Source organism: Orbicella faveolata, unplaced genomic scaffold, assembly GCF_042242905.1.
Source record: "Orbicella faveolata isolate gen_17 unplaced genomic scaffold, um_ofav_v1 contig_15, whole genome shotgun sequence".
NCBI lineage: Eukaryota > Metazoa > Cnidaria > Anthozoa > Scleractinia > Merulinidae > Orbicella > Orbicella faveolata.
This window is the reverse complement of record NW_028301542.1, coordinates 8,702,501-8,761,418: the sequence shown is the minus strand read 5'-3', so window position 1 is coordinate 8,761,418 and position 58,918 is coordinate 8,702,501. Positions and strand designations below refer to the sequence as shown.

At 39.3% G+C, this 58,918-nt stretch overlaps 3 protein-coding genes across 6 annotated transcripts in view; 1 reads left to right on the top strand and 2 right to left on the bottom strand.

Moving 5' to 3' along the window:
* The first annotated feature begins 606 nt into the window (after positions 1–606).
* LOC110060686 (uncharacterized) lies at positions 607–29,791 on the top strand. 4 transcript variants are annotated; one of them, XM_089288305.1, is made up of 24 exons: positions 607–1,241; positions 3,517–7,474; positions 10,887–11,247; positions 13,880–13,997; positions 14,753–14,846; positions 15,241–15,393; positions 15,582–15,718; positions 16,395–16,551; positions 17,293–17,447; positions 18,313–18,657; positions 19,178–19,418; positions 20,012–20,211; positions 20,457–20,533; positions 22,342–22,371; positions 24,311–24,348; positions 25,141–25,216; positions 26,276–26,413; positions 26,821–26,948; positions 27,367–27,522; positions 27,814–27,963; positions 28,201–28,322; positions 28,844–28,902; positions 29,029–29,125; positions 29,493–29,791. In XM_089288305.1, exons 2-24 carry the CDS (start codon positions 3,676–3,678, stop codon positions 29,577–29,579), a joined length of 6,918 nt encoding a protein of 2,305 aa, XP_089144431.1. In that variant the 5' UTR covers positions 607–1,241; positions 3,517–3,675; the 3' UTR covers positions 29,580–29,791. The 4 variants fall into 4 exon arrangements, with proteins under 4 accessions (XP_089144431.1, XP_089144432.1, XP_020623132.2 ...); XM_020767473.2 differs by lacking the exon at positions 607–1,241 and adding an exon at positions 3,055–3,396; XM_020767474.2 differs by lacking the exons at positions 607–1,241; positions 22,342–22,371 and adding an exon at positions 3,055–3,396.
* Positions 29,792–33,733: 3,942 nt separating this feature from the next.
* On the bottom strand, positions 33,734–38,101 carry LOC110060680 (uncharacterized). Its single transcript, XM_020767463.2, has 5 exons — positions 37,939–38,101; positions 37,761–37,838; positions 37,155–37,326; positions 34,863–35,045; positions 33,734–33,829 (listed from the first exon to the last, which is right to left on the bottom strand). The coding sequence occupies exons 1-4, from the start codon at positions 38,000–38,002 to the stop codon at positions 34,865–34,867; spliced, it is 495 nt and encodes a 164-aa protein (XP_020623122.1). The 5' UTR covers positions 38,003–38,101; the 3' UTR covers positions 33,734–33,829; positions 34,863–34,864.
* Positions 38,102–40,973: 2,872 nt separating this feature from the next.
* The window catches only part of LOC110060716 (leucine-rich PPR motif-containing protein, mitochondrial-like), a 55,357-nt gene continuing 37,412 nt past the window's right edge, over positions 40,974–58,918 (bottom strand). The window contains exons 22-36 of the mRNA XM_089288304.1: positions 58,854–58,918; positions 57,501–57,557; positions 56,171–56,269; positions 55,454–55,506; positions 54,225–54,305; positions 51,743–51,822; positions 51,081–51,179; positions 50,272–50,374; positions 48,585–48,715; positions 46,660–46,787; positions 45,371–45,439; positions 44,017–44,104; positions 42,734–42,891; positions 42,002–42,088; positions 40,974–41,677 (exon numbers count right to left, since the gene is read on the bottom strand). The exon at positions 58,854–58,918 is cut by the window's right edge and continues 1 nt beyond it. Of these exons, the coding sequence (XP_089144430.1) occupies positions 41,660–41,677; positions 42,002–42,088; positions 42,734–42,891; positions 44,017–44,104; positions 45,371–45,439; positions 46,660–46,787; positions 48,585–48,715; positions 50,272–50,374; positions 51,081–51,179; positions 51,743–51,822; positions 54,225–54,305; positions 55,454–55,506; positions 56,171–56,269; positions 57,501–57,557; positions 58,854–58,918 (1,316 nt within the window). The 3' untranslated portion in view covers positions 40,974–41,659. The remainder of the gene's footprint in view (positions 41,678–42,001; positions 42,089–42,733; positions 42,892–44,016; positions 44,105–45,370; positions 45,440–46,659; positions 46,788–48,584; positions 48,716–50,271; positions 50,375–51,080; positions 51,180–51,742; positions 51,823–54,224; positions 54,306–55,453; positions 55,507–56,170; positions 56,270–57,500; positions 57,558–58,853) is intronic.

Below are 58,918 nucleotides of genomic sequence, written 5' to 3'. Positions count from 1 at the left end.
GTACTCCAGTTAGCCTAAAACAGCATCTAACAGCATTAGAGAGAAAACGGTCGTTGGGTGCCCCTGCAAAAAGTGCTTTACGCGGATCGAAAAGTAGTTTGGAAGGACCGGAAGTTTCGTCATAGTTTGTACGTGCTTGTGAGAGAAAAATTATGCCGTCATTGTTGTCTTTCCTGATTAAAACCCCTGACTTTTCTTATACGTGCTTATTTTAAAATTGACAACTTATTTATACCGATGTTGTTTCACCGAATTCAGGAAACCAAATTCGTGCGAGACTTTGGCGCCATTTCCGGTTACGGTATTTCATGTTTCGCGCGAAGTCTCAAGAATTGGAGAAAAAACTGTGTCATTTCACCATGTTTGTTGAAAAATAAAACAAACTGCACTAGACAAAACCCTTGGTATTTTAAACTTCTTGAACGTTTTGTTTGTACGATTTGGTAAGTCGGTTTTCATCGGCGTCGAAGCAGAAAAGGGTCAAGTATGGATTTTTATTTCCCCGAGTTTACAAGATTTTCGACCAATGAAAACAAGTCTTATAAAACATAAATACGGATGTAATGGTCTGTCACTGAGATAGCCAATCAGAAGTGATGTTTCATTTTCAACGCTCCATGAGAAGTGTCTGTCGCGAAGGTTTTCCCTTTGCGAACTAGAGGCAGATATTTCGAGCCATTTCTTGACGTGACAGGAACAAATGACATAATCCGCGATTAACTTCGCCCTCTGGATGCATTGTGAGTTGATCCCAGAGCTGAAAACTTTGTCTTGTACGCGGAATATGTTAAGAGATACCGCGAAGCCATTTCTCTGAATGGACGCCATCCGTCGTTGAACAGCTTGAGTCTAACTGTGGAGATCAAGCCGATAAATCTGTGAGGTGAAATAGAATTTTATGTCCTGCTCATGCTGAGGAGCAGGGTTTACGCTTGAGTGGCCTTTTCTTGATAATTTGTCTCGCGATATTAACCTCGCTGCGTCGAGTGCCTGTATACAATGAACAAACACAAGGCAACGAGCCAGTGAAGCATGGGCCCTGTCAAGATGCCGGATTTTGTCTGTTAGTGGAACCGGACTGAATTAAAACTCTGGTGCTGTACTGAACAACTTAACTGTATTATACAGCGTATCCTTAAATTTCTGAAGGATTTTTACCTGCAGAAAAAAGTATTTTTGCAAGAATCAGGGAGATCTAAAGTTGGTGAGCTGTGTGTCGCGTGAGCAGATAGGAATCGAAGGTAAGCCAGACCAAACTGTTCTGAAATGTATGTTTTAATGATTGTCCCCATTACAATGGCTTCCTTTCCTTCGAGGTTCTATGCATTTTGAAATACATTCTTTATATAAGCAGGTATTTCCTGACGAACGACTTGTTTTTTCTCTGGTCAATTTCTGAGATTTCCCTTCACTACCCAGTCGTCAAAATTCATTCGATACCCGAGTTTGTTGACGAGATTTTCTAGAATTTTCATCGCACGATTTGATCTATTTATCGAGCATTAAAATAGGCAAGGTTTCTGTCTTTCGGCAATATTATGTCTTCAAATTTGTTCACAAGGTTACACAATCTTTTATCACAAACAATACCTTAAAGAAGCGTTTTCAAACTCCTTTCCTTACATGCGTAAAATTTTTAATTAATCGCCCGGTAAATTATTACAAATGTTCGCTTATGTTTTTAGGAGAGATAAGGAATTTACTTAATACAACAGAATTCTTTCCATTGTCCGAATTATTTATTTCGTAAGGTCAGTTTTATTATTTAATGGAAAAAAGTAAAGTTTTGGTTGAGAACTTTTTTAAATTCAGTTTTGCTAAGTCAGTGTTAAATTTTGCTAGGAAACGACGAAAACATCACAAAAGGTCGACTGACGGTATGCGGTATTATTTTAACTAAGTCTTTTTTTCATTTACATGTGGCAATTATTTGTTTGGAGTATTATTTACCAGGCAAGCGCCATGTTGAGTTATATGGTTTACGTTTGTAAAGGGCCTTGTCATGCCGTAAAGCTCTGGCGCTTTGCAGGAAAAGCAACAATTGAAAGACATTTCCAAACAACAACTTTCTTTTGTTTGGAGGGATTTTGTTGTTTTCGGAGGTGTGCTGATCGCTTCTTGACATTGACGGTCGGGGGTTAATGCAAATTACTGCTTTCCTGAAATATTTTTGCTTGAAAATATTTTTTTTCCATAAGAAATGTTGTATATAGCGTGTCGGTTTGAAAAAGCCATTTCAGTGTGCGTGCTTTTCGTGTATGTAAGGTACGATCTTCTGCAAATTTCAATCTTTTATTCGGTCACAACGGACAAAGTTGTTTATCTAGGTTAATTTTCATCAATTGACCTGTATTCACGAGGCAAGTCGCTAAAATTAAACCTACAAGTAGTTCTCGTAGACATTTAGTTTTGAACACGGAATTAACGAAGCTCATTCACTCAAGAAACTCGGCTAGCTTAGGTCTCTCTTCCAAAACATATGTTTATACTATTATGAATATCATTTCACCGCTTGACTGATTTGAATTGAAGCTATAGGCCATGCAGAAATTGATCAATTTTTAATGAAGCGAAAAACCTTATGTAAATTCATCTCGCTGAAATTTGTTCGTTTTGTTTATGTCAGTCTGTATAACAGAATTTCAGGGTAGTTCTGTTCAAAACCTTCCAGTGATCGATTCGCTGTATGGGTGGTTAATTTGAGAAGGTTGTAATCAATCTTGTATTGGAATAGAATAATGTTAACTTCAAATTTACTAGCTTTTACACTCCAACAAACTGCACTCAAGATTCCGTACATATAAGCGGTTTCGCGACTTTTCGATACTGAATTTTTATATCTCTATAAAATCGATATGTATTCTGTTTTATGTGACAGTTCAAATTTGGTCACGAATTGCACTTAGCAACTTAAGATTTTAATGGACTAAAATTTGCATAATGAGAACAAAGCAGATTGGAGTATTCAAAGTGATATTGGTGCCCTTACGAAATGTATCAATTCGTTCACAAACGCTTATTGTTTTTTTGGCATCTTTAATTTCAGCTCAGTTGTAACATAACCAATTTGTTCGTTGATTCTATTACTCAAAAACTGGAAAATTAGTGGGCATTGCAGTGGACTAAAAGCATTCATACCTTTTATTGTCTTTCAGATCTGTTGTTTTCACTTGTGTGTGACAGAATGTGTTGTTTTTATCGATATTGACTCAAATTTTCGACGATCTAGAATGAACATATTATAATTCATGTCATGCTTAAATGTGATTGTAGCTGGTTTTTCAGTTGTAGGGTTCAACAAAATGTTGGACTTTAACAGTTTAGTGTACTAATCATTTTAATGTTGATCTTAATGCCACGATGAAGACATCAACCCTCAAGATATCACTAAGCCAGGTTATTGACTTGTCACATCCATTGTACTGTTTGTGTTGTGCGGTGTTATTCAGTGGTGGTAAATTTAAGTGGTGTGAGTTTGTTAACTAACAGAGTTGCATTTTCTCCTTTTGTTTGCAGGAGTACTTGAAAAAGCCATTGTCAGCAAGAACATTTACAACAAGTGTTTCAATTTCAATTGGAGAACATTTGGAGAGTTTAAGCAAGCATGCTTCTTACCCAAGTATCACTGACAATGATTTGGTTTGTAACTGTGGAGTTGAGCAAATAGATACTAACATGTCACACAGATATAAAGACTCACAGTCTCTACCTTCTTCATTACCAAGAAGATACTATTCTCTTCCAAAGAATTATTCAGGATCAAACACTACTAATGGTAAAGATTCATCACACCCTACAAGGTACAGATCAACTTCTTCATCATCTACAAATTCATCCACGACACCTTCATCACAATCTTTGAGATATGGAAGTTTGCGGACTTATGGTACTTCAACAAACTCTTCTTTAACTGACGATCTAAAGAAACCAACATCTCGCAGATTGGGCACCAGTTCTCTGAGTAGCCGACCCGTTGGTAGCAGTAGTATTCTGCGCAAAAGTTCCTATGGTAGCATTAAAACCGGTTCTACATCAACAACTCTAAGAGATTCAACTCCCTCATATTCAGCAAGACATGTGTCAACTATTTCAAACAGAAATGCTGGTAGATCTTCTCTTAATACTGACTCAAACTGGATCCCAGGAGGAGTTCCTATTAGACAGCGATCAAGTATTACACTGCGTGAGACTGAGTGTGGATGGGGTCCCAGTGACCCTCCTGTTAGACAACATTCGAGTAGTTCTTTAAGGGATTCTCCTTTTACACTGCCAGTGAGGAGAACACGCTCTTCTTCATCACAAGGTTTTAATAGTGACAGTGAAACTCACACTTCTTGTAGTCGAAAATTGAGTCTCGAAACAGTGTCAAGAAGACCTATTTCACCTTCCTCTGTTAATGACAATGATTATGGCAAAAGTGGGGAAAGTCAAAGAGCTTCTTCGTACAGAAAACTTAGCCCAGTTGAAACAACATCAGCAACTTCATCTCCAACTGTTCATTATGCAGGAAGTCATGGGGTAAAGTCTGACAAACCAGCATCGCTGACATCACCCACAGTTCAGTATTTTGGTAGTCTTCCACGCAAAGACTCGCCAAGCTCGAAGAGTGAAGCTAGTACAACAAGTGGCTCGCGAAGACAAAGTGGCAGCAGTGGTAGTCAGGGCGCCTCAAGTGATAATGGTGACGAGCTAGAATCTTCTGCAGCAAGAAATATTTCACTTTTAAGTAGGGAGATTGCCAGCGTTTATGAAGGATCTCTTAACAGGAGTGATTCCAAAAAAGGAAAAACACCAAACTTAGTGAAGAAGCAAGAATCGATTGAGGGAAATAGTTCAAAGGAAAGTGCAAAACTAGAGAAGCAGTTATCAAGTGAAAAGAAGTTAAATAGCAGTGGGAAATCTTCCCAGCGACAAAGTTCAGGAGGGGAGGAGGGTGTGAAATTTAAAAAGAGTCATAAAAGGAGCGTTAGTGCTGGATCTGCAACTGCAGTAAAAGATGAAAACAAAGTGAAGCCTGCTAGAAAGATTACAGGCCTTTTTTCACGTAAAAAGTCTCGGGAATCAACTGATTCTGAAGATGATGAAGACAGATTGCAGAAGAGAAGTTCTGGGCTTTTTTCCAGAAAAGACTCAAAAGATTCTGTCAAAGACTCTGTCAAAGGTTCACCAACAAGAAGGGGATCGTCATCGTCTTCACATTCTCCACCTGTGACACCTCCAAAGAGAAAGATATCTGGTCCTGGTAGGTTTTTCTCATTTTCCAGTGACTCAAAGACAACTCCTGAATTGCTGAAGAAGTTTTCTGTGCCTGGAAAATACTTTACAAATAAAGAAGCAAAATCAGGCGAAGAGTCCAGTGATTTAGAGTCGGAAAGTTCAAGAGCTTCTCGACCACCACTGAAACGACGTGTTTCTTTGCCAGGGATGTTAGGTTTACCAAGAAGTTCTAGTGCTGAAAGGACTTTTGGTGGCCGTCGCCGTAGTCCTGAGCCATTGGTAGATCCTGCACTTCTTCAAAGAAGGAGAAGCAATTTTAAGAAAGCTCAGTCTTTTGATGTCCAGATTGAAAAGGGAAAGAATTCCATGCTAAGTAAATTGAAATTTTGGGATCAAACCAAAAAGGATAAGTCACCTGACTCAAGGCATTCCACATCACCTGAAGAGGGAAGATCACGATCAACTTCTCCTGTGGTGGAACCATTGGCAGATGAGAATACTACAGAAGAGAAATCAGAGAGCAAAACACCACAGTCAAGGAAAAGCAGGGAGAGAATGGCGAGGAGGAAATCTTCACAGGAAAAAGAAGTCCCTGAGTTGAAAATCACCTCTGAATCGATCAAACCAGACACAACATCAGCCACATCAGGTGATGAGAAATTACAAGTTTCTCCAAAGGTAACACAATCGTCTAAGGAAGATGATAGTGTTAATAAGACTGTTAAAGAACCTAAAGTTCGTTATGTTGGCCCAGTAGAAACGCCGTCACCGTTGGAGTTACGTGCAAGGAAACGAGCTGAGTGTAAAGTGAATTCTGTTGACAAAGACAATGGAAGTTCTCTTGATGCCACAGAGAAATCAGCACACTCTAAGGAGCCAGCAGCATCTAATGCTGATAAAGTGCAAGTCAAGCCTTTGGATGCCAATGATGGTTCAACAAGAGATACTGTGTTGAAGTTGAGAGAGAGAAGGAGGAGGAGGCGTGAAGAAAGGGAACGTTTCTTTGCTGGTTTGCAGCCAGCAGCAAACATGACTAAGGAGGCCAGACAAAAAGATCAGACCTTACAGTCTGAAAATGGCAAAAATTTGAAGTCAGATGCTACCGTTGAAGTGATTCAAGATAAGGTTGATGGAAGAACTACTACTGCAGATAATAAACTTGAAGAAAAAATTAGAAAGGTTTCTACTGAAAGAAACAATCACAGAGAAGTAGAACATATTCCAAAGATCAGCATTATTGGGAAGAGAAGTTCGGTTGATGATGTACAAAAAGGAAAAATGAAAAATGGTAAGCCGCGATACAAAACAATTGCTTCATCAGTGCATGCAGATATTATAAATGATCTGATCAGAGAGAAAGGTCTCAAAACGACCACTAACACTGAAGTCAAAATTCCTTCTGTTGCTGAACTCAGAGCAAAGTTCTTGATTTCTAAAGACGACGCCAAGGTCACACCCCCAAGGCCTATTCTAAAGCTTGAAGACCGACCTCATAGTATCTGTGGAGGGGTTTTATCACCAACTGAGATGAAAAAGTTTGAAGACATTACTTTCTCTCTCGCCAAGAAAGCTTCTTCTGATGATGTTAAGATGAAGAAATTTTCTGACAGTAGCAGTGACTCTTTGCCAAAACTTGACATGCAGCGGAAACCCGTATCTGTTGCAAACAACGAGAAGAGCCCACCTTCTTCACCCAGTGCTAGAAGTTCCTCCAAGAAGGAGAAGAAAGCTGACAAGGTAACAAATGAGGAAAACCAGGTAAACGAAGAACAAGATTTAAGCCCAGAAAATGACTCTCTGAAAAGGAGAAGAGGAAGCAAAAAGAAAAGAAAGAAGTCATTATTTGGAAGTGATAAGGACAAGGAGCCAAAAAGCCCTGAGGAAGATGTTGATATGCCACAGCACGGAGCAGTCTCTTCAGCAATCAAAGCCATGTTTTCACGCAGGCCATCTACTATGGACAAGGTTAAAGTGTCTAGGAAACAGCGATCAAAAACACTGCCTGGTTCACCAGAGGGGGACACTGTCAAAAGTGGGACAGAATCAAGAGAACGAAAGAAGTCTGCTCCTGAATATACAGCTGAATCAAAGACTCCTGATGCACAACCTGTGAGAGTTCAGAAGAAAGATGCAAAGGATGAAAAAATTGTGAAAATCGAGAAGGTTAAAGATCTTGAAAAAGAGAAGGACATAGAGTTACAGCCAATTGCAGACCTTGAGCAAAAACCTGTGAAGGAAAGGAAATCCCTTAAGAAACGTAAGTACATCAATTACTGGATATTCGGGATGAGATTACTACGATCGTGGACAAAAGTCCTTGGGACACTTATGTAATGTAAGGGATTATCTGTGTTTTAGAACTGAAGTATGAAGAAAGTGCTGCTATATCCTTTATAAATGGGTTGCTGTCCCCCCCTCCCCACCCAACACAATGTTGACAATCAGTTGAAATTGCACCTACTAGTTTTCAACATTGTATGGGGGTTGGGGGGTGAGGTTAGGCAGGTGAAGTTGTATTCGTGCCTATCATGTACGCAAAAGTGCCAAAAGTGCAAATTTGTACCAAGACTTTTGTCCATGATTGTAGTTTAAGTTAGAAATATAAATTCTCCTTACTGAACCCCTTACATTTCTTTTAATGTCAGTTATGAGGATTTGGTGTTACATCTAGACATCCAGTGGATGAAATTCCTTATTCTCATGACAGGTACCTGTTAACTTGGTAGTGAATTGATTTGGTTAGGAGAAATTAAACATTCATCACTCTTTGGACTTATGGTTAATTTACTAATTTAGTTAGGTGTTTTTTCCTTGTCGAGCATGGCTGAATTTATAATTTCATTGGTGACTAGTTCTTTTATTTGCTTAACAATGATTTACTAGCTAACTTGTCATAATTTTTTTAAATTTGCTAACAAAAAAAGTTCGAGGACAGTTATAAGGTTGATGTTGAAGTAAAGAAGCAAGATTATAAATTACATACTGAAGGAACTATTACATTACAGTGTATGATATATTGACCAAGTGTGAGGTCAAGATGGCTGGATAGTGGCCAAGTTCATTTTTTGCATGTTTATGGACCGAGACAGAATCGAGGTCCATAAACTCGCAAAAAAAAGAATGAGGCCAATATCCAGCCATCTTGACCGAACAAGCTTGGTCAATAAAGGATTTATTACATGGCTTTCAGGGAAATTTTCCTTGCGGGACATGGCAGGTAGTCCTGAGTGGGCAAGATAGCTCCATCTTGTCCGCTCAGGTAGCCAATCACGCAAAGGATTTGATTCATCTTGCCCGCTCACGGAGCAAGCCATATAATAAGTTAATTTATGTGATCGGTTTAAAGTTACTGGCTTCATTGCTGTTGATTCTAAACCCTGCTAAGGCTGACCATCGTACTTCCATTTAAGTAAAGCTATGTAAGATGTATTTGTCAGAAATGCTATGGCTGTCTGCTGGAACAACTAGTAAGAGATTTGTTTTTTCTGATTGATGCTAAACTGACTGAAGAAGTTCATATTATCATGCTATCTTATGGAGAATACAGTTGCATATCACATGGCTGTCCTAAAAGGAAAACAAGATGTGTCATATGAACAATAGCTTACTTTTTTTCAAAGTGGTGCATAACTGTAATGCTGAACAACATTGTTCACTTTAGAATATTTAAGTCATAGTCATGATTTTAGCTTACATTTTAGCTTTTTTGTTTTAAAGTGTAGACTTAATGTGCTAGAAATAAAATAATGATAAAGGGTTAGTGGTAATACTAATGTCTACTTTGCATGTAACTAGAACATACAATGTAATCAATGTATGTTTGGAGATGCGTAAAAATATGTTATTTTAACCCAAGAATTAATTTGCAAACTAGCTTTTACTGTTTATGTTATCAAAAAAGGCTGTTTGAGTAGAATAGCTGGTGAAAAGTTTGCGCGTTTTCTTTGTGCATTAAATGCACCAGAATAATGCTGTATGTTGTTTATTTTCATAGCTCACATGAGCAAGGTCAAGCTGTGGTATTTTGACAATATATTGTGACCCAATTCACAATGTTGATGTTTTTGTAACATAGCCAAAGATAGTTTGTTTAGTCATGAGGTATTACTGATAAAAGTTTCTAAGCAGTTCAACTTGTGACTTAATTTTAAGTTTGGTTTTTCTCTTTGGTCTCACCCAGTTTGAGTGCAAGAAAAATGTTTTAAGTAGCTGCTAGTGGAGATTGCCAGTTTTGATAAGATCTGCAAAGAAAACAGAGTGTTTTTTTCTAGGATCTTGCTTGAAACAACAGTTCTGTCTGTAAAGAAAACCATGCATGTGCTGTGCAACAGCTGTGGTGGACATTCTCTGATAATTTTATCAGTTTAGCCATGAATACAGTTGTAAGTTTATTTTTCTTTTCTTTATATGCAAATATGATACTTTAAGGAGCTGAATCTCGAAGGAAATTGTTACATTAATCATTTGCTTTGTTGTAACAGAAGGAACTGGTTGTATCTGCATGTTTACCCACAGATGTTTTGGATTCTGTGACCAGTACTTCATTTCCAAAATTATTTTCAAATTTTGCTTCCATATAGTGTACTGCAGCATTATTTCAATTCCCTCTGGAAAACAGTCATGAGCCGTGATACTGTCACTGCATGTATCAAATATAGTTACAGTTTTACAAAAGTTACAGATAATAAGTATGTTCGTTAGAAATTCCACAAACTGAGTGTTTTGTGAATCATTTTTCTTTCAGTTAAACATTGTATGTTACTGAGTGTACAGAATTCCATTGGCAATAGTTTTTGAATGCAGTGTGTAATGGTGAATTAATTTTAAAATCTGACAGCTATTTCAACTATTATTTATGTGTTAAGAGTGGATTCTGTTGATGAAACCACAAACAATTTTGTACTCTAAATGACCCAACTGGTTAATTATTAACATGTTTAAAATCACATTTTACATTTGCATGGAAAAGAAAAAGGATACTGTTAATAACATTGCTTTGATTGAGCGTATTTAGAATTTTCTAGAATAAAAATAACTGATCATTTTCATAATATGTGGTTAAATGTACACCATTTAAAAGTCTTTTTTATTTCTTGTAAATTCCAATTAAGACATTTAGTAGCATACAGATATGTGTGTATACATGTACCACTAGATACTTTATGGAACATTTATATTTAAAATCATAAGCAGATTAATATTTATAGTGCGAACTGATCGTGGGAACCAGCCACTTTCAACACTAAATTTGTTCAAGTCTAGAAGTAGAAAAATATTTTTCAACTTTTCTTTTTGAAGGATAGACAACAACAGATGAAAGTAGTGCTCAAAAGCACTACTTTCATTACTTTTGTCACACATGGTTTTAAACAGAGGCTAGATTGAGCCACATTTATAGACTCACAAGGGTTAATGTTATTGACTCCAGCAGTGAAAGACTTAAAGGATTTAAGAGTGAATTTGAAGGAATGTAAAAGTTTACAGCTGTGATTTATAGAGAGGACCCGATCTATGGCTGAAATGATGGATGGAAATATTGAGCATCTTTGTAAGTAGTTGCAGATGTCGGGAGATGAGCACGCAAGGCAGGTTGGAGAATAATACTAGCACAACAAACTAAAGGGGTAACCTGCACTGATAAGCAAATAATTTTTTATTGTTGTTTTCAGCTTCCAAAAACAAAAAGAGAAAGTTCAACTCATCTATGAAACCCTTCAGCATGATGAAGACCAAATCGGAATCCAATCTTGCACAGCGATTTGATTTTGTCGCAGTGGATATTCCCCTTGAACCTGAACCAGAACCAGAGAAAAAAGATGAAGATGTGAAACCCCTCAAAGAGGATCAACAAGATGAACAGATCAAGCAAGATGTCCCTCCAGCATCAGGTCAGAAAGGAAGGCGGCCGAGTGAGCTTGAAGAAGGTTTGAAGGAGTTTTATGATTTGAAAGCAACAGCTGCAAAAGATGAGTCAAAGGCTCCAGAAATCACTCTTGAAGATCTGGATGCTATTTCAATGCAAACGGCACAGTGAGTATAATAAGAATAATACACAGGTCAAAATATGTTTTTTGTTAGTTTTAGAGACCACATCTGCATACAGTCCGAAACAATTTGTCTTACCATAAGGAAGAGCATGATCTGCAGCTGTGTTTTTGCATAATTTATATAAATTATATGTTTATCTGTCTTGTGTTGGAACGGAGGGGCAGGCAGGTGGCTGGAGTGACTGAGGTACCTTATTTATCTGCCTATAAACCGATCTTGCCTATAAGCCGAGACCCTAAACTTTTGGCCATCAGAACCTGTTACAAAATTATGAAAAAGAAACCCAAAACATCTACCTACATGTACATGTATAAGCCAAGATAGAATATTTCTTTTCCACGTGCACTGTTCAGTGAATAAACATACCAGCAAACCATAGAACAAAAGAAGCATCCCTCTCGGGGAACGCACAACTGTAAAATGAATATTCATTTATTCATGTATTCATTAAAACATATTTAATGTTATTGGTCGCTTAACTGAAAATAGCTACAAAACACAGGTAACATGAATTTAATATGTGATCCAAGTTGACATTTCAAAAGCGTATAAATAAAACTGTGTGCATGGCAAAACATTCATCTGAGTTCAGAATCCTGTCTCAAACAATCACACGCTCTTTCAAAGTTATCCGTAATCGATCATCATGCCAAAAACTTGTTGCTGTTCGTACTACTTGGCCTTGAAATTAAAATTTGTGGCTGAGGCAGAGGCTGTTCAGAACAATTTATAGATCACCAGAGAATACGAGATCAGTGAGTCCATGGTTTGTTGTTGGCGAAAAGATCAAGCAAACCTCTTCAACGGTGAGCTGAAAATGTCAGCAAAATGAAAGACAATGGGCTGTTATACGCTGAAGGACCCTAAATTGGATCAAACAGTTCTGGAGTGATTTTCAGAGCAAAGAAATCAGGGTGAGTTCTTCAGATCTGAGCTTCCATTGAGCAGAACACTTGAATTCAACGGCAGCAAACCCATCCAGTGAAGTCCTGTGTTGCCAAGAAGAGGAACAACTTTACAGTGACCCCTGATGGCAGAAAATTACCACCTGCAGTGATCTTCAAAGTGCATGCACTCCACGAGACCTTGCTGTTCCATACACTGTTTGTGTATTAGTTCCACAAGAAGGGCTGGATGGATGGGAAAGGTAAATTATTGTCGTGTTTGTTTCTTTATTTCAAAGTTTGTCATGCTCATACCACTGATTTTCCGAATTGTCAATGTATTTTTAACCTGGGTATTCTGTTATTGATTTCAGGTGTAAAGGACTGGATACGTACCTGTTTGCCGAGGAATCCTGACAACAAATGGTCGCTGCTTGTTTGGAATTCTTTCAGAGCTATTCGACAGAGTATGTGAAATCAGACCTGCAGTGGCGTAAGATCAATGTGGCAGTAATCCCAGGTGGCCTGACAAAAATTCCTCAACAAACCATTCAAGGACAACATCAGTTGACAGTACCTTTCCTGGATGATGACTGGCCCCTTTGAATTCACTCCAGTGGGAAAGAAGAAAGCGCTGTCGAGAAACCTGGTGCTCCCTTGGATAAAGCAGTGGTGGGCAGAAATTCCAGCAGAGATGGTTAGGGAATCTTTGAAAACATGTGGTATCTTGAATACTCTTGATGGCACCGAAGATGACAAGGTCTATGCTGATGATATACCAGAACTAGCTGACAATGATTTGGTGATGGAGGATGAATTTGAAACCAACAGCGAAGAAGAAGATAACTGAAAACTTCATTCGTGAAGTCACCAAAACAAAACAGCTCCTTTAGGAGCTACCACTTGAATAAACGTTTATGACCAGCAGCAATGATTTACGTACACATTTACTAATTTGTTTTTGTTGATAATTGCTTAGCTTATAGCTGAATATAAACATTCAACTGAAGTGCTTGTATCACTAGCAAACTTTGTTTTGGCAGAAATATTCAGGTATAAGCCAAACCTCCCTATCTAGTAGAGATTTCGCTAGTTCCCAGTTTAATTTGGTGCAAAAATTGATTGGCTTATAGGCAAATGAATGTGGTATATTAGAAGGTAGTGTAATTTTATTATAGTGTAATAGTGGTGGGGAGGTATGAATGAGGCCAAATAATTACCCACATGCTCAAAAAAGTCCCTTTAATAGGTTAAAAATCACATGCAAAACAGCCCAACAGTCCAACAGCCCAGCATATGTAACCCCCCAAAGCCCCTTTTCCTTAATTCTCTGCAAGATATATTCTATAAAAAACAAGAAAATTCTGGACAGTTTTTGTGTCTGTCTTTCGTAACACATCATACATTGGTTATAAAGTTAAAGGGGGGAGGGGGGGGGGGGGGAGGAGGAGGAGTGCAGACTGCAGTCATTCTTTGGAAGTGAGAAGTCACCATTTGCATCGGCATGTAGCACCTTTTAAATGAAACTCAGATGTTTGATGTTAAAATGACACCCCTGAGTTGCTTTTTTTGTTAATCCCCCTCCTCCCAGGATGTCCTAAACCAAGATCTTTCACACCAATGAAAGCAATGATGACAATTTAGTACTTAAGGAGAATATGTGTTTTTAAACTTGCTGAAACTTGCATTGAGCTCTTCTACATTTACATGTCTGTACATTTCATTTCTAGACAACTGACATCTCTAGCAGGAGACAGAACAAGAATAAAGCCAAAGCGTCATCACAAAACAACGACAAACCCGATTAAAAACTTGCAACAGAGAAATGATGTGAGGACAGATACTGAGGTAAATCTGTTGTCTCCTAAATGAAGTGTTGTGTTATATAACTTGCTTGCTTAGGAGCATTGTGCTGTACCTGTTTCAACAATCTCCTTAAAGTTAATTTTGTCACCTCTGTTACGTCTAACATTTCCTAGTTGACTCATTAATCAGTCAAAATGTATAAACCTTGAGCACTGTTGTGATGGGAATGGGGTTTGGTAGTCACAGCAATGATACCCAAGTGTGCAAGGAGAGCAGAACACACTTACTATGATGTACATTTGTACTAGCCCCCAAGTCATTCTCACTATAGTCTCGCAAAAGTTCATCTCTCAAAGTACTTCTGAAATTTGAATTTCCTCAAAAATGTTCCCAAGAAATCTTTCAGTCACCTGCCCATCAGGCAAGTAACAGACAGAATTCACTAACCCGACCGGAAAATCCACTAGCCCTGGGCTATCAGACATGACTTTCTTTGTACAATTTGCAGTAAAAAGCAAAATCTGCAAGTCATGTAATTTTAAAATATTTAATTGTGGAGGATCTATGAACAGCAAAAATTAGTTCAACACAGGAAGTTGAAAACAGCCACATATGTACTTGTAAGTATTGTCAGAAAGTTGATCTGCATGTGCCATTCGACACAGGCAGGTAAAAGTGTTCGTGGTGGACACCTGTATCAAATGGCGATAATGCTGACGATACATGTATGTATTGTACCATTCACTGATTTTGTTATTTCATGTAGCATGTTGTGATAGGTTTCTTGTGATTTTCAGATTGAGAGACCAAGGATAGAGAAGAAGCAAGTCACAAGTGAACATCCTGTCATCAAGAGAAAGAAAAAGAAATACAAGGACCCTGAAAACTTGTGTAAGCTTCCATTCTTGTTTACTTATTTTGTTAATTATATTATGTTTCTTAAGAAAATAATGTGAGTTTAATTGTATTAACTTTTAGGCTGGGGTATCTTTAAAACACAAAATGTTGAAATGGCACTGTGGTTAGCCCAAATAGTGCTCTGGTTATCCCTAACATCACTCAGGTTAGCCTAAATATCACTGACTTGACAGTGGTCAGCTCTCAATGATTGTAACCTGGGTTAACCTTTACAGATGCCTGTATCTCACATTGACTTTTATCTGTAGTGCCGTTTCGTTATTTTGACATTTTGTGTTTTAAACACACTCTTTAGGCTGCATTTCACTTACAATAGTTATTATTCTCTCAAAATATTGATTTTTATCATTTTTCTTTTGTCTTCCAGGGAGACGACACACTCTTGACTTGGCTGCATCTGCATTGGCTGGTCTTGCCAGTACAGAAGATTTCACAAAGGTCAGGCTGCGTAAAACTGCAGGACCGGAGGGAAAGGATGAGTACAGAGGAACAAAACCCATCATGCTTATTCACATAAAAGGTAAATGAAAACATGCAATTTTAATTTCCATACAAATGGAAAAAGTGTTTTCCTGGGCAGAGAGAGGCCCTGTGAAGAAGAGTGACTAGTGTGAGAACACGACACAAACGATGCAAACACTTGGCCAATGCTGCATGTGTTTTCATTTCATCATCTTGTATTATAAAACTTGTTTTGTTATTATCTAGGCCGTCGTCATCTTCAGGTTCGCCTTGTTGAACCAAGTCTGAAGTCACTGAATTCTGGAGACTGTTTTGCTCTGGTCTCAGAGAAAGATCTGTTTGCTTGGATTGGAAAAGACTGCAATCCTTATGAAAAGGCTAAGGTTAGTAAAACATGTTTACCGTAAGTACATTGCATTCATTTATTAACTTGCCATGAATATAACTAACCATATTTTCTGTAACTTGATGTGTGTGATTTTGAAGATGTCATAAAAATTCCTGGAAAATTAAAAGTGGATGTTATGATTTCACTAATTACATGTACTCTTGACCTCTTTACTAATTGCTGGAAATTTTATGTGGTATTTAACAATTATTCCACGAGCACGCATTGGACATGAGATTGTAAATAGGCAACAAGGCACAGAGTACTGAGTTGGTTCTAATCATCTCGTATCCAACAAGCATGAGTGGAATAATTGTTTCATTAAAAATACCCCCAAAATATAGAAAGCTAAAATAACATGAGAATAAAAACACCAAAAACAATCATGCATATGCTTACCTTATCAATTTTGTAGAGCATGGTATAATGGCTCATAACCCATGATGGCTAAGCTGATGAAAACTCTTGAATTACATTATCCAATGATCCAGTTTTAAATAATAGAGGATAGTACTGAGAATTTGGTAGTACATCAAGACAATAAGTACTCCACTAAGTGCAGTGGATTTTTTTAAATCTCCCTCCTCACCAGTCTAAGTGACATTGTATTGAAATTGCAAGTCAGACAAAAAAGTATTTGTTGATCACAATTTTGCTGACCTTTTTCACAGGTGACAGAGATTGTCTCCAAAATCAAAACCAAGAGTGAGTTGGACTGTAAAGCCAGAGACATTGTGACAATTGAAGAAGGAGACATGGACTACAATGCTGCTCTGGACAAGTTTGCAAGCATTCTGAGTGGTGATCTAGGCAGCAATCCTATTCGAGGTTGGCTAATATTTTTGGCAATTTTTGTTATGATATTTAAATCTGTGCCGACAATGATATCATCTGCTTTCATCTCTGTATTGTCCTCCCGCTGTTCATAATCAGCTCTCCTAAGACTTTTCTCCTTGTTTGTGTTCTCTTTTCTACTCCAGTGTTTATACACCACTATGCACACAGCTGTAGTCCCCTTGCAAAGCTATCTCCTGTTGTTTTGTCTCAATTGGTCTTAATTACAGTTTCATTCATTAACCCTTTACTCCCTAAGGCAAACAGCAGTTTTTCCGTAAATCAGCAAATCAAGACTCTCTGCCTGTGTACAATATACCATTTGAAAGCCACAGATCATCAGGATCAGCTTATTTATGAAATGACATCAGCAGCTATGAAGGAGGGAGTCATTTGAGAGAAATTGCTTTAAAATGTGAAACTAAAAAGCTTCTAACACGTATCAATTCTCAAATATCATAGGCATAAACCTGAACTATAGCTTATTTAGTACATGGAGGTCTTAGTGCATAGGCTTATTTAGAAGGTCTTAGTCTCAAATATTCACAAAGTTATGTTGTTGTTTGCCAAATGGCACTCTTAAGAGTAAAGGTTTAAAGGCCACCTAATTTATGTAATTATTTTCAAGCACATCATAACAACAGGGTACATGTACATTTATTGGTCTGATAGCCATGTTAACAGACAACCACCTTTGGTGGAGCTTAGCCTTAATTTTGAGTTGTCTTTTTTTAGATGCTCAATCAATGGCAAAAGATGAAGAGTACGAGAAAGGTGTTGTGAAAGGGAACATGGTGTACAAGATCCATTGGACAGAGCCGCCAACTCTGATGCCAGTTGAGAGCATGTGTGGCCACATTCCTCAAGTGTCTATTTTTGACACTAAGGAGGTGAAGAGAAAAATATTCATTCAGTTAAGATTAGAACCTTGAACATATTCTAGAGCTGTAAAACGTGACCCAACAGCCACTGCTTGTTGCCAATCACAACAAAAAGCATTTGTGTATGATGAACTACATGTAGTCAGAGCTGAAGTGAATTAATGTAAAAATGTGTTAATGAATGAATTAATGAATTAATTGGTGTCAAATGTGGGAAAATTAATGCGAACCAACTCATGATCAGTTGGTTTTGGCTCACATCAGGTAGAATAAATTGTTTGTGTGGTCCGCTCATTGGGAAGCAGACACCTTAGGGACCTGAAATTGTCTTCTAAGAGAGTTGATCCACCCACAGGAGGTTAAAAATGTAGCCTATGTTATGCGGATATGACCACAGCCAAGTGTTCGGTTAACTAAAGTCGTCATAAACTGAAGAACTGGTTTCCATAAATGGGGGAGGGGTTCAGCTGTGTTTAGGGTGCTTTCCATTATGCCAGACTGACCAGTCAGAGACCTGTGGGTCTAACTGAGGAGAATGGAATGATCAAACCAGGCCAACCACGAGGAATGACTCTTACCATGTTCTATTCCCTTCCCGAATCCACCACTTCAGTGAACTCGACTGAAGAGAAGAAGGGCAATGAGCCGGTTTGTCAAAATAGAATGACAAATTTCAGTTTGACCGGTCCAGTTGATCAAAGTGGACCACCTCCAAAGGTACGTGGTCCCTAATATTCTGGGTGGAACAAACCGCAACAGGCCTTCCCACATGGCTTCTGTCCAAAATTTTGCACAATTTTTGTTGTGATGGAAAGCACTCTAGAAGTCTTCTGTCCACTCATTTTAAATTTGTTCTTGCACTGTGTCTTCTCAGGTTTTGATATTTGACTTTGGATCAGAGCTGTATGTGTGGAATGGCCAGCAGTCATTGTCAGGCCAAAGAAAGTCTGCCTTTGCACTGGCGCAGCAACTCTACGAAGAACCGTTTAAACCATATGGCAAAAATTACGATCCAATTTTTCCTTATGGTAAATCTGACAGCTGCAATGACCAAGTCGATAACAAAGTTTCATCTGGAAGACCATCATGGACATTGTTCGCAAGACTCCATGAAAAGGCAGAGACGATTTTGTTCCGTGAGAAATTCCTTGATTGGCCAGATCCAACCAAGATTATCAGAATGAAAGGACATCCTAGTACCCTTGAGTTGGCACCTGCAGTATGTACAGTAAAATTATTAACCAGGATCTCTTGAATTTCAGTTGATGTCATTTGTCACAATCATCTAAGAGACTAAGTCAACACGGTCGCTGGTAGACGATAAGTAGATTGTTTGGTAGTCAGAAGTAGTAGAGCGGTTTTCAATTCAAACCAATTACTCATCAATTAGACTTCTCAGTCAATCTCAAACCGTAGTAAAACCATTTCGAAGAAATTGTCTCATTACTTTCTTCACTTAACTGAAAACTGCTCTATGCAGCTATTACATGTATTCATCATTCAAGTACATGTATCACTACATAATTTTGCGAGTCTTATCTTGGCACTTGATAGGCCATTTCTCCAAAAAAAACGTTGAGAAATGGACTACATGTATACTGAAGTTAACTTTTGATAATCAATATTTCTCTGTTACTGACAAGAGAAGCAGTAAAACTAGACAGGGTGAAGTGAAGACTTGTTTACAACGTGGAAAATGGTTATGAAGTATTCACTTGAGTTTCTGTTGTGACTCTTAGCCTCCTCCCGTGGAACTGAAGCCCATTGATCCCAAGAGCATGCTGAAGAGTCCTGGACCTCTCCAGAGCCAAATCTTTGAGGGGGTGAATGTTGGGCGCGGCAATGGTGTGCCAACAGTGTGGGTTGGTGATATCTACAAAGAAGGAAACCTGGTGACAACTGTTGCTTTGACGGTGTGGCACATCAATGAGTACAGACATTTTGAGTTACCACCTGCAAACATTGGACATTTTCATTCGGGTATTTTAAAAAATGGCGTATTTAATTTTTTTTCATGATAGATCTGATGCTCTTATTCAGAATTCAAGTGTCATAATTATATAACAACAATTTTGAGTTTCACAGACATGTTTCCGCTGAAATGTCTGCTTTTTTCAGTGCAAATATTACAGAAGATGCAAACTGAATATAAATAACTAGTACATGCTAATGAGCATGTATACAAATAAGAAAAAAAAAAAACGTGCAAATTACAAAGAGAGACTTAAATTAACATGTTGAAGATGTTGATTAAAAGACGTGTTTTCCCATAGGATGTACAAAGCTTCTGTTATCTTGAGCAGGAATGTAGTGCTGGCTTGATCAATTGCGAGAAAGCAATCACTGAAACTTCAGGCACGGCAGATGCAGATATTTATCAATGTGTGAGCTCTTGTCCATAGTTAGGTGTTCCCAGACGCATGTTGAGAAAATAATATCGGGTAGTTTTACTGGTATAGCAGGCACTAGAGCCTGCACAAGAAAATTTACAAACGATGCCGGAACAAAGGCCACCAGGGATAGGATCTTTGACACTTACTTGTTTACATAGAGCTGTTCTTGTCCTATTGCAGGAGAGGGATATGTCATCCGTTGGGCCTACTTTGTACTTGCTGATAGAATAGTAAAGGACCGAAAGTCGCGTTGTCGCTCAACTGTTGCAGGGCGTGTACGCTGTGCTTACTTTTTCTGGCAAGGGAATGACTGTTCAGTGAATGAGAAAGGTGCAGCTGCCATAATGGCTGTGGAGCTGGATGAGGAGAAAGGGCCACAGGTCTGTGTTAGCAATTTCAGTTCCTCAATTTTTTCATAGGCCTTCTACAACTCCAGGTGCCTGGTGTGAATCCAGTTGAAATGATTCTGTAGTTCAGCTGTATTATACCGAATGCCTGTTTCATGGTCCTGAAGAAACATTTCAAATTGGAGTCTCAGCATCAATTCTTCTGTTCTTGGTACTCAATTTAGTCTACGTTTCTGAGTGTTTTATTTGTGTTTTGGTTCATTTACTTGTTCGTTCAGGTAAGGGTGGTCCAAGGAAAGGAGACGCCTGTCTTTCTGAATCTTTTCAAAGGAGGAATGATCATTCACAGCGGAAGGTACATGGCAATAACTTTTTCACAGTCAATTTAGTTTGTTTATTAATAATAAGAGAAATTTGTGGTCGAGGCATTCCAGCTAGATAAGTACAAGCCAGATTCCATTCTCACGGTTAGTCTTATTGCATGAGTAGATTTTCGTCATCATGAATTGCATGATTAGACATAATTAAATTGTGATATCATGTCTTTGCATGACCCTATAGAAGCCATCAATTTGCAACGCAACTTGTAGTTCTTAGGTGATATCACTGCAATTGCTGCACATGGAACCTTTGCTTTGAAGCAAAGGCTTTTACAAAGCCTGGGATATCGATGTTACAATTATTTCACAGGCAGTGTCGTAAAGGTTATAGCTTATAAAAGTTTATTCAATGTAGTATGATATCTTTTAGATAGTTATCAAGACCTTAAGCAATACCTGCAGCTTGTGATAGTCTTGAAGAAGACGTTTTGATGTGTTATTTCAAATAGTATAAACATAATGCACGGCATTTGATGTCAATTTTGAGAGTCAGATTTCACACGTATTGGAAGGTTCATCTTGGATGTTCTTCAGCGTCACACAAACAACATTTGCATGTGTCAATTCATTGAGAAACATGCCATTTTACATATGTGCATAAAAGCCCTCTTTGAGAGACATCACAGAAACCTTCAGACATTTATTTCATATGTACACTTGTATGTTGAGATCATCATTTGTACAACAGTGATTTAACAAATAGCCGGGGAAAACAAGCATCTCTCAACTCTTGTTGAGTTCCATTCTTGTGAAGGAGATGTCCTTCAGAGATTGAAAATAAAAATTCTATTCTGGTAATACAGAGATCTGTCCACTGAAGTACCTCTAACTGGATACCATTTACCATAATGATTCAATTTAGCGCCAAGGGCACTAATTTACTTTTGGTAGCGCAAAGCTAAGGAGGGGGCTTAGTAGAAAGGGATTGCTTATTAGCGATGGGCGCTAATTGTTGAACACGCATTGTATGCATCTGAATGTCGTAGGATACTATTTTTTAAGTGACGTCCTTAAACTCTAGACCTGTATCAATAGGGGTTCTGATAGATTGTAGTCATAATGTTCAGTGTTACGTTCAGATGAGAAAGCAGACTTCATAATTCATGCGTCTTTAGAACCAGTCTATTCTACAGTTGATGGCTCGCTTTATATCTCTGAGCGGTACAGTATCTCAATTTCTGGAATGTTACTTTCACTATGGGACGCTTATTGGAAGGGGCGCGTATTAGACGGGGGCTTATTGGAATAGGGGCGCTCAATTGGGAGTGCGTATTTGAAAGGGGACGCTTATTGGAAGGGGCGCTTATCGGACGGGGGCTTATTGGAATAGGGGTGCTCATCGAAAAATAGCGCTCAATTGGGAGTACGTATTTGAAAAGGGACGCTTATTGGAAGGAGGGCGCTAAATGGAATCATTATGTACCTTAAAATCCTGAATCAAACATTAACCAAACAGAACAGGGCTCAGATCTCTAAAGAGCTCCTTCATCAACATGGAATTTTTCAGCTCCATTTTCATCTCTCTTTAGCTGAGAAGCCAAGAAATCAGTAAACGATAACGAGAGATGTTGTTTTCTCATGCTAAATAAATTACTGCCCTTTTTTTGTTAAAAAAAACTAATAATATGCATGAAACAGAATTTTGTAAACAGTTTTTAAAAGTTAATCAAAAACATCGAAATTTTGTGAATGGCAGTCAAAATTGTGGCTTCATTAATTTCCAGGTTTTTTTAAACCTTTGTTGTCATGTGAAAGTTCACCTCGCTAATTCTTTCATTAACAGTGTACCCAGGAACTGGTATGACACACAAAAGTAAGTTTAATTCTGGTTTTCTGACAATACTTTTTAGGGGGCAATTTGATGTGAATAATTTTCTCAAAGAGAAGATCTACCTTGACTAAAGCTTTATGTTAGTATATTGTAGAACGATAAAAGTTAAATTAAAATTAAATGTAAAACAGAATTGTTAAGTTAAAAATTGATAGCATAAAGTTAAAATTTAGATTAAATTAAAATATATCGTAAGCCTCGTAACATTAAAGTAATGACATTGTAACTAAATCCTTTCACGTAAGTCATTTAAAATAATGACAATCAAATCAATTGATATGGTTAATAATTAACACTGTGGAGTGTTGCAGTGAAGTAAAAAAAAAAATGTCTAGATTATGTTGTAATAAGAAATCAGAGTTTTCTTGATCTGTGAAGGCCGATTATTTCCCTTTCCGATAATGTGATACTTTTATTGTTGTACTTATCAGGAGTATTAATAATTCATCTGCTGTTACTTTGGTCGTTCGCGTGATGATAGATAGTCCTGGGGCCAGTTGTTCAGAGGCTATCCACTGGATAAATTGATCAATGACCAATGGACAAGCGTTAGCAAAACATGCTATGCTATCAAGTGGATGGCGATTTATCTGTTAGATAGTGTTATACACCCTTCGAACTACTGTGGCCTGAAATGGAGTGTAGTCGGGGGCAAACGCCAACTCAGAACTGTACAACAAACTAACTTAGAACAAGCAGCACACAACCGCTGCCAGCAACTACCAGCACCTTACAAAGGAGCTTTTCATGACCTCGGCAAACAGAAACAGAACAGTAAGAATAGACAGAATGACACCGTCAACTGAATTGACCAACGACTGTTTACGAGCTTTACCGTGCAATCAATCTCATAAGGCTTCATAATCATGTACTGAAAAAACAAAACAAAACAAAACAAAACAAAAAAACGTTTGACTTGACTGTGATGGTGAGTTCAGGCAAGGTTGGCCAAATCTCAGTCTCTAACAGCAGTCTTTTACACAGACTGCGAGCAGGCTCTCTTCTCCTCAAAAATCCGTGGGGAAGAACGCAAAACAAGTGAGCACGGTTTTCCAGGAAAAGAGAGACTGCTCGCAGTGTATCCTTTACAGGATTACCCTCACCTGGACGGCCATTGTAGACGAGCAATCTGACGTTATTTATCGTCAAACTGATGGGAATAGTTTTCAATGTGGGGCTTAATTTCAATTTCTGTACACTGGTCACCATAGCCATGTAAAATGTCGTAACTTAAAAAGATTGTAAATCCAAATTTCAACCAGGAGTAGTAATGTTTCATAAATAATAGCAAAATAAACCAACATTGTCGTGCTAATTACATGATAACATTGTGGCGATTAAAAGTAAATTAACGCTAAATGTAAAATCCACTTGTTAAGTTTCAATGTTTCATCTCCCTTGTCATAGTCAGTTTCGTTGTCAATTGCCATTTTCACTTGCACAGTACATGAAGTTCATCTGCTCTCCTCGTTTGTAAAAGTGTTTGTGCAGTCAACTCCCTCCCAGTGGATACTGTAATAAAAACAGTTTTCAAGTTGTTCCTTGCTGTGCCTCTTCACTCGGCTCCAATCACATTACCTCCAACCATTATCGCCCTTGAAAGCTGACTTCAATTTAAGATGTACACATCTGTTGAGGACATTGCTTCGTAAAGATGTGCAGCTGTCTCAGACAGACACCTGTCTAAAGTTGGTACCTCTCATGGACAGACACCTCAAGCTGGGCAACTCTAAGGTAGACACTTCTAAAATACCTTTGGGGCATCTGTTCATTGTAGAGACCTCTTTAATGAGAACCCCTTATATACTTTAGAGGGGGTTGACTGCAGTGTGGTGTCGATGCTTGTCAGTTTGGAGGTGGTAAGGGATAAACAAATTTAAGTAGTGATTTTTAATATTATATTTTATGTATTGCTCAATAGGAAAAATATGATAGATGAAAATACAGCAACGTTCTCTGGTAGGTGCTACGCATAATATTTAACCTGTGTGTTGTAGACTGTTCCAGTATTTCCCACCCAATACAGAACTTATTAAAAGAAAGTGAAGAATGATCATCGCAGTTAATTTTCCAATTTAAGCAATTGGAAAGAAGAAGCCTGAAAAAATCAGGGTTTCAGCGGGATTCGAACCCGTGACCTCCGCGATACCGGTGCGATGCTCTACCAACTGAGCTATGAAGCCACACATTGGGAGCGAGGTCAATTAATTGACCTCAAATAATTAATTAATTGAACTCAATTAATTGACCTCGCTCCCAATGTGTGGCTTCATAGCTCAGTTGGTAGAGCATCGCACCGGTATCGCGGAGGTCACGGGTTCGAATCCCGTTGAAGCCCTGAGTTTTTTTTCAGGCTTCTTCTTTCCAATTGCTTAAATTGGAAAATTAACTGCGATGATCATTCTTCACTTTCATCTACTACCGCAGTTCATATATGAATTATTTCATATAAACTTCACATCACAGAACTTATTGTCGGTGTTTTTCATAACTGAAGAGTTGACGAGGAATACCTTTATTTATGACAGCCAGTCATGCATGCATGCATTCCACTTGTGGTAAATCGAGAGAAGGAACTTTATACCCGAATGAAAATACGACCGTGATCCCAAGCACTGTCCCACCGTCAGTAAACATCAAATTGCCACCACTCAAACTTATGGACCCTCCGTAGCCCACAGCAGATTTTTACTAAATGCTTGTTGTAATAGTCTCAAAGAGAAACCTTATCTTAGCTTATCTATCCGACAGACACTTCGGAAACTCGTTTGTACGTAATCCGCAATGAGGAACCAGGAGAAGCCTGCTTGAATCAAGTCAAAGCAAAGTAAGTTCTACTAATTACAATGTATCTTGACGCTACTTGGAGTTGGGTCATGTGGATCTTTCAATGTAATTGTAGTTAGTTTCAGTACAGAATTTCTTGCATTTTACCAGAACTCTTGTCTGTCACAGACCATAAACCTAGATAGCAGTATTTAGACCTAATCGTACCGTTTTGGTACGCTTCGGCGGCATATCAGGCGAGTTTGGTGGAGCCGTGGTTCGAATTTTGGTGAGACGTAGTTGAGCCAAAATACCCATGGCGAGACCAAAATTCCGACAGCCAACATTGGAAGTGAGCGTGATATCGTAGCCATATCAGGTCAGCGACTTGATATCGTAGGATATCAGGACAGTAGACATGGCTTCTGATTGGCTAATTGATAATTTGGGTACGGTGATCTGTATAATTAAAAATCAAAGAAATTTTTGAACGTTTCGAGGAGAGTTAGAGTGGAAAAGAAACGGAAATGTTAGTCGACAGATCAGATCAAATGGAAACCCGACGTGGATGGATAGATTTTGTAGAACAACAAATGACAGAAACCCACTACAAGTGGAGTCAAATTTTAGACAAACTTTAAAATCAAAACTGCGCATCCCATATTTGCAAAGAAAGCTTTTTAGAAGAAAAAAATTGTATTGAAGTTCATGATGTGTTTTGATGTATTGGGTTATCCAGATACACTACCTCGAGACATGTTTCCAAGTGTCATCGTGATTTTTATTTGCAATGAAGTTCAGTTTATCTTTGTTCAACTACAGTAGGCTACTTTTTCAATGGTGTTATCGTTTACACACTAGTCTGCGAGCAGTCTCTCTTTTGCTCAAAAATCCGTGGGGAAGAACGCAAAACAAGTGAGCGAGCGTGACTGCGAGTGTGACCTGCGCGCCTCGCGTCTTCGCATGTCATGCTCGCACGCTCACGACCGCTTGCATTCTTTGCGTTCTTCCCCACGGATTTTCGAGTAAAAGAGAGACTGCTCGCAGTTTATTTACACACTATCTTGCTGATAGTTTCGTTTTATTTCATGAAATGATGTCAATATTTGCTGTGTTTTAGCTCTTACTCGTTGCGGTCACGAACCAGTTTTGTTCTGGTGTCACGCGGTGAAGCTCACATCTTTTTGTGGCATGGCAGCAAATCCAGTGAGGATTCTCGTGCCACGGCTAAAGCAGCTGCCAAGAAAATGCAAGAAAGGTTTGTTAGTGGTTATGTTAGCTCCTCTCTAACAGACAATGTTCCGTGGTATAGAATAGACGGTTGTTCTAAGGCAAGGTCTAAAAGACAGACACCCCTCTTAGCCAGATAGACGTCTCGTTTTAAGGTAGCCACATCTCTAAGCTGGACATATGTCTAAGACAGACACCTCCATAAAACATGCACCTCTCCACGTAGAACAGACATAAATCTATAGCAGACACTTCTGTGAGGCAAACACACATCTAAGCCCGAAATGTCTGGAAGGCAGCCGCACATAGTTGTATGTCGTCTCTGAGTTTCTAAACAGATGGCAGTTTTGCTTGTCACAACGGTGCGACTGACACATTATCAACCGTTGTAAATACAAATCAACAAATGCCATTTTTTTTTGTCTTTCTTTCCAGAAAAAGCATTGAATGCAACATGGCTGGAGTGACAGCTTTCTCTCTTAGCGAAGTTGAGGAAGGAAGTGAACCTGATGAGTTCTGGAAGGCTATTGGAGGAAAAAGATTTTACTGTAGTTTGGCACATGGTAAGTTCAAGAATCCACATGCACTAACGTAAGTAAGAGTCACTATTGACAAAATAAAAGGCCGTGTCACAAAGTACCACTCAATTGCTTTTATTTGAATGGTCACACTACAGTTTCATTCACAGGGTTATAAACAGTACTACATGAAAGTACTGCTCAATAGCTTTCATTTGAATGGTCACACACTAGGGCTTCATTCACAGAGTTATAAACAGTACCACATGAAAGTACTGCTCACTAGCTTTCATTTGAATGGTCAACTACTAGGATTTAAAAGTTAGAATTACCTTGTGCAGCAGAATAAACAGTACCACATGAAAGTACTGCCCAATAGCTTTTATTTGAATGCCATTGACAGCCGCGAGTCTCGTCCACATACTTTCCACAGAAAAAGCGTTTTCTTTTTTCTTTTTCCTAGATCCCTCCAAACACAACTATCAGCCGCGGCTGTTTGAGCTGAGCAGTGCTACGGGAAAGTTCACGGCCAGTGAAGTGCTGTGTCCAGCACGGTCTGAGCCAAAGTTATGCCCCTTCCCATTTCTACAAGAAGATCTTTACACTGCTAAACAACCAGGTACACCTATAACATAATCCATCTATCTGTTTGAATTGTCTGAGCTGAGCTCTGTTTTCATCTACTCTTATTTGCCCATCAGGTTTTTCTTTCTTTCTTTCTTTCTTTTTGTTTTTTTTGCTTTTTTAATTCGAACTCGGTTATTGCGAATTCCTCGTTATTTCGAAATCAAAACCGTTTCCCTCGGATTTGCCCTTCAGTTATTTACTATCAGTTATTTCGAACCATTTTCTGTTTCCCCTGAGAGTTGGAAATAGAGAGGTTCAAGTGTAATTTGTTGATTGTTTACAGCGCTGTTCATAGTTGATGGCTATTATGAAGTGTACGTGTGGGAAGGATGGATGGCTGAGGACGATGATGATGCGCGGACTGGCTCAGGAAGACAGCGCTGGGACCGGGACAGAAAACTCGCCATGGAAACAGCACTTAACTATGCAAAAGGTTTGGGTCTTGGTAAAAATGGAATGATGACAAGCATCTCTTATTTCAGTTTCCGAGCATTTCCGAGGATAGAAGACTGCCGAGGAAGATCCCAACATATTTCCGCCGTACACTAACACATTTTAGCTCATTTAATGTTCAAACAAGGCAGAAACTCCTCAGCAAAAGTGACACCATCTATAAACTGATGAAATAATTGTAAACAGATCTCTCATTGGTTTTGTTTTGATTCCGCAGAGGCTGGTAAGCGGGTCTCCCACCGTGTGTACGTGGTGTATGCTGGCATGGAACCAATGACGTTCAAGGCTCTCTTTCCTTATTGGAATGACACACCAGATGTCATCAGAATACAGAAAGCGGTTTGTACACTTGATTTGATTGGCATTAGAGAATGGAATGTGAGAATAGAAAAGAAAAATTGAAGTGTGCCATCGTGTCATGTTTAAGAAACCCATGTGCAGTCCACTTCAATATCCATTGTTTTCTCGTTCGCTCGTTCTCTCGTTCGCTCATTCGCTCGTTCGCTTTTGCGCTCGCTCGTTCGCTCGTTCACGTCTTCTTGAGAAGCATCTCACACAATACCTCTCCCCCAGGCGAGAACTTTACGGGTGGGAGGAGGGAATGGAATTTGCGATGGACTAGCATCCCATCCAGGGGAGAGGACAGTAACTCTCTAAGCAAAATACATCAAAGTTGCCTCTTAGCTTCTGAAGAAGACGTGCATTTATTTATTTTTTGGTACCTATTTCATGAATAATTCATCTTTAAATTAAAAGAGGTTTTTCTCGCCTGTTAAATGCGTCTTTGTTCGTACTGCAATGCGGTTGTTGTAATTTCTCTTTTATCATCTGTTCATAATTTCTCACTGTCACTTCTTCAGGATGGAAAACAACCGAATGTGAAACACTCTGCCAGCGACTTGCTCCAACAGTTCACAAAGTAAGTCATCTTGTTTTATCGCTTCGAAACATTTCGTTTCTTTTGCCTCTTTCGTTCTAATACAAGCACTTGCTACTGACAAGACAAGGGAACGAGGAAACTAAATTTTTAAACTTCCTTTCAAAGGGATTTTTACACACTGGCTGAGCTCCAGAAGATTCCTCCTCCCCAAGGAGTAGATCCTGCAAAACTAGAGAATTATTTAAGCGACAGCGACTTCAAGGTAAGACTAGATTTAGAAACGAATCTCCTTAGCAGTCAGTGTAATTATTTTAGCCCAGACAAAAAGGCATTGTTTTGCAAGAAACAAAACAAACGGGCGAATGGTAAAATAGAACCATTTGGGAAATTAGGGTAAGTCTTAAATTTTCGTTGAATCACGCTAAAACAGATTCTTTTGAATAACGTTAGCATCCAAAACCCTTATATTTTTAGCCCTGCTGATGAGGAATTAGTGAATTTTGAAATGCTCTTGTTAACCTTCTGAAATCATGTAGAATAAAATTAAATTGTAACTGGGCAATGCTGTTCAGATCCAGTTTTGGAAATGTTGGATAGTGAAACACATTTCTTCTTGGTTCTGCTTCTAGGAGATTTTCAAGATGGAAAAAGAAGCATTTAACAAACTTCCAGGCTGGAAGCAAGTCAATCTCAAGAAAGCTGTTGGTCTGTTTTAGAGAGGATTGTTGAAAAGCAATAGGAATTTCTTTGAATCGGCAAAATTTGAACTGCTTTGAAACAGCGTGAGAAATCTCAAACGCGTCAAGAAAGGAAATACATGCCAAAAAATACATGCCAAAGAATCTTTAGTGAGATATAAAAAATTCCCGGAGGAGCATTTCTTTAGTCTCCTCAGGGGCGTAGCCAGGATTTTTCAAAGGCGGGGGGTGGGGGGGTGGTCACACTGTGTCAAAATGAGGGTACTCACCATATTGTCATGTCGTATTCGCCACCCGTTATAGATTGTTTGCTTAAAAAAGGCTTACAAAATTGGGGGGGGGGAGGGTCCACGGGCACCCCAGGACCCCCTAGCTACGCCCCTGCTCCTATTTGTTCATACAGTGCCACTGCCTGAAGCTGCGAAAGCGCCTCTCAGCGCACTTGTAATGTATCAACGAATCTAACAATAGCTCAAAATGGAAGCACTCTCTGAAGTCATGCACTCTTGGTATGTATGAAAGAGGACAGAGAAGATGTGTTCCACGAACGTTTCAAGGTTTCCTGTGGATTTCAAGGCAAATGAAGCCTGAGGCAGCGTCCACGTTATGCCGGAGGAGTATGAAAACGCATTTTTATTTCTACTGTTAGGCCTACCGTCCACACTAATCCGCCACGAAAACGGAACTTTTCAAAAAAGCTCTTCAAACTGCAGGAATTTGAAAACGTTGGCTTTTCGTGTGGACGGAAAACTTTTTGAAAACGAAGCTTTTCGAAAACGATGGCAATACGGTAATCATGTGATTTCTTTGACCGAGTTTTCCTCAAGTACAAATCCAAAACGACCGGAGATAGTTGCATGTTTAATTTACTCTGGCGTAGTGTGGACGGAAAACATTTGATGCGTTTCCAGGGTGAAACCTTCGTTTTAAAATTCCTTCGACGTACTGTGGACGAGCCCTGATAGAGGTTTAAGAATAATACAATTTTGAATTTTAATTTTTAACTACGGTAAATATTTGCAGTCATTTGACGTACATAGACATATTAAGGACGTTTGAAGCTGCGGTGAATTGAATTTGTCTCACCAAAATAGACAACATAGTTTTAATTTTTTTTAATGTCAAAATTTCGGTACAAAATTGTCAATTGGGACAGAAAGTGCGGTGCAGTTAATATTTGGTTAGAATTTTCCAATCTAATTTGAATATTTTTATAGTTTAAATGAATGACAAATGATTGTGATATAATTGCGATGATTGCTGACGATTTTAGAAGTTTATTTTTCTAAAATTCGAAGTTGATTTTTTTTTTTAGTTGGTGTTCGCATATGTTTTTACATGTAAAATCGATGAAAATTTTACTTTTTTCAGTGATGTTACAAAACTGTTTTCCCCCATTCATTTGTATTTATTTCTCGTGTAATTTATTTCTGTATCTCAAAGGTTTTTATTGTGAATCTGCTGAGCGGATGAGTTGACTTTTGAAGATGGCTGTGCTGTTTTCTTTTTTTGAGTATTCACTTAGTTTTCCCTATAAAAGTTTTTTGCATGTTCTAAGTTTTGACCGAGCTCGTTATTGTTCTTGTGTAAGGAAGCTTCGCTGTTTGTTTTAAACGTAAATGTAAGAATACCTTCGTCCTCGTCAGAACTACAAAATATTTCGATTACATTTACATCTTCAGATGAACCCGTGACTTTTCTCACGCAATATCCTTTTGATTGACTAGTGACAACTTTAAGTTGGTTTTCTTATCAGCGGAGGCGAGAAAGACATTCGGCTAAAATGTGGGTGTATTTCCTTGCTCTATGATTGGACGAGAGGTTTGGGGAAACCAGTGTAAAGTTGTCACATAGTTACTCGAGTACTTCAGTTGATTTATGACAACAAGATGCCTTTAATCCTTTCACTCCCGAAAGTGGCAAAGTTGATAGTAGAAAAAGAAAACATTACCGCACGCTCAGTAGCTTCGATTTGAATGGTCACACACTAGGGTTTCCTCCACAAAGTTTGAACCGTGTAAATTGGGCTTTATGCTGGGCGTGAAAGGCTTCTAAAGACAGCTCTTGGAGCAAATCTTAGATGATACGTCAGTAAAAAAATAATATCTTGGTATCTAATGAGTTGCTAATGCATACCAGTCAATGATCAGTCAAACACTACAGACTGCATCTCAATGTGTTCACGAATAATTGTAATGATTTCTCTGTACTGAAACTCGGCTATTACAGTATATACAAATTGAATTAAGGCGATTTTAGTCGCATATGGGAAAGTAATTTTGAAATTGCTACAAACAGGCTGAGATTTTTCCTCATGAGAAAAGGATGTACATAAAGAGACGAAATTATGAAGGTTGAATAACTGAGATGAAATATATATGTTAACCCTGATGTGATGTACAAGATAATGATGGCTTTACGTCAGGCTTTATGCAATAAAAAAGACCTATTACCTTGTCAAGTGTCGAGTGAAATTTGCCCGGGAGCACTGTCGTTTTCATTTGTGCATGCGTGCGTGCCGTTGGTGCATGCCGTTCGCGCGTGTCCGAGCGTCCGCGTGTTGGGCGAGCGTACCTTCATTGCTCACTTCTTCAGTATTCAGGTTTATATTGGCTTTCCTCCACGTGTCATAATAGAGAGCTTTTAAAAGCAATGACGACGGCGACCCCCAAATCAACGCCTTGTTAAAAATGAATTTATATTTTACCTCTGAATTTCGCAATTGTCTAGATCTGTTCAGCGTGCCTATTGGTGTCAGCGAGATAAGTTACGTCAGCGTTCAATTCCAAATGAAAATACGAAAAATAAGCAGCCGTCGTTCACGTTCTCTAAAGTACGCAGAACTTAGTCATTTCACCTGGTTGGTTTGCAGAGGACCGCAAGGAATATATCAAACACGAGAGACAGTGTTTCATCAGGATATACAAACACAGAGGAGAGAGTTGAAAATACGAAACGCAGCGGAGTATTTTTGACTAAATTCGAGGTATTTGGATAGCCGATGAAACACTGTCGAGTGTTTGATATATCTTCTCAGTCTAAACAAAAACTGGAGTAAACGGAGAAGTAAAATCGACAAAATCTATGCTTATTTAGACCGGGTACCCAAACCTCCTTCGCGGTTGTGGTTTTCTTTGTTTTAACTTGAATTAATAATGAGTTCGAGAAAGAAATGTACAAAGGTCTATAACGATTTATAACAATTTATAAAGATTTAAAACTTTGTTTGGTGGCGTTGTCGTCGTTGCCGTCGTGATTCGCTTAAGTTCTTTTTATGTAATCCAATATGACTTCCTTGTCTATGCAGAAGTGAATATGTTCTTCTTTTCAGTCGAGCATTGTTATTTGTATCCGCGATATTTGGTGACGTCATTGTTTACAATTGTATGTCATCAGCATACGACTTTGGATAAGGAAGACTTAATGATGTGTACGAATTAACGTGTAAAGAGCTTGTGAAGCTTAGTTTAGTAATAGCGCAGTTTAGTAATAGCTTAGTTTAGTTTAGTAATACAAGCAATAGCGTCAATGAGCCCATATATTTCATACTTGACAGCGTGCATCATCGAGTCTGACTCGTTCCCAGTCTTCCCTTGAGAGATCCGAGGAACGAGGAAAAATGACTCTTTTTCTTTGCCACGTTCTCGTCGTCCCATTCGTTGCGTGCTACGCCTGACTCGTTTCCATCTCTTTCGCGAAATAAGACGCAAGAGACGACTGAGAACAAGTCACTCGTATAGTTATGATGTACAGCACAAAAGAAGAGTAAGAGTTGTTGAGGCGCAGCCGCTCGAGGCAACTCTAGCTTGTTGAGTCCTCTTCTAACTTCCCAAGTGCATCAACTCAATATGCACAGCTAAGAACATGAATCAACCGTTTTATAGCATTGGCAATGGAAATAATTTTCTCTGGCGAAGCCAAGTCAACTTTGCTCACACCCGAAGAGCGCAGCACGCCTTTCATATAATGAGTTTGATAGCACTGGTTTGTTAGCTATGTCTTAATCTTTGTTAAATACTCGGAGCTCAAATTTCGTGGGGTAGTTTAAATCGTGCCACGCGCGTTCAATATTCAGCGTTGATATGTCACTAGCTTGCTGATGAACCAAATGTTGCAAACAAATTATCGCTCATCGAAATAGAGAAGTGGTAAAAGACGTCGAGTCTTTCAAGTAAGGTATATATAGTTTATTATCAAGACATATTTACATCAATTTGTTTGAACCTTCCAAAATGATAGTGACACTTCAATGTTTGACAACAAGGCATCTGCAAAAAAAGCCAAACAAAAAAAGAAACAAACTATTTCCATGTCATCACTGAAAGAGCACAAAAAGGCAGTGTTGAAGAAGCCATTTCCTTCAAACTATTTTAAAAGTAGGTAAACAAGGCTGTATATGAGCCAAGTGGCTCATCAGGCCGGCGCTGATCTCCTGTTTGCACAGCATGAAGCGACTAGTAGTATTTCTGCTCCCTCCTGGTTGGGATGCTAATCGATCGCAGGGTAAAATCCCAGCATTAAATTCGCCAGTACCCATTTGTACACCTAGTGGAGGGAGGGAGGCACTGTAAGAGTAGTGTCTTACCCAAGAATTCAAAACAATGTCAATGGGCTCAAACCCGTATCGCTCGATCTGGAGGCGAGCACACTAATCATGAGATCACCGCGCGCCTTCAAAGGAGATCCCATGTTAAATACGAGCTCTAGTTGTAAAAATTATGGTTGTTTTCCATTTATTCGGAAAAACCGGTTGGTCGACAGTTGTAGTAAATGGGAAGCGACAAATCCCGAAAGGCCGGGAATTTCCACGGGGATGCGCTTGTTCCATTTCCACGACTTTTTCCTGAAGCATAGGATCAAATGCAATCGAAGCCAAAAGGCCTGGAACACATGGAACGCACATTTTCCATTCGGAAATTCCGTTTGGGGATTTTGGTCTACCTTTCAAGAAATCCCGTTTTCCCGAGAAAATTCCGTTCGGGGAGATAAAATTAATCTTTCCATTTACATTCCATCCGAAATTTCCGGATTTTTATTGGTAAATGGTAAACAACCTTTATTTAAACAGTCAAGCAATACACTGTGGCATTGTGGGTCCGAAGAACTCGCGATCATTGACTGAAGACTGGTTCTGCCGGAAGTGTTTGCAGCATACTCGTTCCAGGACTCTACGGGGTTTCTGATCGAATAAACCCATAGGTTCTGGGTATGATTTTCTCTGTTAGCACGGCAACTTGCCGCTGACCGAAAAGCTTGCGGTGACAGGGTCAGATGTTAAATTCCCGCAAACAATTGACTTACTTCTAAGGATACAGGTGAGTGGTCAGGCCTGCTGATGACGTCAAAGATATTTGAGGTGTGAGGCGATGGTCCTCAGGCACTGGGATACAGAAGGACTCGTAGGGATCATCTCCTAAAGCCATACTTGAAAGTTGTGCATCCTCCGACGTCATCGCAAACTCTTTTCGTAACGATGAGCGCTGTCTGTATGGAAAAATAAAAAACAAGAAATGTTGGGTTCTTATATAATTGACAGCTCAATTATTTTTCCTCGGACTTAAAAGCTAACTCTTACTCCCACCGTGGTGCCAGTCAGGGGGGGGGGCGGCGGGGGGGTTAGGGCTTGCCACAAGTTGGCAACAAGTTGGCAACTTTTCGTATTTCGAGCAACTTTTTTTGCTTAGAGCAAAAAAAAAAAAAATAATAATAATAACGAGTAATTTCTAGTTATCGGAGCAGCTTTTAGTGTTTTAATTGGTCATGCTTCCATATTTTACAATATTTCAGTAGACAATTTGTAAATTTCTTTAATGTTTTTAAAATTTTTAAAAAAAGTTAAAAAAATTTGAAAAAAAATTTGACGTTGATGCGTAGTATTTACTCACATGTATTGTAAACAAATTTATTAAGCGACGCTGCTTACCACGCAAAACTGCACAAAAATGCTTAGAAATGTTACTGTTGTTGCACAGATCGCATATTTTTGCATCAGACCAAACAAAAGAAGAAAGAAACAAAAAAAGTTTTTGCTTTTTTAGCAACTTTTGAGCAACTTTTGCCTTTTTTTGGAGCAACTTTTCAGCAACTTTATGAAAAATTGCGGGCAACTTTTTGGGAAATCTCGAGCAACTTGTGGCAAGCCCTAAGGGGGGGGGGGGAGGGGTTGATGGAACCCCTCCCCTGGGTTTTCGTTCTGCTAAGGCAGAGCGAAATAAAATTACATAGATTAGATAGCCCTGAGCTTGCCCTACAAGGTGATACGATTTTTGTTGGTTTTGAGGTCATATGACGTCAAATGATGTCATTTGACCCGCCATCTTGGATCCCCCATCTTTGATTTTACTAGTAAAGGACCTCAGTCACGGTTGGCGCATATTGAAAAGTTTAGCCTCAATTTTTCAAATTCGTCGTTTGTAATCCGTGTCAATCTTCTCCATCCGTAGCCATCCTTGTTCCTCTATGGTTTATCATTATGTCTTTGGTGTTTTTCTATTTTATTAAACTGTTATTTTCAGGTTTCCTACCATTTAAAGGTAATTTGTATGTGGCTAAAATAACTCGAAATACCGTGACTGAGTTCCTTTAAATAGTCAAGAAATAACGGAAATTAATACAAAATAAAATCAGAATGCTTATGAAATGTGCAAATTCGTGAATTTCTGCAATTTGATGAAGAAAACTGGAAAAAAATACAGAATTATGTCAAAAATGTTGATTTTTGGCAAAACCTACCCGAAATTTGCAGTTGGCATGTAACGTCAAAAATGACGAACACACAACATATCAAAATTTCCGCGGAGGGTGAACGAACAGCTACTGAAAGTTTCAACCTCTTAGAGCAAATCGTGTTTTCAACAATTTGAAAAAACCTTATGGGTTAACCTTATCCCTGCCAGAGACAAACTTGAATTTTCTTTTCAAGAATTTTCATCCAATCAAAAAGCGCTAGCGAATATTCGGAACACTTCGACGCCAACATATGTTTATGTTATGTTGCTTAGCAGCTTTCCAACTAAAAGCAGAAGGCAAAGTGATATCTTGAAGACAGCATTTGCTCTGATAAATCTGCTAATAGTTAACAATTATTCACCGAGGTGGAGGTGAACACCTCACCGACACTGAGGTGAATAATTGTTTTAGTATATACCACACAAGCTGAATAATTAGCGGACCAAAACGTTATTTTATGTGTGACAAGCGGTCGGAAATTTTAATATCTCTCGTGCCGGCTGCTAGGTAAATAGTACTTGCTAATCACCTCCGAGTTAACCAGTCAGAGCGCGCGAAAAGCACTATTCACTTGTGTGGTATATACTAAACTGCTTTACAGTTGTCCGCTCGGTGACCTGGCCTTTGAAAAGGCGGCAAGGCTGCAGGTGACCTAGTTTTAATACAGACTTCACCGCTTTTGTTGTGTAAATCAAGTTGTTCTAACGCTGACTAGTTGCATTTACTTGACAAAAGCAGAGAGGTCTACATCAAAGCAAAGACACCCCCAGCCCCGCTTTTTTCATGGGCCAGGTCACTGAGCACACAACTGTAAAATGGCCTATTGAGTCCTAAAATGGTGTATCTAAATTTCCTTATGATTACCTTTTACGGACGAGATGTATTAGCCAGAAAACAACGATTACAAGAACGACTGCAAGAATTAACACAAGCGTTATCACAATATGAACTCTTATAGGTGTCGGAGATGCTCGATGACCAACAAGACTGTCATAGTTGACTGTCGTATTAGCGAGATAGCCTGAAGAAGTGGGATCTATAATTTAAAAGAAAAAAAAACATAACAGTTTTACGGTGCCTTTTGTTAGCGTCAGGTTGGTTTATTTAATTACTGTAAGCCTAAGTATTTGCTTTTAATACAAGTTTCCATTCAGTACAGCTGAGACAAGGATCCTGAAATTAACAAGTTGAGATACGCAATTTTTTTAATGACATTTTAAGCTCCAGTTTCAATCGATTCGCGAAATTGCGGAGGACTTTGTTGATTTAAGCGTGTTTTGTTTTGTCTTTTTAAAAAAATCAGTCCCCCAGGATAACCTACTTGGATCCTTTAATCACGGATTACGTTTAAGTTTGTGGGTACCCTGTGGGCTGTGTTTGGGATAAAACTGAACAGTCCACGAGATAAGAAAATTAGACAGACGTATTTGAAAAGCACATTCAGTGCGATAATCAATATAAAACACTTACCGGTCAGAGCTTCTCTTTGCATGCCTCGGTAAAATACATTGTCCGAGTAGAGATCATAATACTCTTGTGCATTTATACCTAGAATGCGGTATTAACGCAGTGGTTTGTAAACATTCGCAGCGCAATAAACACTGAAAAAACAGTGCATTGAAGAAAAATGAAAGAAGCTTATTCAAACCTTTCTGCGGATGAGGAAAACTAAAGACGGCCAGTAAGACCATCAATAGTTCCTTTGGTCGCATTTCAAGAAATCTGTTCGCCGTATTATTCAACGCATTTGGTATCTCGTCTTTGCATTTTGAGATCTGTTTTTTAGGTGTAAATATTCACGAAGAAATATTTCTCACTTCGAAATTGAAAAAAACTTTAACTGTCATAGCGCGCAAGCTAGCATTCATGACGTGCTAAAGTCGCTCCTGATTGGTCAAAAAATAAATTTGCGCGCGCTCGCATAAGATTTATTCTGAACACCAGCGCGAGGTGAAGTGAAACAAGCAGAGATGAACAGGTTAATTAATAATGGTAATAGGACTGAGTGGAGTCCAATTCGGTCTGTAAGCAAAAGAGTGATTCACAAAATCGGACGACCGCGAAGCGTCACAAGTAGGATTACAGAGTGAATTGGACGACACGATGTCCTGTTACCAATTAATCATATTTGAAAAAGAGCTTTTAATAGCCATTAAAAATCATAATTAGAAATATGGAAAATAGCTTGCAAAATGGCTGTTAAGTTTCTTCTAAAATAGTCGTCAGAGACTAAACCTGCACAATTTTACAGTCTCTTGAATTAGTTACTATAGTGATTGTAATCAATGTTGTGATTGGAGCATTTAGTGGAGTGGACTTAAAATGATTGGCTCATGTAAATGTCTGATTACAGGTGTCCGATTGCAGCAAACTGTCTGATTACAACTTTGCAGATTAATTAAAGCAAAATACAGCAGTTTATGCCCCAATCACATTTGAGGAAAGTGTTATTGCTCTGATTTATTTATTTATAGCGTGATGAAGCATTCTGTGCTACGGCTTACAGCCTAATATTATTCAACAAACCACCAGAAAAGATATCTACGACAGTTCTTACCAATTAAATGATAGTATCCCAGAAAACAAAATCAATGTGATTCACAGAAACTGAAGAGCCGGCCATTATCAAAACTTTTTACTCGTAATTTTCTTTGTCAAGGATAAGCCAGGCTGGCCATTGCATTTTATCCATACCACAAATAACTTGCGTATTTCGAACTTTTATTCCTTTGACGATACCTGTTTGTAGGTTTATACTTTAACCAACAAGTCTGTAAGTGTAAATACAATATTTTTGTCTCCATAAATATTAAACACCATCGCTTCGGAAAAAAAAAAAAGAAAAAACACATAATCCAATGGGGCAGGCCATGTAACGCGCCTTACCAAAGAATTGTAAACCTGTCGGACTGAGGGCCTTCACAAACCGTCTCAATTGGCCGGTATATGTATGCACGTAATAGGACTGTGGACCTGCGGAACTGTAGACCCGTGACCCGAGGGCCTGTGGACCCGAGGGCCTGTGGACCCGAGGGCCTGTGGACAGAATCTACATATAAATGAAGTAAGAAGTGTGGACCTGACGGCTCTGGAATGAAAGTATATATGTATGAAGACTGTGTTTGTAATTTACGTATGTTAAAAACTTTCCTATGCTAATTAAGCTTAATAAATATGTAGCTTCACAGAATTAATTCATCTTCAGCGTGATGACGTATACTGCTTCCAGTGCTGCGATAGGTGATAGACATTTGTTCAGGTTTTTTGTAATCCGATCTGTTGTTTTCTGTACTGAATTTTCGGTGGCTTCTATCTACCTTCATTAGAGTTGCAATGCTAAGGTTCGTTACTGCCCGGGCCACAAGCCCGTGTATTGTGGTTATATCGGTTTTTTCTTTACTAAGAACGGAAGAGCGGAAGCGCGTTTTGAGCGATTTAAAAGCAAATGGTTATCCTGTTAGTCTGTTTAAGAAGTGCCTTAGCAACAGGACCAAATTAAACCCAAACACTAGCAGGTTAGGCCACTGGGGTTTGCCATCCTTCCTTACGTAAAGGGCGAGTCTGAACGCGTGTGCCGCGTCCTCCAGAAACAAGGAGTTTATGAAAACCACGACGGCAAAGGCAACGGCAACGTCGCTAAACAAGAGAGTTAATGAGCAGAACAATGGCTGTGCACGTGCGTTGTAATTCTTGGTACATTTCTTTACCGTCCTCGGCAAAACAACGTGAAATGACCAAAATTCTGCGTTGTCTGGAGAACGTGAACCACGACGGCTAATTTTTTAAACTTTTATTTCAAGTTTATCGCTGTGTCCTAGATTCAGTGTCGTGAAAGTTTTGTCAATGATAAACAAAGCAAATGACTTCAGTGTATCGCGAGATTCATAGGTAAAATATAAATTCATTTTTTAATCGACGTTGCCCTCGGCGTCGCCGTCGTGGTTACTTAAACTCCCTAATTTCTCGTTCGGGCAGCCTTTAGGCCACTACGAACATTGGATCACATATTTACGAAGCCCAAGGACCGACGAAAGATCGACCGAGTCCAAGGGATCGTTTACAAAGTGAGCTGCCACGACTGCACATTCACTACCAAACTACCACAAGAGGCTTTTCTTGGAGTCATGGCACTTAAATTCTGGACAGCGCCGCCGTCAAAGAAAGGAAACCGCTCGCTCGCGCTTATTTACCGTTGACTTAAAAAATCAATAAAACGACAGCATGCGCGAGGTTGTGGCGCGAGCAGTAACGAACCTTCACATTGCAACTCTGATGAAGGTGGACAGCAGCCACCGAAAATTCAGTACAAAAACAACAGATAGGATAAAAAAAAAAAACATTTACAGAAAAAGGTATACTGTGCTCCAGTAACTACCGAAACAACTCAATTTTTTTTTCAACATCCTTTCGTGAGGCCGCACAGGATCACAGGAACATTGTGGCAGAACGATTGAATTCAACCCTTAGAGGTGACTGAGAAAAGCTCTCTAGAGTATAAGACTGTGGGAATCGAGAAATCCCATAGTCGCTCCAAGAAGGAGTTACCTTACGTTTTTTACACACGTTCTTACACTGAATCCTCAAAAGCTATCGCCAGAATTTCTTCCGTCTTCTCGGGTTATTTATTTTCGAGAGACCACCTCTCTCCATACACGTTGCCACAAATTACAACAAACTCGTACATCGCTTAATTTAGAGTTTAATAAATTCTTTCAATACAGGGACGACAATACAATGGCAGCCATTCTCAAAATGGTTCACAAATCAGGTCAAGGAAATCAATACATCCAAACTTTTACACAGGCGCAGAAAAACGGCAAGAACTCTCCCTCTAATTTCATCTTTAGGTTGCAGATGCACGTACAATAGGCCATGTGCGAGTTGCCTTTTGCCTGTGTCAAAACGAGTCTCCGTGTGAAATCATTCATATGAAAATGTGCTCCTTCTGTGCTAAATTTTCACGCAAATCAAACTCACTTTCATATGAAAGGTTTCGCACGGACTCGTTTTGAAACAGAGGTCAGTACCTCGCAAATAGCCCATAGAAGCAAAGCTGTCTCTAAGTATCCCAATTCACTAAAAATATTTCCAAGACATTAAAGTGCGAACTTGGAAGCTAAACGTAACATCCGTGTGTGATGCCAGCGAAATCGGAATAACTTGATCTTTACGTCCAACATGAAGTCCTTCTAGCCAACGAAGAACTCCGCTGACTGAATGGGTTCTTTGTGATTGGGTGATCTTCAAATGCAAAAACCTCCTCCAAACAAAAGAAAGATGTAAGTCGTGAACTAGGAGGATCGAAATAAAGCTGAGTACTCCACGTTGATCTTGGAGGTACCAGGGTTGAAACATTCAAAGCCAGGTTCTTATTTGGGATTATCCAGCTGCAAAAATAATACAGCAAAAGTTATTCCATGGGACCACTAGGAGCTACGTCACGGTTGGCGCATCTTGAAATGTTTAGCCTAGATTTTTCAAGTTCATCATTTCTAATCCGTGTTAATCTGCTCCACCCTTAACCATCCTCGTCCCTTTATGGTTTATTATTATCTCTTTGGTGTCTTTCTATCTTAGTAAACTACTATTTTCAGGTTTCCTTCAATTAAAAGGTAATTTTATGTGTGGCCAAAACAACGTCCATGATTTGAGAGACTTCAACATTTTCGGTAGGGGAAATATCAGAGGTATTTGACATGCGCGTTAATTACCTCTTCAAAATCTTTTTCTACATCTTCTACGTGATCTCTTTCATCATCACTCGACGACGAGTCAGATTCTTCGTCCACAGCTTGGGTCTAATAATACCAAAGAGGAAATATAAAATGAAAGGTTATCCTGTGCATCCCACACACAATGGGGGGACTGGGCACCAGACATGAAAGGGAAGGTGTTCAGCGTGTCTTACAAACATTGCGTTCTCGTTCCCATACCGCCCGTCCATCTTAATCGGCGAGGCCTTGGCACGAAGGAAAGGTGAAATTTGATTGGCTAGAGTTTTGAACACAGATTTCATCAATTCAGCGCTGCGGTTTCCATCACGTATGTATCCAGTGCTTTATATCTAACTAAAAACGTTCGATTACAGCACCTACAGACCTTAACAGATTTCAACAGCTAAATTAACAAAAAACAAACAAATAAACAAACAAACAAACCAACAAAAAAAAAAAAAAAAAACAGAGAAAATAACAAAAGCTCTGCTATTGTTAAATGGACATGTAATACCTTGATGCTTCGCAATGTTCTGAACTTAAAAAAAAGCTCTGCATAGGAAAGGAATGCATCGCAAGTCTACGGGCTATGAAAAGAGGTTAAAAACATCGGGACTTTCACGTCTGAGGTTCGGGGAAAGCGCATTTTCCAAAGTTTAAGGCATGAGAACAGTGACCGCCATCTTGGAACTCAATATTGAGAAGAACCTGGGGACGAACTCGCTTTACCTTGATAGTTGATCCGCTATGACTCGGCTCAGTTATTCCTCCAGAATTCTTCATCAGTATTTGGTTGTAATGCTGAAGGAAGCCTTCCTCGAGCTTTTCTCCGTCTTCGACCAGCTTGTTATACACTGCCTTTACTGAGTCCAGATCCTGTCTGGCATCTGAAACATAACCACATTACATATGTATTAGCCTAAACCTTTCACGTTTGTCGTTAATAATCCGTGTCAATCTTTTCCATCCTTAACCATCCTTGTTCCTTTACGGTTTATTGTTATCTCTTTCGTGTTTTTCTGCCTTAGTGAGCTGTTATTTTCAGGTTTCCTTCAATTTCAAGGTAATTTTGTACGCTGCTAAAATAACTCAAAATACCGTGACTGAGCTCCTTTAAGGTTACCGTGTACCTTCACAGTGAAAAATTTTCAATTTCCGTTTTTTTGTTCTGCAAAAATAAACTTTGAACTATGACCTTTCAGGAAAAATATTCAAAAGAGAAATTCAAAAGGAATTCAAAGAGTGTAAATATTCACCGAGAAAATAGACGAAGCCCTTTTCCACCGGAAGTAAACGTTTTTCACTGATTGACAGCTAATTGATGTTTTCTCGCTGGAGTGGGACACTTTGAAGGGTTCCAGCTCAAAGGCAATATGAACATGTAACCAAATTTGGTTAGTTGAAATCTCCAACAAACGCGTAATGGCGAATTTGACAATTCTAAAAATGATTCCGCTACAAGTCATTTCTGCGAGGTCAGTCCATAACTTTCTACACTCATTTTGAAAATGTTCTGTAACTTTTGAATGCAGTCGAACAAAGAAAAACCCCAACACGCTTTTTCAGAGTCTGGGTTCCCTACCTCGAAAAAAAAAATCCCAAACTATAATACTGTTGGGTTGGAAGTAAAATTTTCGTTTCATTTACCCCGTTTCGAAAGAAATTGTGGTTGAATGGAAAGCGTTCCCCGTTTTTTCCCAGCAAAATGACACTAGTTTGCACGTGGGCAACTAACACTTTTCCCGCCGAAATGACACTACCCTCGTGGAGCCAGGAAGGCCATAACGCAAGCCTGGCGTTGTTACGTATAACATAATTGTTGACGTAGCCCCCCCCCCCCCCCCCGACGTCCCGCCCTTGCCATATTTTTCGAAACGAAAAAACTGATTGCAAAAATACGTAGATTACCGAGCTTTTCTGTTAAGCCAATAAGAACTGAGATCAAAATGGAGTTCATCAAAAGATTGCCGAGATTTGCAAATCATTTTGAATGTGGATGTTATTTCACTTACCATAAGCGTCAATAAGTGGACTATACATGGCTGCGTAGTCCAGGTTATTTTCCTTCAGGAATTCAATAATGTTCAAAACGGCATTAACCTACCAACGAGAAGAACGACAGTATAAACTGATATGTAAGCTTCCATTTCTGACATACACTGCGCGGCAAGGCATTGTTAATTATCATCCAACATTACTGACAATGGGACTGTCTCTAAGTACATACCCTGCAGGCAGTTACCGACTGCTCGCAGGGTGCTAAGTGCACGGCAATGTACAGTAAACTGTAATCCAGCTTTACAATGCAATAGCTTTGTGCAGTTAGTCTATCGTTTTCTGTATATGGTTAGCTCCACGAGCACGCAACGTGACCCAAATTCTGTGATGCGATTGGCTACCGAGCGAGTAAGATGAGGTTTTCCCACAAGAAAAATGGTGGTCTTACGCCATAAAATAAATCTTAAATTGGCCAAGCTTGTTTGCTAAAGATGGCTGTATATCGGCCTCGTTCTTAAGTTTAGGTGTTCATGGAACCCGCCTGGGTTTCGGTCCGTTAGCCTGCAACAAAGGCAACTAGGTTAATAATAAATACCGTTCACCGTTTTGGAGAATTGGCCCGGGGTCGTAGTAGTACTGACGGAGCGTAGCGAGGTCCGTACAAAAACGACCGAGGGCCAATATTCCCCAGTAGGGCGCCCGATTAGTAGAGGGTCTATTAAAGGGGGTCGTACATTCCGCAAATCGCCATATTTGTTCATTGGAAACCGCAGACCGAGATCGCTTTACTGTTGGGACCATTATCATCATCTCTTTAGCTCAAAAAAAAAAAAAAACGTATTTCTCCATTGAGTAACCAGCGAACAAAAGGGTTTGACGTCCAATGGGCTATTCACAAACACAAAGACTGCACGAGATGTTTGATTGACCGCCAAGCGTAAATCACCAAATCAATGGGAATTTGGCTCAAACCGCTAAACCGGCAAGCTAGGTTAGTAAGTAGTTTATTATATGGCACTCAGGGCATGTTTCACAAACAAACAATTCACGGCTTATGATCGTTTCCATGGAAACCGTCCACATGGCAAGACCATGACCAAGGAAGAACCAATTAGAACGCTCGGATTTTCCTCAGGACTACCTTGCCATATATCAACCAGCCTTAATATCCGACTAAAATAGTTCAGGTCAATAACCAAAATCACCCAATCAGACTGCTCTATTGTCAGTCTGATATGCACAACCTGGAAAATGCACTGCAACTGAAAAACTGTTCCTATGCCCTTCTGCGACTGATTGAATTTTGACACAACGGTAAGCTATATTCTACATTCAGGACTTAGAACTTTCAGAAATAAAACAACTTACCTCGCCACGACCTCCAGAGTTTCTCGCGTGTCTAATAAAGAACTTCGCGGACAATGTCATTTCATACTCCTAAGTTAACAAATCAAATAAATAAAGACACACATCGGTTAGTTTGAGAATGACATCAACATTTTACACTATTTATTCTACCACAAGGAAGATCAGGATACAAGGAACAGTGTCTCGGTGTTGGAGAGAGTGTTTGTGATGTAGAGGTCGAAGAGACGTCATTATAAAGCTCCTTATAATACTGTGTCCTTGAAGTCAAGAATTACCTTAACACGTTTTCAAGGTGCATCTAAACTGAGTCTCGTTCTATTGGGATCAACCGTTTTTTGGTTGGTTGGGTTTTCCAACGGTTGAAACAGCAAGGGTCGCAACCGCTGTCGTTTTCGTGAATTTTTAACTCTGGTGGGGGCTTAGGCTGCTCGCAACTCTCGCTTACTTACTCGAGTTATGCGTGCCGGTGTGGCGGGCTGGATATGGAAGAGGCAGCAAAATTACTATCAGTGACAACTTCTTAAACGTTGCTCTCTCTTTAATAACATCAAAATGGCGACATGCAATGAATTTTGCAAAGTACTCATGAACCCTGCGGTATGAAAATACTGTCTCTGACGGCAGACGCGTGAGAAGGAGACGGGAAGGTGGCATCGTGTGAAAGACTACAAAAATGCATGGCAAATGGACACTATTGGACTGGAATTTGAGAGGTTTTCAAGAGATATGTAAATCCTTACAGTGAACTACGCTGAACTGGTGATCAACCAAAATACGGTTGGGAGGGGGTTGGGGGGTAGGATTAGAGTGGCACACGTTTTCTTGTCACGTCGACTCAGAATTAGACTGTTAAAATCAGATGAAACCTATTACAATGTTAAAACCCAAAGTGAAACAATACTGAAACAAACTTTCTCAAGTTGTAACCATAAAGTGCATACCCCCTGGAAAGTCAAACAACATTGCATCCCATTAGAGCAGTTTTCAAGGGAGTGTCATAAACCAAAACCAAAGCAATCACTCTAGCCAATCACAAAGGATACAGACATTACAGTGATCCAATCAAAACTCGAAGTAAATCCGTGTAGCTGACGAAAAGCGCGGGAAAACGAGTGCGAGTGAGTCACAATTGGTTAGAGTTTTAAATCTGATTGGATGAAAAAGTGGCGCGAGTTTTTTAAGCCAATCGCGCAGCGTACTAATGCAAAACCGATTACTTTTCGACACTCAAATTAACACCGCTCTAAGCTCATATTCTGACAGATAAGGAAAATAAAGGCAAAACTCACCAGTTGGAGTTTCACAACAAGGTCCTTCTTTCCAGCATGCACAGCAGCATAAACAAGACCAGCCAGGAAACGTCCTGGGTCTTTGCTAACTCGGAATCTTATTTTGTTGGCAACAACATCTTCCAGAACTATAAAACAACACCACCATAAATTTAAAATGTTCGCGCTAATAGACTGTTTTCGATAAATTAAAATTCAGCTTGGAAGCTAAGCCTATAGGACACAAACAAAGGAAATTAAATGACCATGTTTATTTATTTCTTTTGTTTTTGCCTCTAGACCTCGCTATCAAAGCCAGTTTTATTATTACAGAAGTAGCCTGTTGTTTGCGCACATTTTTACTGTGCACACAATTCAAACGAGCACTGCGCGTGACGTAGTAAAATGACCAAGAATAGCGCTACAGGCTTCTGCTATAATTTTGCATTGCTTGCACGGTCTTGAACTTTCGGCGACCCTTCTTTTAAGCTAGTTTTGACTTAAATTAAGTGAATAAGCACGAGCACAAGCATAAGTACTTGAGCATAAGCATAACGGCATACCCACACGCAGAATAAACGGGATTCTAGATACCAGCCCTTCTCGATTGTTAAACAATATGGCGGAGTCCGCCATGTTGTTTGCGATATTTTCGCAGAAGCCTGGGTCAAAGTGCGTAATGAGTGACTTCTGCATTTGGTAATGCTTATGTCAGCCGCGTCCTCACTACAACATAAGCACAGCGTAGGTATTACAACAACGAAAAATGTCTGTTCTGCTTCTGCTTCTGCTGATGTTCTGTTGTTCTCATTTGCATATGCCTGGGCTCATGCTTACACTTATGCGCCAGTGAAACCAAAGTTTGACAAATCACTTATCTACCGTTTTTCTACGTTTTCGCGAAAAACGAATAAATCTAGGATGCACTACGGTGAAATCTGTATCAAGCGGACACCCTTGAGGCCCTCAGAGTCGCTAGTGCCGGCTTACAACAGACTCTCTGGTCCTGTCCACGCTACGCCGGAGGAATTTGAAAACGGAGGTTTCACTCTGAAAACGCATCAAATGTTTTCCGTCAACACTAGAAAACGAAAAAAGTGTTTTCCGTCCACACTATAAAACGTATAAAATGTTCTCCGTCCACACTAGAAAACGTATAAAATGTTCTCCGTCCACACTAGAAAACGTATAAAATGTTCTCCGTCCACACTAGAAAACGTATAAAATGTTCTCCGTCCACACTAGAAAACGTATAAAATGTTCTCCGTCCACACTAGAAAACGTATAAAATGTTCTCCGTCCACACTAGAAAACGTATAAAATGATTTTCCGTCCACACCACGCTGGAGAAATTTGAAAATGCAACAATCATCGGCGGCAGAGACGCTTGGGTGCACCCGTGAGCATGCGCATAACAAGGTTTTAGTTGACCCACGTGGCTATCCGCTTATTGTTCGCGCCATCTTTTAAATCTGTTTGAAAGAACTTCAAAGAAAAGTGTTGAAGTCCGGCCAAACAAAGAACAAATCTGGGGAAAACAAAATAAATGAGTACTTTTCTTGGTTGGACGGCGAGGTGGAATTAATGCTAAACGTAGCAGTAGAGTTTCAAGCATCGATCGTAAGCAGCGTGACGTCATCATTTTCGAAAAGCTCCGTTTTCAAAATGTTCCCGTCCACACTAAAACGCAAAGCTCCGTTTTCAAATTCCTCCGGTTTGAAGAGCGTTCTCTAAAAGCTCCGTTTTAGTGTGGACTAGTGTGGACGGAAGGCCTAACCGGTGAAATAGAGCTGCGTTTTCAAATTCCTCCGGCGTAATGTGGACGGGGCCGAGTAGCGCAGCCAATCAGAAAACGGCATTAGTGATAGAACGTTAGTAGATATATTCTAAACACGGAAAATGCTCTCTATCCCTTAAATAAAACTATCGAGATACAAAATACGTACCACTTTCAAAATGTTCTGTTTGGCCTGACCTCGCCATGCAGTTAAGAAACTGAAGACAAACTGAATGCGTAGGAAACAGGTCCTGCTCTTTGGCATCTTGGAATAGTCTCATTGCATTAGTGACATCATCCCTAGCAAAGGAAAAGTTTGCGATAAATAAGATTTTGCGAACGTTTTCTGGATGATTCGGCAAACGTGTTTTTGCTTCCTTGTTGCCACCCAATTCAGACCACATGGTGATTCATTTGAGAGGCTACAATTGTACAATTTGTCACCCGCAACTGATTGCATGGGAGTATGTGAAAATAGAACAATTGTAACCTCCTGAAGGAATCATCATATGATCTTAGTTGGGTGATGACAACGATGTTGACACGTTAGCCGAATCCGTCTATGTTTGATCATTTTAGGAAGTTTTAAATGTATTTCCGACAAGGATGTTTACAACATACCTAAACGCGATACAGAATTGGAACTACCATAGAGTTTTGAAGAAAATGTAGTCACTAGATTTCCTTCGTCAATTTCACGTAACGATCGTGTAGCAATGCTCGTATGTTAGCACAAATTTGATAATAGTTTAACAGAAAGATTTTGAATTATCTTTTGTTGAAGGATAACTGGATAATTTAAAATGTCCTCTGAAGAATACTTCTCGGTGTATTTTCGAGAAAGCCAGAAACACCATAAATAGCGCCTAAATTTGAATAAGAATACTTCATACATCCTAAGCCTCGTGTCAATGTTTCCAGACAAAGGGTCAGTTTTACACATGAATGTGAGGCTTAGGATGTATCAGTATTGTTATTCAAATATCGGCGCCATTTCTGCAGTGTCTATTACATTGAGCCTCAATTTTTTTCTAACCACGCATGCGCTGCATTTAACTGGGTTCTTTCGATGACAAAGGAAACCCTGTAAAGTTTCTGAGTTCTTTGCATCTTCAGTTGTTCTAACATATCTTTCTAACAAAATAATAAAATCTGCAACACAGTGTGTCATTTATATATAAAAAAGGCACAGGTACAGAACAAATAAAACAATGACTGTACATGCACCACGTTTGTTTTTTGTAATCCTTATGTGCATGCTGAATTGCACTAGTGAGAGCATGCGCAAAACTGCATCCGGCCGTCATAATAGGGTGTCCGTGTAACAGGGGTGTCTGTATTAAGTGGGTGTCCATAATATGCAGGTGTCTATATTAATCATATCTATAACAAAATTGTCGGTCATGATTGGTTCTCCGTGCGCCTATTTGTCACATAATCGGTGCGCGATCACGTGGGTGTCCAATTTTAACTTTTGGTAATTGGATACCTGTAATTGAATACCCACGTGATTTGCACGTCAATTACGCACGCTTTAATGACTTCCTTAGCAATGTTTCGGTCAGTTTTCAAAACTTAGAAAAAATGCTACAGACGTTTTCGCTCAAAAGAAGTTCTCATAAGACATTTTCAATTCCGAAATTTGTTATAGATACGATTAATTAGTAATTGGACCTCGTGTCGTACAATTCAGGGAGTACTTGTGCTCGTAATTTCAAATCGGCCTCGCGCTTCGCGCTCGTCCGATTTTGAAATTACTCGCACGATTACTCCCTGAATTGTACTCCACTCGGTCCAATTACTATTACTAATCGGGTCTCCACAAAGCCAGGTTCCATTGTAATAATCGTACTTACTTCATTATAAAAGTCTTCATCAGTTCAGAGTAAGTATAATTATTTGGCTTGACATTACTCTGTGTCATCTCTTCAAAAACCTTCTGCTGAGATTCTGTGTCAGCTAGAAAGTTAAAAGAGATACAAGAATCTTTAGATACCATAACCTGGCCTGTACAACACAGGAAAGTAAAAGAAGTTACTGTGCATGTCAGGCAACATGTCCCATACGGCCAGAGCTTACCATATTTTCTGTAGCATAAGTCATCTGAGAGGGTTCCTACTCCCCTCCCCCCCCTAGACGGGATACTTGTTCCTTGCAGGCCCCCCCCCCCCAAGCATTTAGTACGCCGAACCCATTAATACACCTAGGTGGAGAGAGGCACAGTGAGAGTAAAGTGTCTTGTCCAAGAACACAACACGGCGACCCAGCCAGGGCTTGAACCAGGTTGCGTCAGCCACAGCTTAAAAACTCCAAAATTAATTTTGAGTTGCAAAAGAGATGGATTTTGAGCTGCCACAAATGCAGTGGCAGCTGAGACCTAGGAGGGGGGGGGGGGGAGTGACGCCCCCTTATTTTGGGTAAAAAAAAAAATTTGCAGAGGAAAGCAAAGCCGGCAGGACAAGCACCCCCCCCCCCTCTTTAACTCAAGGTCTCGATCCGCCAATGAAATGGGTTCGAGCAGTACAACAAAAACAAACAATGGATTTTTATTTTTTAATTAGCGAATTAAGGATTTAGTAGACCAGTCCTTGACAAATGACTGACGACTATTAGGAAGCCCTGTATGACACTAATGCTTTTCAACCTTATCTTTATAACAACTTACCATGAAAACCATAGAGCGTAAGTAAATTATTATAAATGTAGGTAGGCAGCGTAGTTGCTGCCTGGATTTGTTTCAGCTGCTCATAGACCTCCAACGTCTCTGAAATTGGACGCAAACACAAAACAAACGTCTATTAGTAAAGGCCTTACTACTTTCAGGACGGTTTTTAATTTGGGGATTAGCTAGGCTTCGTGCAATAGAGTCCTAAAGTGATGACGTCACAAAAATAAATTTTTTTGAAATTATGGGATATGATGTCATATTCTTATAAAGGATCCTAAAATATGCCCTCATCCCAAAAATTAGCTCTGAATTGCAACTCCAGATAGAGGTATAAGGGATCAAAGTTTGATAGCGTCCCATAAAAACCCTTCAGAAGCAAAACCAAAACCAATCGCAACTCACTCGCACACGTTTTCCCGCGCTTTGCGTCAGCTACACATATTTACTACAAGTTTTGATTGGTTTATTAATCTAAATCAAGTATCAGCATTGTTCAGGTTTCTAATAACAACAACAAATCAAATGCTTCCTTGGAAGGATAGGTCTTGAACTTAGTTTTAAATAAGGTTACGGCTCGTTGGGCAACATTTAACCAATAACGGGCAGGTTAGATTTAACTTGACTCCAGTTATACAACAAGAAGTAATAGATTCGCTCACTTGCTACATCTCCTTGGTATGAGTAACTTCGCATAAATTGTGACAACACTCTGAATTTAGGCTCTCCAATACCATGTATCCTGAAAGAGAAAAATTCCATCGCTGTCAGTCAACATGTCAAGATAAGAACTCTTCCAACTAATTTCTCGATTTCAGTCAAAGTCAAAACAATATCTGCTAAAGCGACAGTTCAAATCATGAACAAGCTAAGCACCGTCATGAACACTTTTCACAGCACACAGGGTTTACCAAAGGCAGAGAAAAATTAGCTAATATTAGGCTGTGTCACCACGTAATGCAGTTCGAGTCAAAGACCCACATTTCACCCTTGCTCAACATAGAGTCTCCAGTAGCTCAGTGGTTAGATCGTCTGGCTAGATCACGGACAGTCGCGGTTTCAAATCCCATCTGGAACTCGCATTTGTTTCCGAGTTGATGCTATTTCTACACTTAATATTCCTTACATCGCTCACTTTGGAAGGTAAGTATAGAATGCAAAATTATGTACGTCGATGAAAGAACACTTCACTTTTTAGGCCAAATCACTAAATGTAGAGGTTCTCTTTGTAGTCAAATTGTAGATTTTTCGAATTAAGAATTGTCGAGCGTGACCGTCACATACTTCGATGTTCTTTGTATTACTGACCACTGTTTTCCTCGAAGCCGGTTTAATCATGTAGACTCCTCTTGGAAGGTTTGTAGAAGCACTCTTCTGGACGCTCGTGTCATGTTGATTAATTCACCTTCACAACAAGTGATTTAGTTCCCAATCTTCCCGTTATACTCACAGGAAGATTGGGAACTAAATCACTTGTTGTAAACACAAAATGACCGTGGCATTTATCAATTCTTCCTTGGCTTCCCGAATCACCGTTTACTGTTCATACATGTATGTGTGCCGAGAGTTGTCCAAAAGAGTGCTTCTACAAACCTTTCAAGAGGAGTCTACATGATTAAACCGGCTTCGAGGAAAACAGTGGTCAGTAATACAAAGAACATCGAACTATGTGACGGTCACGCTCGACACAGATGAGGAACATATAAATCTACTTTATATACAAACCTACAGTTGGAAGGAAAAGCTGGCAGTTTTAATGCTACCTACGTTTGAAGGATCCCCACAAAGGACCAAAACTTTAATCTTGAAGCCAGGTAAGAGATTTACGGGAATTTATCGGAGCACTTTACGAAGGCGAGTGTGTTAGTTACTCACCGGAATATTTTCAAAATTTCCTCAACTTTAAGCGGTCGTTAGTTTTGGAAACCCACTGGGCAGACAAATTTTACTATTGTTTTAAATTAAGGGACATTTTTACTTTCTATTCATGTAGTTCAGCAGTTTCAAACAGGTGCCACATTTTTAAAACGTGCCTTCAAAGTAGAGCTATTTTCGCGTTTGGTTCAAAACTCGATTTAACGGGTAGAAAATGTTCTTTCAACCGTTGAAGGAACAACATTGAATTATAATTGCAACATGGCTAAACAAACTGCTATGATATATCTATAGTTGAAAAAAAGAATTGGGACTTTTGAGCGAATATTATTTTTTTGTTAGAGCGCCGGCAATATGTGCTATTTTTCCAGTTTCGGCAGGCACGAAACTTGTGTCGAGCGGACCGAACTTCAATCAATCCTAGAAAACTTCAATTGGAATTTTTAATGAAATAAAACTCATTTTAGTGATTGACTAGGTAAGGGCTTTGAAATCTCAGCTTATGAGAAAAATCGAACTTTCGAAGTAAAATCAGTGGTCGGGTCTTACAGAGACAGCCTCTTAAAAGTTTTAAATGACTTACATATCTTGATACGAAATCCATTTGCATTTGCCTCAATATCGCTCTACAAACTTTATTTCTAAGGATCTTTTATATTTTCTGTACAAAAAAAACATTCAGGTAGAACATTGAGGCAGAACAGTGAGGCAGATATTAACGTAGATTATAAGAACATACTAAGAACACACCCCATGCTGAGAATAACTAGAAAAAGATATTTCATCAACTTTTCGAAAGAACAGTATGCACTCTGTAGACGCAAAACTTGAATCTAAACAGATTAATAATGGTAACAGGACTGAGTGGAGTCCAATTCGGTCTGTAATCATACGAGTGATTAACAAAATCGGACGACCGCGAAGTGGGAGCCCGATTTGTTAATCACGAGTATGATTACAGACTGAATTGGACGACACGATGTGCTGTTACCAATTAATCAAATTTTCAAAACGGCGCGTGTTGCGAAAAGTATTTGAAGGATAACAAACACAATAGCCCTATTGGGCGTGAAAATATGTTCTGATACTTGTCCTCGGACAATATCTGTTCCTCGAAGCTCACAGTTTTCCTTGAGCTATGCTCTTGGAAAAACTGTTCACTTCTCAGAACAGATGATATCTGCGGGCAAATATCCGAGCATATTGTGGTGCCAAATGGAGGCTGAGCTTGTCTAATCAGAGGAACGAGGTAAGCATGTATTGACTTACTTTCTTATTTCTTCTGCTCTCTCCGCTTGACCAGTTTGCATATAGGCTATGCAAGCAGCTCCTTTAGCCCGGTTGGTGGGTCTACAAGAAGCACAGTAATGAGACACTTATAATTGTGATAATTCATATGAGAGGTTACAATTGTTCTGTTTGCACATACTCCTGTGCAATCAGTTATGTGTGGTAAATTGCACGATTGTAACCTCCCAAATGAATCATCGCATGGTCTGAATCGAGTGGCGACAAGGATGCAAACACGTCAGCCGAATCTGTCTATCAAAGAGGTTTGACTGCTCAGTCAAACCTTTAAAGGCCTTTCACTGTAAGGTATATCAAAGAGCTGCTTTGAATGTTGTTCCTTGGAGTCTTGATTCAAACACATTTGCTTCTGAATAATTACATTTGTCAATGTATAACATGTTTCAGGAGCACGGGGCTGGTGTATCTATTGAGCCAAAACTTCCAGCACGAAAAACTCCTGCTCTAATATCCCTGCAGTTTCAACAGAACAACCATAAAAGGGATGTACTGTCAAATTTTACAGGTCACAGTTTACAAGAACAAACTGCTCTGTTCATCAAGCCATAATTATGAGATGTTCTCATGTTGCTCTCACAGCTCCTCTCTTTGTTATGCTAAGAGTATAAATGAGTATTTGGGAACTCTACGGGCAACCAGACACAATTCTTGGGGTAATGAACAATAGGCGTGCATGCAATCAGGGAAAAAAAGCTACACCTCAAAACTTCATGCCACAGAAAAGCTCAGTATTGGAACTAACGAGTCATCTGAATTGAACAGGACATACTTTCACACCATAATAGACCTTTCCCGCATTCCACTTCAGTGCATATGAACAACAGCACCAGAGGGAGGTTGGGGTGGACATTTTCATACATTTGGTCTATTTTTGTGCACCCTGACCTCGACTCGGTGCCAGTGTTTGTTGGAATGCCGGGAAGATCTATTAACTGACAAAATGAAGAATAGGTACTGAATGCACCCAGGCCTCCACTGTGACCAGCCGGCCCCCATCCAGTGAACTGCTGCCATAGCTGCCAGCCCTCACAACGCAGCCACGAGCCCCCAGGCATCCATCCATCCATCCATCGCCCAACAGTGGATGGCGCAAGATGCACAGCGAGAGAAAGATAACGTCCATGAACCAAGGCCTTCTCAGTTTAACACTGGACACATTAGTTATTATGCGATAAACTGCTGTAACTTACTGGAATCCTTTTTTCCACAGCAAATTGAATAGCTGAATAATTCGTCTCATGTTCTATAATAAGTAAAATTAAACAAGTGAGACAATCTCAGACAGTGTAGAGTGTAATGTACAGCACTGACATACAGTACACTAACATACACCCCACCCACCCCACTCCCAGTTTGTATTGACTTTGGAAGTTAGCTTGGGTTTACCTAGTCAAAATATATGAACGGGCAGAAGAGATCTTAGCAACGTGTATGTGCATTTGAAATTATTTTCACTGGTCACGAGAGCTTTCAATTTGACTGTGACGATGCATTGTGGCTGAGTAGTTAGGTTCAGGTCATGCACTGACCACTACACTGAGTTGTTTCTTGGTATCCTAAATAGATAGATTTTGAAGTTATGTGCAATACTATATAATGTATCTGTTACTGTGCTGTGAGTGTTCCAGCTACTTTTGTCTCGGATTGTAGCTATCAGACCGAAAAACCAAGGTACACACACAAATTATCACTAGCCTGCGTAGCAAGAGTTCCCCTACAAACAAAGAGCTTTTTCGCATTCTTGCCACACAAGAAAACCCATTACCTTGTGTAACCCAAAATTTTCGTACTGCCAGAATGTGACGAAAACTCTTCTATCGCAGAGAATGCGTGTAGACGCAGGCTTATATTTCACAATCTCATACAAAACAATAACCACAGAATAAATTGATCATAATGAGCTGTACCCGCTCTCTTGGCTCAGCCATATTGATTCCTCCCTCTGGACATAGGGCGTATGCTGTAATCAGATGGCTGATGTCTGCTTCATTTGGCTCTATTAGGTCCTAAAAATCAAGTCCATGTTATCACGTTATTGAAAATAATGCTTGGATGAATCTTCAAGAGCATAATCGTAGAATAAGAGTGACAATGCATCAAGGCCAAGGCTTCAGCCACCTGTAGTCAAAGCAGTGAAAGAAGATACAGGCAAAAAAGAAAAAAAGACAGATGAGGAAAGATTGAAAATGTGCAAGAGATCATTTAAAAGTGGTGAAAACACCACTGATGCCTTCGAAATTTCTTCATATTTTTTCTTCCCTGCTACCCATTAAGAAATTCCACTGTTTCGTAAACGTTTTCCAAAGGCTTAATTGTTTTGACATATCGTTTTGTTACACATTGACAAAACAATAAGTCAAATTATTCACCCATTTTGATTAGTTCGTACTTATGAGCTATTGAAGGACACATGCATAGATGATGTCGTTAACCTTCTTGTTTGTTTCTTTATTATATATAACAAGTAGATTCCATGTTTTTTTGTGCATCTGTTCAGTAATAGATCACAGAAGACGTCAACAGCAACAGCAACATCATGCTTGTATTTTCCACGCAAATGAAACCTTATCTACTTAATCAAAACAACAAACGAAGAAATTTTGTCTTAAACAAATGGTTAAACAAATTTACAAGTTACATGTTATAATTAATTTCTCCTTCCTTGTTTTATTTTATTCATCTGCTGGCAATATAGAACTTAAATTGTACGGGGAGCTAACAAGAAAACCAACTGGTTAATTACGTTCTCCAGCTCGAACTTTAATTTCAATGTAGATAGAATCAGATTTATGTACTTTTTCAAGACGTTAAATTATCTACTAGACAGTAACAATTATATGAATGAATTCAATAAAGAATTACCGGTATTATAGAAGAAATCTAACAGTGCCTCCCAGAGGTTCTGGGAGCAAAGAACACCATCATTTTATTTCATAAGAACAAGAGATCTTTTTGGATTAATTTGAGGCAACCAGGATATCTCTACTATTAATGAACTTTGGAAAAACGTTTAGGAAACAGTGAAATTTCTTCATAGGTAGCGGGGAAGAAAAAAAAGAAATTTCTAAGGCATCAGTAGTGTTTCCACCACTTTTAAATGATCTGTCTTTCCTAATCCGTTTGCTTCCTGTACATGATACAATATTTCATGCACAAAAATGATTGTCTGCAAAAGTGCACTATTCCTCGAGGAAACATATTGCAAAAACTGATAATTCCATGTATAGCACAATGTACCTTATACTTGTCAAAACAAAATTGTGCAGCTTCAGCTTTTCCATCAAGGGCCATCATCTATGAAACATTAACAAACAACATAGTTAAAATCTCTTCAGACCTGTAGATTAAAATTGTGTCAATCCCTCTTCATTGATTCCTATGCAGTCAGATTTCAGAATTATAACAAGGTTGTGTATGGAAAACTAGGTCATGATTTGGGCTATACAGGCTACAAAGATTACTGCCCTCTCGACTTATTGATAAAGTCTATTGTTATAGTTCCCAACTCAAATGCGTTTCCGACTGGAGGAGAACGTGTCAAGTGCCGTTGGTCAAAACTCTCTAGCTCCCCAGGACGAACGAAACTCACTAGCTCCCTAGGGAACTAACAACTTGAACTTTTGACTCCTTGAAACTGCGGCAAATTTGTGTACGAGTCGGTGTCAAGCAAACAAGTTTTTGCAGTTTCGTTCTCTATTTTTGATTTGGGAGGTATAACAAAACACTTAATGACTGGCTCAGTGGGAAACAGTGAGTTTTGTTTCCCCTCGACCTCAATGTTTCCCTCGGCTTCGCCTCGGGGAACATGGAGGGTCTCGGGGAAACAAAACTCACTGTTTCCCGAGCTTGGGGCCAGTCAAGCAAGTGCTTATTGATTCTGTTTGTAGATCAATGCTGTTGATCCTGGTTATTGAAAATAGTTGTTGTCCCTTACTCTTTGTCGCAAATTAGCTGGATCAAAAACATATCAAAAGTGCCCCATTCACAGCTCTTGCTAATGTCCATGATTCATAGCATGTTCAAGCTACTTGTTAGGTTTGAGTGAGTATTTCTGTTCATGTTTTACCGACTGTCAATTTTGACTTTGACTAATCTCTAACTCCACAAAACATAACCATTAAAAGAACTACTTTACTATCGTCACTTGCGATGGATTGAGCAAACCCGTGGGTGTGGTAAAAGTAGCATCAGAGAATTTGGCTAGATGACATCTTAGTGTGGGATGGTCCATGGAAAAAAAGTGTTGGGGAAACTGTCAGCTGTTTGTTTGTTAATTCAGTGAAAGCAGGGGAGCAACACTTTGCACGATGATGTTTTGAATGATATGCCTTTACATTCAAAGAACATTTTGAATGTGCTCTCAATTTCTGTGAGGTGATAGTTGATTTAGCCTTTGGCTTCATCAACTATCACCTCATGGAAAACTTGTACTCATTATCTAATTGAAAGGCTGCAGGTAAGAACGTCCCTTAGATTTTTCAATCAGTTTTGAAACTGTTCAAAAGTAGCTGAATTTTGATATGTGGACTTCTCTTTACATGTACTTGAGAAAAATCGTCTGCTCATTACTGTTGGTTATCATATGCTTACCCTCAGCATTACTCTATAATGATGTTCGTCCAGATTGACTTCATGTTCTTTCATCATTTGTACAA

Excerpts from the sequence above, each read along its gene's own strand:
- LOC110060686 (XM_020767473.2), top strand. The coding sequence starts at position 3,361 with ATGAAGACATCAACCCTCAAGATATCACTAAGCCAG. Across the intron at positions 26,414-26,820 it reads GCCAAGAAAATGCAAGAAAG|AAAAAGCATTGAATGCAACA; the intron begins GTTTGTTAGTGG and ends CTTTCTTTCCAG. Across the intron at positions 28,903-29,028 it reads TTGCTCCAACAGTTCACAAA|GGATTTTTACACACTGGCTG; the intron begins GTAAGTCATCTT and ends TTCCTTTCAAAG.
- LOC110060680 (XM_020767463.2), bottom strand. The coding sequence starts at position 38,002 with ATGCGACCAAAGGAACTATTGATGGTCTTACTGGCCGTCTTTAGTTTT. Across the intron at positions 37,839-37,938 it reads TTTTCCTCATCCGCAGAAAG|GTATAAATGCACAAGAGTAT; the intron begins GTTTGAATAAGC and ends ACCGCATTCTAG. Across the intron at positions 37,327-37,760 it reads GCAAAGAGAAGCTCTGACCG|ATCCCACTTCTTCAGGCTAT; the intron begins GTAAGTGTTTTA and ends TTTAAATTATAG.